Raw genomic sequence first — 71544 nt, 5'->3', positions numbered from 1 at the left:
AAAACAAACCTGTGAATCCCATCAAAGCTGCACTTTGGGTCCTGATAAATGGTTTTATTTTTCTAAATAAACCCTCCATACATCAGTCTGAAATAAACTGTTGGAATGACAAACAGAATAACATAGAAATGTTCTTGTTTAATTTCCTGTTTTCAGACATTATTCTGATTTCAAAAAGTTAAACAGGCACAACTTTCTCATCCCACTGGCAGATTTCCCTTTACTCTTTATGAGCAATAAAGGATTTAATTTTTATATATCTGAATATGTGAAGTCAGACATTTTTCTGGACCTGTCAGGTTCACGTGGCTGACATTAAATCTATCAAGACTATTTTTCTAATAAAAATGAGACATAAAGACGCGATTGTATTTCAGTTTTTGCAGTGTGCTCAGTCTGTTGAGGGTTGGTGAAGTTCAGGGACTGTGAGAGAGTCCGAGTCAGAGGAAATAAAGATTTCTGATGCACAAACTGTTTTCAACCTAAAGGCTTTTTTTGTGAAACATTTAGAATAATGTGTTTTTACTTCATAATTTATTTAGTGTTACCAAGCACTGAGAGCAGCTCTGTGCTGGGTCCAACACCTGATGGACGTACACAGAGCCCTGAGCAGTGATTATGTATATTATATTATATAATCTTTGCCTCATGAATCATTCATGTTTCAATCCTACACGTTTAAACTGTGCAGAGAGTTTGAAGTAAAGTCCTTCAAATGTACAAACTGTAGTTTCATAGGGAGCAGTAGTTTGGCTGCCCCCTGCTGGACATCTGGGGCAACAACACAGCTCAGAATGGATCAAATCTGTCGAACAGGTTATCACATATTACAGGAACTAAACCAAACCAGCCCAACAGAACATCATTTCAACACTACTGCTATTATTTTACAGATTTTGTTTTATTTTATTGTTGCTGACTCTTAGGGACGCCAAATACCGAGTCATGTGAGGATCTGGTCCAGGAAGTCTGGATCTGGATGATTCACTTCAGAATATCTGGAAAAGAAAACAGAAAAGATCTGGATTATCTGGCTATCTGATAAAAAGTGAATGCCCAAGTCTGGATTACTTGAGTCCAGATCAAAACTTGTGAGACCATGAATCTCTGCGTGTAAGCTGGAGTGTGTGAGCTGCTGAGGTGAGGACAGGTGAGGTGCTTCTTTCCTCACACAGTGACACGTTTCTCCATGTTTCAGCCATGACGGCATGTTTCTGTGTTTTCTGCAGGCCCTGTGTGACTCTGTGGACTCCTTGCTCCGTGTTCATACCTGGACCCACAGATGGCTCAGTCAAATTATCTTTCAGCTCTCGTCACAATATTTCCCAAATAAACCAAACTAATTTCCCCGTGTGGTGATTCGGCATGTTCATTGAAATCATTTCCTGCTCAGTCAAAGCAATTATGTTCACTTTGGAGTCACGAGCGTCCACATGAGAGAGACACAAACAAGCTGCCGTTAGCAGCCCGGATTCTTCCTGAGATCTGCAGCCAAATCACAGCCGTTATGACCCGAGCGTGTCTACTTCACTTCACCAAGATCATTACGCAAATTAACTTCCTAATGAGCTTCTGGCTTCATGCACGCTTTCACCGCCATTTCAGGATGATTTTAAGTAACGGCCGGCACAGCAGAGCCCGAACACAGCCGAGAGCAAATACAACCCAATCCAACAAGGGACGCAGACAAATCAGACCTCATCAATGTGCCAGCAGGAGCAGAGGGACCCTGAGGCCCGGAGGCAGGTCTAAGCCTCTCAGAGGGTTCGTTCCACGGAAATCAAACATGTGAAACGTCTCTGATACACACTGAACCAGGATGAACACACTGACCTGTCCTCTCAGTGGTTTGACGGGTTGTTCTTCAGGAGACACTCGGCCTGCAACACGACAGATATGGTCAGATCAGATGAGGATCAGGTGAAGATGAGGTGAGGATGAGGTGAGGATGAAAAAGAAGGGAAGAGGAAGTGGTTCGTGCTCACCAGGAAGTGGATGGGGTCCTGAGGTCGGGCCATGCAGCACTCCAGCAGGCTGCGACTCACAGTGGGCATCACCTGCTCCATCAGGTAGATCCTCATAGAGACTGACTGGGCCTCCAGCAGCTCCTCCTCCTGCTGCCTCACCTCCTCCAAACCTTTAGTCTGAAACACATGGGTCCAAGGTCATGAACTCTGTGAGGCTCAGCAACACACATCAATGGATACTCCCATAAGACTCAGGTCTCTGCACACGTCACCTCCTAATGATGGAGATCCTACATGCAGAGTGCAATAAGAGACACTAACGCTGCACACACACAGGATATGATGTCATCCCACAGCAGGCTGACAGGGGAGTGTGTGTGTGATAGGGGAGACTGGTCACGTGTGACCTGAGGGTGTGTGTGATCTAAGGATGAGTGTGTGACCCTTTTCTTTTCCTTAAAACCCACTGCTCCCCCATCACACCCCCTCCTCCTCCATCATACTATCTTCTTCTTTGTCATACCCACTCCTCCTCCATCGTACCCACTGCTGCCACTCCTCCATCATACTCACCTCTTCCTCAAGGCATACACACTTCTCTTCTGGTACGTACCCACTCCTCCCAGCGTGCAGCTCTGTGCCGGGCCTCCTCCTCCTCCCTCTTCTTCTCCTCAGCCCTCTCCTGCTCCTCCCTCTTCATCTTCTCCTCGGCCTTCCTCCTCTCCTCCTCCTCCACCTCCTGGATGCTTCGGCCATAGTTCCTGGGGGGTCCTAGTGTGTCAAAGATCTTCCTCACCAGCTGCTGGCAGTGGAGTTCACTGCTGCTGGTGACCTCTGGAGAGGAAGAGGAAGAGAAGGATGAAGAGGAAGAGGAGGATGAAGAGGAGGAAGCCTGATCTACAGCAGACTCAGAGCAGGGGGTTGACGTTACCCAGGTACAGGAGGGGGAGGTCCAGCTCGTCGAAGAAGTTGACGACGGTCTCCTCCTCCATGTTCCTCTCTCTGTATTGGCTCAGGAGCTGCAGGAAGTGATCCTGCTCATAGTTTTGCTTCTGAACCAGCGGCTCAGGCAGATTCATCACCCGATCCTGCAGGAAGGAGTCTGAGGCGTCCAGGACCAACACAAACTCTGCCGCACACACACAACCAGAGTTTACATCCACCACACAGACTGAGACCAGGACTCTGAGTCCATCTCTGCTGATAACAAGCTACCACTGAGCTCACAGACACACACTCTACTCAGAGCCTCCGTCAGGGTGAGTACAGACACACACTGCACTCTAAGCCTTTACCAGAGCAACTACAGGACAGACCTGGTGTTATCCCGCTGTGAGGAGAGTTCAGGGATGTTTCAGCTTCTGATTCATGGTCCTCATCTGGAGAGGGAGAAACTCAAAGTTTATCTCTTTATGTGCAGTTTAGTTTCCGTGTGTGTGTGTGTATGTGTGTGTGTGTGTGTGTGTGTGTGTGTGTGTGTGTGTGTACCAGAGAAGAGCTCTTTAGCCTGCTCGTATGTGTCAGGGAACCCGTCCAGGATGAAGCCCTGGTTCCTGCAGGGGTTGGAGGTGAGTTTTTGTTTGAGCAGCTTCACTGACAGGTGATCCTCCAGCTGACCTGGAGGAGAGGACAGTCACACTGAGGGGGACCGTCTGAAGACGCTGTTACAGAGTAAGACTAAATCAAGCTGGGAGCTTTGGGAACGTTAGGATCTGAATTCTGTAAATCTGCCTCACAGCCGGGTCTCTACAGACTCACAGATTTGTCAGAAGACCTTTACTGATTTGGGTCATTATTTGGGCTGATTAAGAAACACCTGAAAATTGACCCAGTTTGTCTAGACTCAGGTCTGAGGTCCATCTTCATAGCTTTTATCTTATCATGTATTATTGATGTCACTGAAGTGAATCATCATGTAAATGATCTACACTTTTACATTTTCTGTCAGGGTCTCAAACCAAACCAACGTCTGTCTGTGAGGTCTCACTACACTGGATCGTCTGGACTGTGCAAAGGCTACTTGAGGAGCCTAAGCAAGTGACACCAGGCGGATGACCCCTACTGGTCCCTGTGTACCTCCGTTCTGCTCCATACTGTCCTTCAGACTGGACAGCAGCTCCTCTGAGGAGTCTTCATGCTCCGCTTCTGGATCCAGGTTCTTCACAGCAAACTCCTGAGACATGGACAGAGAGTTAGGACGGACCCTGACCTGGGCTCTGCTCTACATATCAGTGTTTGTGCTCATTAACAGTTTTTGTAGGTTCCAAGGTATAAAACATCCTTTTTTTCTCTTAACACATCTGCATTAGTGTTAGTATGTGTTTGTGTGTTTCAGTGTGTGAGTGTGTTTTTGTGTTTCAGTGTTTTAGTGTGTACTTTGTTTGTGTTTCAATGTCTAAGTGTGTTAGTTTGTATTTGTGTGTTTCAGTGTAAAAGTGTGTTAGTATGTTTGTGTGTTTGTGTTTTTGTGTGTAAGTTTGTGTCAGTGTTTTAGTGTGTTAGTGTATGTTTGTGCGTTTCAGTGTAAAAGTGCGTTAGTGTGTTGGTGTTTTTGTGTTTTAGCGTGTAAGTGTGTGTCAGTGCTTAAGTGTGTTGGTGTGTTAGTGTGTTTCAGTGTGTTAGTGTGTGTTTGTGCGTTTCAGTGTGTTAGTGTTTGCCAGTTTGTGAGTGTGTTTGTGTGTTTCAGTTTGCGAGTGTGTGCGTGTAATCACCAGCTGTGTGATGGTCTCAGAGATGGTCTCCTTCAGTGTGATGTGGTGCAGTTTGTAATGTTCACAGATCTGTTTGCACACTGAGCTCTTCCCCACTGCAGGAGGACCTAACACACACAACCGCAGGGGCTGAGCCACACACACACACACACGCACGCACGCACACACACACACACACACACACACACACACACACACACACACACACACACACACACACACACACACACACACACACACACACACACACACACACACACACTTAATCAAGCTTTTTCTCACACTTTAAAATAAGTAACTACAGTGTGAATGACGACTGCTATTATCGTCGGTATGGGCCAATACTCAAGGCTGTGGTACTGAATCAGAAGTGAAAAGGTTGTATCAGGACACCTCTATCTGTTTGATCTGGATCAGGTCTACTCTCCAGTTTGTGTCCTACCAGCAGCCCTCTGCTCTGTCTGAACTCCTCCACCACCTGGTCCATGTTCTCCACCAGTCCAGACTCACAGCACCAGCTCACAGAGAACAGCTCCTTAATGTGGACCGCCTCCATGCGCAGGTTCACCTGCAGGGAGTCGATCTCCATCACCTGAAACACAGAGGGAGACTCCAGCTGGGTTTAAAGCCCTCTTTAATCCAACTCTACATCTTCATCTTTAGATGAGGAACATTTCATCTCATTTCATATACACAAGCCTGGTCAGCTGTTAGCATGACTGTAAGCCATAATGCTAAGCTAAGAGCACTTTGATCCATTAAACTGAACCCTGTAGTTTGTCCTCGACCAGAGACCAGTTAAGATTACACATCCCTGAAGGTTTTTACAAACACTGAAGCTAAAAAATGTTTTTTTTTTTTTTTTTTTTTTAAAGAGTGTGATCATAAAAACAAACTTTAAAGAGGGGACCAAACACGTACACTCAGGTCCTGTGTGAGGAAAGCTTCTTCAAACAGTTTCTTCTGGATCTTTGAGGGTCCAAGAACAGAAGCAATGGACTGACAGAGGAGAGAGCAAACACATGGTTCAGTCAGGAACATTTAGTCTGCAAATAAATCCAGCTGATATGCTAACATCAGTGAGTGTGTCTTCATCATTTCTTAAGATCAATTTCTATCATCTGGTGCTCCCACCTTCACAATTTCCTCCATGGTGCTGTTGGATTGGTCCACAGCTAATAGGTAATACGGCTTTGGATGGTGTTCAATCACCTTCTGAATCACACTTCAGGACAAAAATCAATAAATAGATTCTTTACAGTTTAAATGATGGGTTTCACACTTTCTATGGCTGATCAACATATTCAAAGAGGGATCTACTGTGTGTAAGATTTAAAGTTAAAGATCTTTATTCATCACACAGGGAACAAGACTCAACACATTTAAAGACCTAAAACTGTAAAATACACAACAATATGGGAAATAAATACACAAGGTGTGTGTGTTAACGTGTGTGTGTGTGGGAGTCCCACCTTGCCAGGTCATTAATATGAATGGTGGGGATGATGTTGAGTCCGTCTCCAAACACAGGGATCCTTTGTGTCTGTCCCAGCCAGGACGTCTGGGGGTAACATTTGTCCGGTGAGTTGCAGTAAAATAAAAACATCTTCTCTGTAGCAGAGCAGGGTGTCTTAAAGCTCCAGACCACGTCAGGTTCAGGTGTTCACCACTCTAACTGGTCATAGAGACAGCTGTCCAAAGCTTCAATCACTTCAGGTGAAAATTTCACTCAAATTTCACTTATCAACCAGTGAGAAGACGCTGCTGTCACAGAGCTCACAGAGCTCAGTGGTTACATGTACGCCAACAGTCAGACTTTGGTTTAGTTGACATAAAACATACACAATATACATCTAAATATTCTGTTTTCTCCTCTAAAATCACTTTGTACATATTCAATTCATCTTACAATTTTACATTTTTTTTTTAGCAGACACTTTTGTCCAAAGCAATGTACAACACATGAAAGATTTTAGACAGAAGAAAAACCTAGTTAGCGCGACTAGCGCGTGCTGCAAGTTATTTGGCTGCAGGTGCTGCCATTAAGTGCAAGATTTTTTTTTTTTTTTTTGTAGAGTTAGAATAATGTAGCCCTAAGTAACCACAATGAATCATTATAAAAATATTGTTCAGCCTGAGAAAGTGAAACTTAAGAACGTGTTGTGTTCGTTTCATGTTGTGAAGAGCTTGGAGGGACTCAGGCAGGGATCAGACGGCAAAGCAAGTTCAAATAAGCAACTACACTTTTAAAAGCCCCAAAAACCTGCAAATGATGCAAGTAGCTTTATCCTCTCCTCTCCTAAAACAAAAACACACATGTGGAGGAGAGATTTTCTGGGTGGGCAGGGGGAGTGAGCTGCTTCGAGTGAGAGCAGCACCAGCTGAGAGTGAAAGGAGTGAAACTAAACAGAATTCCAGACCAACGTCTTGAAACATTAATGTGACAGTTTGTACTTGATGGTCACGATAAAGTCATTTCATACAGCTGGTGCAACCACCAGCGATATATATAGTATACTGGATACATCCCCAACCTCTACTTTCAAGGTTACTTGTAATCAAGAGGATTCAGCAGTGAGGAGACTCAACATCCTAAGAAGAAACAACATATCACAGCATAGAGACCTGGATCAAATGAAGACTCATGCACTGGCTTTGCTAAGCTGTTCTAAAAATGAAGCTACTAAAGTGTTTCTGTACAGTCAGAGACAAGGTGCTGGAAGAAGCCTATATAAAGGCATGGCTGTTTGACTGACAGGTGGGCATCCTGTAGCTGTTCGTGAGGAGGCTTTAGCCCCTCCTCTTTACCTCGTCCTAACACAAAGTTAGGTTGAGTTCAGCATCATCAATATGGCTCCCCATTGACAATGAGCTCCAAAACTCTGAATCAGAGACAAAGTGGTGCCTTCACACAGACTACCTCCATATTTCAACCAGTCTGTGGTCTCACCTTGAAGAAGAAGTGAAAGATCTGCTCTCCCATCCCGTACTGAAGCCCTGACGCCACCACGTATGTCGAGAACAACTTTCTGTTCTGAAAAATGACCACATCACAGAGTCAGAGGCCAGACTCACATTCCTCCTCTCTCTCATAGAAAATCTCAGCTCAGAGGTTTTATTCTGACCATTTTTCCCATTTTGACCGTCCTCTTCTCCACGTCGATGTGACCTTTGAAGTTTGGGTGAGCTCGTCTTCTCCAGAAAATCTCATCAGTGAACGGCAGCTCCAGATCGTCCTGAAACCCAACACGGGCATCAGAAACACAGAGGAGGGAAAGGACAGAGGAGAGGAAGGACAGAGGAGAGGAAGGACAGACGGGAAAAAGGACAGAGAAAAAAAAGGACAGAGAAGAGAAAGGACTGATATGGACTTAAGTAGACAGAATAATCAAAATAAACAATCATTCAAAGGGTTTTTTTCAACAGAAAAACATAAATCTAGATTAAAGGTGCAGAAAGAATCTGCTTTTTTAATCAAATGACTCAGAAAAACAGTAAAATATCATCTGTAGATTTTATATGGAGAAATAATCACAACATGAGATTGATTTATTAAGTCATTATTTGACTGTCGTCTTGACTCAACAGAAACGTTTTAAGCTGTACTTTTTTAAATGTTGGACAGTGGTGTCTGAAATCACAGCTGACGAAAACTGGTCTTATTCTTTTTATTATGACCTGGGAACAATGAGTTGTTCTGATGATGTGGTCAGATGATGAAACAATAATAATAATAATAATAATAAAAACATCAAGTACAGCTTCATGGTTAATGTCTGTGTGCTCTTACAGGATCGACAGGTTTGCTGCAGGCCCAGGTCATCACGGTAGAGACCAGGATGAAGGTCTTTGGTGCAGAGAACTGTTCCATTTTATCATGAAGAGCTACAGACAGAGACCGCATCATCACCTCATTCACTGATAAAGGGATAATAATTACTTTCTTTAGTACACAAAATGATATCAGACACCAAGACACTCAAGAGAAAAGCAGAAAAAGTAAAAAAGAGAACTCATCCAAGTACCTGTACATTAACAGATGAAAAGTCACATTCAGAAAGCTCTATACTCACCTTACAGACATACAACAGTACTGATATTATAGACACAAAGCTCCTGACCTGTCACAGCCCACAGAGCTTCCTCCACCTGCTCTGCATGCTGGGTAATGTTGTAGATGATAACATCACAGTCCAAGAGTTTGGAAAGCAGGATGTCTCTGTCCACGTTCTTTAAAAACAGTAAGACCAAATATAAAGGTTGTTAACAGGTCATCATCTGGATTAAAGGTCATTAAGCTATTAATGTCAGGGGGGCTTCACAGGTACTCACTGAATACTCTTCATACAGGTGAGGTCTGTCCCCCTCCTCCCCCTCCTCCCCCCGTACTGGGGGGTCAGATGAGGTCCCAACAACATGAAAAGACTTTTCTCCTCTGTCCTCAGAAACCTTCCTCTCCTCCTCCTCCTCTTCATTTTCTCCGTCAGCATGCGCCCCCACCAAACACTCTGAAAGAAACTACACACACACACACACACACAGATGATGAGTAGAGTAGAGTAAAGTACAACTTAATTGTCCATGAGGGGCAATTCACTTTGCAGACAGTAACCCACAAAACAGATTCAAAACTAGAAAGTGCCCTCTACCTCAGGCCGAGGACCCCAAAAACTACAGTCAAACAAAGAAAAACTACAACCACACACAGCAACTACAAACACACAGAGAGAAACTACAAACACACACACACACACACACACACACACACACACACAGAGAGAGAGAGAGAGAAAACTACAAAAGAGAAAACTACAACCACACACAGATAAAAACCTTAACACAGAGAAAAAATAATACAAAGAGAAAAACAGATATAGAAACTTAAAACTAACACACGCATCAATAACTACAGGCACTACAAACTTCAAATACTAGTAAAAACTACCAACAGACAGTGAAACCTACAAACAGACTGAAAACTTCAGTCAGAAAAACAACACATTAAAAACTACACATAGACACTTATAACTACTAACACGTCAGTTCTACAAACAGACACTAAAAACTACAAATATATTTAAAAAATACGGACAGTAAAAACTACAAATATATTCAGTAAAAATGAACACTTATTCTGTCAAAACTGCTTGTAAAAACTTCAGACAGTACAGACAAACACAGGGATGATAGCTCGACCTGTACACAGTAAAAACTACAGAGGAACATACAGGTGCGTCAGTGACCCGTTAACTCGTGCCAACATGGCTCTCCTCCTCTAACGCACTGAATAAACTGAATGTTTTTACCTTACTGATATATTTAGAGCTGTATAAGTCCACCTTGTTGATAAAAACTCTTTGCTGTGATCGTTTGCGTCGCTCCGCCATGTTGGCCGATGTTGTCGCTGCCTTGTTGCCACGGAGACGGACACCACGCAGGCGCGGACCAATGCTCCTTCTCAGCTCGATGCTGAGAAGGACATGAGATGTTTATGTAGGTGCTCTATTTCAGGTGTAGGTGAAACCTTTTTTTACACAATATGTAGTTTGACACCATGTGGTTAAATTAGATTACGCCATTACACCAAATTAATTCTAATAAAAATAACGTGTATGTTCCACGAAACATGTCTTTATGAACAATCCCTGACTGACTGTTTGCCCTGTGTTCAACAGGTGTTAGCAGCTGTTAGCTAGTTTGGAACTGTATGATTAGTTGGTGACTTTAAATGGCTTTCAGCACATATTGCAGTCAAATTTTACTGAACTGGATGAATCTATGGACGTTTGCTGTTCATCATTTATCCCTCTAAAATATGTGATGGAAAGGCTTAGAATAGGGTGACCAAGCGTCCTCTTTTGCCCGGACATGTCCACTTTTTACGTCCTGTCCGGGGTGTCCGGGCGGGTTTAATAAATTCACGAAAATGTCCGGTGTTCACTGATTTTCATAGGACCATTACGTGGGTCCGTAAATTGACCGGCGCTTGCAAACAATACTATGATGCGCGTCACTTACCGAGAGGCTGCCTTGTGGGCAGGTCTGCTCTGCGCGTGCACACACACATAGAGAGTGAGAGGATCAGAGAGTAGGCGAGAGAGAGAGAGAGAGAGAGAGAGAGAGAGAGAGAGAGAGAGAGAGAGAGAGAGAGAGAGAGAGAGAGAGAGAGAGAGAGAGACATAGACGGAGAGCGGAGAAGACGGGGATGTTTAGACAGCGGAGCTGTATTGCACGGAAGATGCCTTAGCGTAGGTGCAGCTTCACAGATGAACTGTAAAAAAAAAATTTCTGACATACCGTCCCGATCGGGACAAGTGGGAGGCGGAGTGAACCATGTGCAAAGCTGGCACATATGTCTCAGTGTCCAATAAAGGTGCTGGAGATCTGAAAGCTCACATGGACACTGAAAAACATTAAAAAGCTGTGCGAGGTGAGAGTTCTTCTGCAAAGTTGACTGAGTTCTTTGTTAGACCTGGGCAAACAGAGGTTGCTGTAAATGCAGTGGAGGGTGTAATGGCATTTCATATTGTAAAACACCACAACAGCTACAGGTCCATGGATTGCACCAGTGCCTTGCTAAAAAAAGACATTTCCTGACTCTGACATTGCTAAAAAGTTTAGTAGTGTTCGCACCAAGACTGAAGCCATTGTCAATGGTGTTATTAGGGATGGGTACCTTTCACATTTGAAACGATATGGTACTAATGCCTGGTACCTGGCAATCGGTACCGGTACTCAACGGTACAAATTTTCGGTACTTTTTTGTAGTTATGTGGTAAAAAATATCAATTTCTTTAACAATATTATATATATATATATATATATATATATATATATATATATATATATATATATATATATATATATATATATATATACATATATATATATATATATATATATATATATATATATATATATATATATTTCAATTTAACATATATATCCTTCAGTATATACCCTTGCAATGCTGTGTTCATGTCCATCATGGAAAATCGACTATTCTTTCACTTCCTCACAGTCACAAGGATGTGTTCAGGTACCTAAACGTGGTACCTTTTGATTTTACATGAATCGGTACTGGGTACTTTTGACAGAATTCGGCCAGTACCTTTTGAAGTACCTGATTCGGTACCCATCCCTAGGTGTTATAGCCCCCCATTCTGTTGAAGTCACTCATGAAGCACTCAAAAAAATCCAGTACTGTGGTGTTTCCACAGACGGGAGTAGCCACGGGGCAGTGAAAATATTAAGAATATAAGAAGCCTGTCTGAATTTGTGCCTCGAGGCCAGTGCCGTTGTCCTCTTTTTTGGAAATCAAAATATGGTCACCCTAGCTTAGAAAGACACCTGCTTCTTTTCACTCTACTTATTCTCCTTTAAAATGCAGTGATGTCGACGACAGAGTCACAGAAGATCTGAAGTCAGAACAAAGTTCTTTAAAAAAGTATTTTAATTCCATATTCTTATTTACAATAACAGCAGGCAGATTTGTAAAAGCTTAAGGCAGCAGTGTGTTATTATTCCTTCCCCTTTTATTCCCACAATTCAAGTGTATCACCTTCAAACCTCCAACAGGAGAAAAACATAAAACCATAGGGCACCTTGTTAAAAAAAAATTCAATCAGGTCAAAAAATTAATCACAGCAGAGGGTAATTCTCTCCGTCCAGTCGTCACTGTGCCGCCACCTTAAAGTTATCAAACTGAGCCAGTTCAAAGGAGCGCGTCCCTATCGCCGCCCAGCCTCTAGAGGGAGTCAGGACCACGGCTTTCTTCCAGAGAGGATACCCGTTCAGGAGACCAGATGCATACTGACCCTGAGGAGGAGAGGGGCACAGAGGCAGGACACATCCAGGCTCAGACAGAGGTTCAGGTCCAGGTTCAGGTAACTTCAGTTATTCAGACCATACATGCAGGAGCATGTCAGTGTTTTGATCATATCAGCATTATTAACAAATAATACCACCCTAAGTGAAGGAGTAAAGAGACAAACAGCTGAACAGTTCAGAGCATGTCATTACTTTGATTCAGAGTGACCAGAGAAGACATGATCAGCACTGAGATGAAGGGTTAAAGTCTGCACTCACCTCCACAGTGAGTGTCAGAGTGTGCCAGCCAAACGCTCGCGTACCGGACTGTCCCTCTGCCAGGACCGTCTCTCCAGCTGGGAGAAAACAGCAGGACAACATGAGGCACATCTGAGGCAGTTTTACCGGCTCTTTACAGTCAGGCCGATAACAAACACTTTTTCATTGATTCATTATACACATTTCATACGTTTCTTAACTTTAAAGAGAAAAAACCTAAATCAGTCTGAAGTTATTCCTGACGGTACTGAGACATTTTTTCTAATTTCCTTTTTCTTTAAATCTTATTAAACATTAATGGCCTGAGCATCTAAAGTCTGCAGATCCACAGCTCTAGCTCTTCACTTGTAAAAAGTTGATTTTGATTCAACCGGACCTCGTGTGAGAGCATACTATCCAGAGTGTTAGGAGAGGAGCTGGGAGGGGACCTAATAGATTTTAGCTCTTTATTGAAGCCAGACAGCTGCGTGTCTCAATATTTCACTGAGAAAAGGTGAACCACTCACCCAGGTCGTTGGTGACTTTGTACGTGCCGTCTGCAAACACCCAGAAGAAGACTCCTTTAGCCCTGCGGATAGGCGATCCTCCTTTGTCCACACGAGCTGCCACAAACACTCCTCCGGTCGTCAGCGTCTCCATGAAGACGTCACAGGACAGGGTCAGGTTCTGCCTGCACCACAAACACCACAGGAGGTTTTAACTTAGTGTGCTGGACTTTAAACACCCCCAGAGGAGGAGACCCGCTCTGCTCACCAACGATAGTCCCCAATCACACTGATGGTCTGGTCAGCGTCAGCCACCCAGGTGACCGGTCTCTGGGTCAGAACCTGTCGGAAGGTGAAGACGTGAGGTCCAGGATCGGTCAGGTTCATGAAGTACTCAAACACACCGGTCTGATCTGCAAAGTCTGGAGCCTCAGAGAACGCAGGGTTACCTACAGAGAGACAGACAGACAGACAGAGAGACAGACAGACAGACAGAGAAAGACAGACAGAGACAGAGAGACAGAGAGACAGACAGACAGACAGACAGACAGACAGACAGACAGACAGAGACAGACAGACAGACAGAGACAGACAGACAGACAGACAGACAGACAGACAGAGACAGACAGACAGACAGACAGACAGACAGACAGACAGAGACAGACAGAAAGACAGACAGACAGACAGACAGACAGACAGAGAAAGACAGACAGAGACAGACAGACAGAGAAAGACAGACAGACAGACAGAGACAGACAGACAGACGGACAGACGGACAGAGACAAAGTGAGGTCATCAAAGATCTGTGTGATGAGGACAGAAGCTGCTGTGTCTCCTGGTCTTTTTACGTCTGTTTGGTTTATGAAGCTCAGAGTTCAGACTCTTAGAAGAAGTGGATCATACAAAGTGATCACAGGACATCATCACATTATGATCATACTGAATCTTTCAGGATGAGGGAAAACTTTTGTCCATGGTTTTAACTTTTAACTGTTCCAATAACAAAGAAATATTTTCCTCTATTAAAGGTACAGTGTGTAAAAGTTGTCAGCATTTGTCTGAACAGAAACATTGAAAATGAGATATAATGTTATATCTGTTTGTGAAGTATCTTTAAATAAGTGAACAATTATTCCTATAAATCTTTTTTTTATTTAGTTAGAAAAAAGCTTTTTGTATTTACACCATTGCAGGTCCTGTTCATGGAGGCAGACATAATGACCAGCCATGTTTGTCTACTACAGATTTTGGGAACAGAAAGAGAAAAACACCTTTTTTTACATGAGCCTGGCCACTGGTCCTTAAAACCAACTTGGAAGTCAGAGAGGGGGCAGTTTTGTGTTTACAGTATAGAAAGATGAAGAATCACAAACATGTATCCCGTGTAAAAGGAGAGTAAACATGGTGAAGAGTTCCCAAACTGGGAGTCATCATGAAAAAGTTGGGTCTGAAGGACGACGCTGAAGTTGGCTGCTTTCTGCTCCACAGGTAAAGGAGCAACATACTGTTAAAGAACATTTCTGTAGCAACATTTGTTGGTTGTCAACCTCATTGTTTATTGTTAAATATCTTTATTTCAATAATGCTTTTTCAAAGCTACAAGGAGCCACTGCAAATGAGTCAAAGAGCCGCAGGTTGAAGACCCTTGGACTTGATGAAGCCCCTGTCATACAGTCTGTAGCCTTTATTTGGCAGAGGTGTTAAGGTGAAGCATTTTAGGTCATGTTAATCAGAGCATGACCCAAGACAAGAATCAGTCGAATGAGCATGCTAGGAAATGTACACATCTCCATCAGACTTCACAGCATGAATCTCTTCTCTTTGGTTATACCATGATAACACTAGAAATATAACACTGCATGTCTGTGTGTGTGCAGGTGCAGGTGGAACATACGGACGTTGAAGTCCTCCTTGTAGACTTTGGGGAATGGAGCAGACTGAGGGGGTTCAGGGTAAACCCCTTTGTGTCCTGAAGTTAAGGTGGTCAGAGTGTACACCTCGTCCTCAGCCAGGTGCAGAGTGAAGAAGCCATCTGTGAGCTGAGAACATCACCGACAGGTTAATGCTGCAGACAGCTGATGCAAACAGCTGATGCAAACAGCTGATATCTTTGAGCTGTGTCAGCTCCTTGTACCTTCACAGGACTCAGCTCCTCAAAGAACGACGGCTTCTTTGTTTTGAAGTTAAACTGTGAGCGCCAAACCTGGAGCTGCTTTATGCCGGCCTGAGGAGAGAAAGCCATGGGTCAAAGATGAACGTTAAGCTGAATGATATTTAACAGTGTGATGAAGACCACAGAGCAGCTTACAAAGGAGCCCTTCAGCTGAAACGTTGCATTCTGGGAGGAGACGTTGAAGGGGCTGAGAGGAGGTCTGATACAAACTGAGTGGTCATGAGTCTGTCAGAGAGACACAAACACACACACAGAGGTAAAAACTATGACAGCACTGCTCACCAATATTACTTGAATTACAGCCACAAAACCGAACCCACCATGGTTTCTATGACGACCGTGAGGTTTCCTCTCCTGTCAGTCAAAGCCACATAACTCCCCCCATGCTCCAGGTGTCCCACCGTCTGCAGGTATGTCCATCCAGGCTGAGTGAACTGAGTAGTGTGAGCTGAAGGAAACAATCACTGCTTCATTTAACCATTCCTTCAGAAACAGACTTTTAAAAGCAGCACTCATTATGAAGAGACAGAGCAGACCTGAACACAACCACATCAACTGAATACACTTTCTCTTAGCGCTGGATCTCCACACACTCTTATCACTTATCACTGATCAAATATATGGTGTGACTGTAGAAACATCCGTGTGTTTTAACAGCAGAAGAGACAAGGAAAGGTTTAGAGTTAATCTGACAAACTTTTAAAATGTTCACAGTAACTGAAGAGTCCTATGAGAAGAACTGAAGGATCATGGTGTTTGAGGATGATGCTGGGATCTACTTTGTCTACTTTGCCATGTTTTCTGAAGTGTCTCTGCTCACAACTCTGTGTCTCTAACAGGAGACCAGTTCAGGTCTGAGTCTTTAAATAAAGGATCAGAGTTCAGACTGAGCTCTGTCAGAGGTCATGAAGGTTGTTCAGTGTCCTGTTCAATCTCTTTCTGTTAAAATTGCCTTGTCAGAAGTCTTCTTGTCCTGCTTCCACCATCAAATATGAAAACTAGCGCTGCATGATTTTGGTAAAAAGTGTGTATAAATAATTATTGTGGTAAAAATTGAAATTTGCAGCAATAAAGAATGATAATGTGAGTTTATGTGCTTTGTTATGAAGGAACATGCAGAAATTATTGGTTACATATGTACTTTTCAAAAACAAAAATCCCAAAAAAAAAAACAATTCTATAATTTATTCTGACTTTGAAGAAAGCTTGTACAGTACTGTTTTCGGTGCACGGACACAGTGGACCTATGGTTTGGTCAAATTTTAGTTTTTCAATGATTTAAACTATCAATTTCTTTCAGTCTCGTGTAGTTTTATTTTTGGTTAAAGCCGTACCCTGTTAATCCTGTATTTTGAATACATACAAATACGCCAAATAAATACGATTTATTAGAGTGTGGACTCACATAATTCATGCCCCCCCCTCCCCTTTATAAAGTGCCCTGGTCAGGGCACCCCAATCTAAAAAAGTCTGGACATGCCCCTGTTTCTCAGAGCGTACCTTGATGCAGGTGTGTGATGTTGCTCTGCTCTTCAACAGGTGGATTTCTGATGAACGGAGGGTTCAGCTCATTGATTAGACAGAGTTACAGAGATGGGACCCAGCTTTCCCCAGGCAACAGTTGAACAACTCTTAAGAATTTATGTCCAAGCAGCACAACGCTCTGGTCACCCATTGGCGACCCGTTTCCCTCCCAACAGTCAATATTCACAAATTGTGATCCATCCATGTCACCAACAAGAGGGGCTTTTTTCAGAAGAGTGAATGTGTTCTCAGAAAACCTGATGTTTGTTTCTTCACTCTCTAAACCTAAAAATGACCAGGGTCTTGTTTTTGAAGAGTAGCAGGTTTAACACCTGTGTCAGTCACACGATCAATTATCTTTGGGTGAACTAAAAAGGGTCCCAGCTTCATGAATGTTATGTCAATGTGTTATGTCAATAAAAGATCCTAAACAAACTCTTTAAGAGTTCCAGAAAGAAAACAGGACACTGAAGAAACAAGGTTTGAATGTTTCCTGGTTAAACAGTCTATATAAAACTCTTGGTGCTGTTGATGTAGACAGAGGGGAACGTGAGTCTGTCAGGGTGCTGGTGTCAAGGAGACACACAAGCATTTTCATGACAGTCCAGTTTTTGTTGTTTTGATAGTTTCCTGGTACTGTCTAAGCCACGCTGCCCACATACACACACATACACAGAATCAGTACAGCAGACAGGCGTCAGAGAGGATGTAACGCTTGGTATTTGAAGTATTTGTATTAAGTATTTGAAGAAGACCTGTGATCCAGATTGGAGACTCCACCACGTAGTTCCCGCTCCATGGCTCCTCGGCCGTCATCAGCCCGTCTCTGCCAAACGGGAGATCCCCATAGTAACTGGCCACCAGGTTCCAGGAGATGGTTCTGAGAGGAAAGCACAGACACAGGAGGAGACCTGAGGCCTGTCATCCTGACTCCATGGTGTTTACTCCAACGTCCAGTTTTTAATGTGGTTCTGACTCCTTAGACCTGCTCAGCTTGTTATTAATGTGGTTCTGACTCCTTAGACCTGCTCAGCTTGTTATTAATGTGGTTCTGACTCCTTAGACCTGCTCAGCTTGTTATTAATGTGGTTCTGACTCCTTAGACCTGCTCAGCTTGTTATTAATGTGGTTCTGACTCCTTAGACCTGCTCAGCTTGTTATTAATGTGGTTCTGACTCCTTAGACCTGCTCAGCTCGTTATTAACGTGGTTCTGACTCCTTAGACCTGCTCAGCTCCTCTGCTCTGCTCTGCTCTTCTCTGTGTTTGATGTAGATTCAGGTGGAAAATAGAAACTGTTTACTGAAAACAATCCTCAACATTGGATGGGCAAACCTCTGGCTGATGATGTATGTGTGATTTTTTTCCTTACGCAGTCATGAGTCCGTTGATGTAGTTCTGGTTCAGGATCCGGGCCCAGCAGCCTCCTCCCACCTCATTGTTGAAGGTGCTGTAGTCCTCAGACGACCACAGCTTCTTCTGTGTCTTCAGAGCATCCTGCACAGTGGTGGTCCCCGGGTAGTGAGCCCTGGGGGTCACACACACACATACACACAATGAATAACACGACAACACTCTAACTACACACTCTGTTACGATGAGACATCAAAGTCCAGTGAGACAAGACCAGACTCTGAGTGTGAGGGCTGGAGCAGGTCCATAAAAGATCACAGGAGAGTTAGAAATAAAGACATGTGTGTGGAAACCTTCCCCACTCCAAAAGACAGAGGACAATTCAATTTTACCCTGATCCAGTTAGAGTCAGAGGACATGTGTGTCTGACCCTGATCCAGTTAGAGTCAAGACCCAGTGGAGAGAGCTCCTTGAATAGACTGAATCTGATGGTGTGAATCATTGAATGTCTGCATTTAACTTAAGGAGGAGAAACTCACTCACTCAGATGTTCCTTGAGGTGGTTTTCCCAGCTCTCTGTCTGCTATAGGGAGTGTGTATGAGGTTACATTTGTGCCATCAGAAACTGAATTTGAATTAAAATATTGAATTTGAAAAAGCATGATGTGTAATGGAATTTAATGTTTTGAAATTGAATTGATTTACTTAATTAAATTTGAAAGTGTATTTTACCTATGAAAATGCAACTCTTTTTTATATTTTAAATTCAAAAACACAGAATTCAATTTCAATTCACAAAAGGCAGATTCAGTTTTACAATTCAATTTAAATTTAAAGTGACACGACCATTACGTCATCTTGTGCCTGTAGGGAGACTAATTGAACACAGATTCACAGACACCCTCTACACATCCGCGGACTCTCCTGTGTTGTGTCTAGCTGTACTCCTCCTCCCCTGAGCGGGATAGTCAGTTCAACGATGGCTGAAGACCAGCGGCTGAATAACCAAGTTAGAAATCACATAATACACAGGGTTGTCTGTCTACTGTGTTACCCTGCAATCGACTGGTAACCGGTACCGCCTCTCGCCCAGTGACAGCTAGGAAAGGATCATGCATCCGCAACCCCGGAAGGGATAGCTGGTGTTTGTAACACTAAATCAGCCGTATACATAGTATTGTTCAACTTATATTTGTAGAAATGCTCTCACAGTGTTATTTGTGAACCAAACGCAGGGCGTGCTAACAACAGCTAATACACCAGCCCTGGTATGTCAGCACAGTTAGTGGACATGTAGTGGGTGTCCGTGAATCTGTTCGATTAGTCTTCCCGGCGGGCACAAGATGACGTAATGGTCGTGCCACTCTGGATTGAAACTGAATTTTAAAACTGAATCTGCCTTTTGTAAATTGAAATTGAATTCTGTTTTTTTTTTTAATTCAAAGTATGAAAAGAGTAAAAAATTTTGTGTTTTTGAATTGGAAGTATAAAAAGAGTTGAATTTTCATAGGTAAAATACAATTTCAAATTCAAATAAAAAATAATTCACTTAAAAAATAAATTCAATTTCAAAACATTACATTCCATAACACATCATGCTTTTTCAAATTCAATATTTTAATTACTCTGTTTCTGATGGCACAAATATAACCTCATAAGTACGCTTGTCAGAGTGTGTAAATGCGCGCATGTGTTCGTGTGTCTGTGAACCTGATGATGTATGAATGACACCCCGTCATGTAAAGATAAGATAAATAACATAAGGCTGTTTTGTCTGTCAAACTTAAATAAACAAGCTACAGACCTGGTTTATGAGAGAGGGAACTAAATCACGTCTGCTGTGATCTGGAGCTGTATGGAAAATAAAATTAACTTGACTTCCAGGAGAGGGCAGGCCAGCCCCATATATAATAATAGAGGAAACACTGCACATGTATTTATCCTTAAGGAGGAGAGCTGCGTGGATCAGGGTCGACTCAAGAGTCCACTCACACACACCAACAAAAGAACACACACAGGCACGCACACACATGGGGTAAGAGCATGTTAACACTGTCAGAACACACATATCATACCATGCAGTGTGTGTGTGTGTGTGTGTTTAGCATTCAGAGTGTGTAGCTTTACAGTGTGTGAGTGTGTGGAGTGTTCAGTGTCTCCCTCCTACCCTATCACGTCTACAGCCATGCTGAGTTCAGGGTCTAGCAGCAGAGACAGAGAAATGGGCTCCCACAGGTTGTCACTGGCTATGATCCTGACCCCCTCCAGCCCGCTCTTATCCAGCGTGTACCGCAGCAGCTGCTCCAGCAGAGGGAGACACTCAGTCAGTGCTGGGATCCTCTGAGTCTGTTTACTGCCAACATCTGTTTACCTGCTTCATCTGAACTGGTTCTAAAGGGATTGTGATCATTTGATTCAAATTAAATGATCATCATCCACACTCTTTCTGTCAGTGTGACCACTCTGTAGTGGCTGATAGGTGTCAGATGATTTTAAAAAGCAACAACACAAACGTAAACACCACAACACAACAGAAGGACAGCCACAACAGACGTTAGGATGAGCAGGCGAAGCTCCTCCAATGTGGTGCCGGTGTCTGATGTCAGCTCCGTCAGCCACGTCCGTGAACAGCACAATGCCGCTGGGTTAGCACAGCTAGCTCGTCCATCCCCCGGAGCGAGATCCCACGTTCCCAACAACGATGGATGGAAGGACAGGTCCACGTCGTCACCTCCCAGCTCACATCCGAGAACCAGCACGTCGTCCTCACCTCCTCCTCCTCAGCTCGAGGGAAATCATCAAGCCCTACACTAGTTAGCATTGACATGCTACAGGCTGCTAACAGCTAATTTTGCATGTAAACAGAGCCACAGAGCAGAGCCACAGAGCAGAGCCACAGAGCAGAGCCACAGAGCAGAGCCACAGAGCAGAGCCACAGAGCAGAGCCACAGAGCAGAGCCACAGAGCAGAGCCACAGAGCAGAGCCACAGAGCAGAGCCACAGAGCAGAGCCACAGAGCAGAGCCACAGAGCAGAGCCACAGAGCAGAGCCACAGAGCAGAGCCACAGAGCAGAGCCACAGAGCAGAGCCACAGCTGGCCTCTTCCAGCTACAGCAGGCCTCTTTTCCCACCTTTTTAACTGCTCCACCAACTAACCCTGGGCAATCCTGCTCGCCAGCTGCTGCATCACTGCGTAAGACCTTTCTCTGGACTACAGGCCCTGTTTCCAGTCCAGCAAGTGGACTATCAGCAGCAGGCCCTGTTTTTCTGAAGCCCTCGCTGAAGCAGCAGAAGCACCCAGGCCTCTACAGCAGCAGCACTCGGCTAAAGCTAGCTGCTTCATACCCTGGTTTGCCGGCTGGATAGTGATCAAACACCTCCAAGGACCACCGAGTTTCTAATAACCAGGACGTCAACTATCCGCAGCGGGCCCTGTTTTCTGGAGCCCCCGCCGGTAAGTCTTTGCTGACTCTTGCTACATCTGCTGTCTCCCTGCTACCACCCCTGCTAACGCTAAGCCTCCTCACCGCTGCGGGCTCCGTGTTGGAGCCCCTGCGTGTAAGTGCCTGTACCTGCCCCTGCAAATCATCTGTTACCCCCTCGTCACTTCTCTGCCACATACCTGCACTGTGCTTTTAGACCTGTACTGGCCCCTGTTGTCTTTGTTTTGCTCCAGGCGTCATGGCTCCACTTACCTCTCCTTCCGGCTGCATCAACTGCACCGTCCTCTCTGAAAAAGTCACCGAGCTGGAGCGGCGTATCTCCACACTCTACACACTTCGTGAAGCCGAGCTGCAAATGGACACAATCATCTTCCGTACTACTCCACCGGTGTCCGTGTCTTCCAGTTCCGATCAGCCCATCCGTCCCTCCAGTGCTCCAGCCGATGACTCCGCACCCTCTCCCCCTGGTGTCACCGCTCCCGACGGGGCAGCTGCTGCTTCAGAGCTCCTTCCTCCGATCTCCCCCAGAGAGCACTCCTGGATCAGGCAGGGCGCAAAGCCCAAGACCATCGCCACCTCCACTCCGCGAGATCCTGCATCCTGGACTCTGGTCGCTCCCCGTAGCGGGAGATCTCAGCAGCCCCCCGACTCGCTCCTTCACACAGTCCATCTGAATAACAGATATGACGCCCTTGCCCGACAGGATTTCACTCTCAAAAAGGATACTAAAACCCCTCAGCTGCTTTCCCCCCTGTCCTCCAAACCGCCGTCTCTTCAGACTCCCTCTCAGCGTGCTCCTCACCGTGCTGGCCGCCGCATATCCATCCCGCACTTCACACCGGCTCCAGCTCGGCTGCCTGCCACGCCCCCCTCATGCCACTCTCCAGCCGCTGGGATGCCTCCGTCCAGCACTGATCCCTCTCCCACTTCGTCAATCCCTCGCCCCCTTTTCCCCCCTACTACCTTATTGCTTGGCGACTCCATCACCAGAAATGTCCGTTTTTTCAATGTCATCACTCATTGTATCCCTGGGGCATCCGTCACTAACATCCTCGATAAACTCCCAGTCATACTCCACACACTACCTCCATCTGTCCATAGAGTAATTATTCATGTCGGCTGTGTAGATGCATCCCTCCGACAGTCCGAAATCACAAAAACTGTCTTCAATAAACTCTTCCATTATATCCAAACCACCGGGAAGTCAGTCTTCATCAGCGGCCCAATCTCTCCCCATAACCGTGGCTCAGGACTCTTCAGCAGGATCCTCTCGCTGCACACCTGGCTCCAATCAGCCTGCAGGTCTCATTCTCTGAGCTACATAGACAATTTTAACTTGTTCTGGGCGCGCGAATCCTTTTTTAGAACAGACGGGCTCCATCCTAATAAGCTGGGCAGTCGTATTTTAACAGCTAATATCCAGCATGCGGTTCAAAATCCACCATGTGACTGACTGTTTACACCTCGCACACAGCTCCCCCTGTCTTCTTCTACGGTACTATTCTCAAACTCCTCCACTTCTCACAGCGCCCTCATCAGGCCCCAGAGCTCACCTTCTCCCACTGCAGATCCTCTTCACATCCAGCCTGTCATCTCCGCCAGACCGTTCACCCTTCAACACAGACGCAACTACAGTAACACTCATAACCTCATCCATATTGTCCCCTCTGTTCCCACAACTCACAAACCCCAGCAGCACATCCTCAAGTTTGCTCTCCAAAACACTCGCTCCCTCAACAGTAAAGCTGTCATCCTGAACGATTTCATTTTGGACAATAACCTGGATTTCCTTTGTATCACTGAAACCTGGCACACTCATCTGGACTATTTCTCCCTCAATCAAGTCACCCCCCCTGGATACAAGTACATTGACAGACCCCGCCCCTCTGGTAGAGGTGGCGGCGTTGCCTCTGTTTTCAAGGACTTTTTCAAAACAAATCCCATTTCCACACCTACTGTAGAATCTTTCGAACATATCACTTTCAAAGTACTTTCCTCCACTCCCTTTGTCATCTCGATTATCTACCGGCCACCCAAACCGAATCCATCCTTCCTGTCTGACTTCACTGACCTCGTCACCCAGCTATCAGCCCACTCACCCTCTGTTCTACTTCTCGGGGACTTCAATTTCCACATCGACAACAAAAACTGCAAACATGCCTCTGATTTCCTGGACCTCCTCGACTGCCTGAACCTCTCACAACACATCAACTTTCCCACCCACTCCTACGGCCACACCTTGGACTTAGTCTGCACCTCCGGTCTCAACATCCAAGAACTCACCTGTTCCGACCTCCATATCTCTGATCACCTTGCCATAGCTTTTGACATCCATCTCCCAACCCCTGTTCTCAAAGAAAAACGTACTTTATCCTACAGAAATATCAAATCCATCCTGCCCCATGACCTCTCAGTTTCACTTAGCACTGCTTTAACCACCCACCCCCCTCCATCAATGGACAACCCGGACAAACTTATTACCCACTACAACAGCTGTCTCTCCACCTGCCTCAATCAGTTAGCCCCCTTAAAAACCAGAACTGTTTCTTTCACCCACCCTGCCCCCTGGTTCACCCCTCATCTCCACCACCTGAAATCCAAAAAACGCCAGCTAGAGAGACTCTCAAGAAAAACCAGACTCACTGTTCATATCCAAGCTTACACAGACCACCTCCAACTATACAGATCCGCCCTCACCCACGCCCGCTCCAACTACTACTCCAATCTCATTAACACTGGCTCGAACAACCATAAAGCTCTTTTCTCCACCATCAACAAGCTCCTTAACCCCACAAACAATACCACAGACTCCTTCACCACTGAAAAATGTAACTCCTACCTCTCATTCCTTCAAACAAAAATCAACACCATTTACAGTTCTCTACCCACACCGCCCCCCTCTCATGTCTCCCCCCTCTTCACTGCCCCTCTCATCACCTCTCCACTTTGCAAATTCTTACCGATTTCCCAAGCCGACCTGTCAAAAATCATTACAACTATGAAATCCTCCACTTCTGTCCTCGATCCCATCCCCTCTTCCCTTGTTAAAGCCTGTCTCCCCACCATCTCCCCGCTTATCACCGCCATCGTCAATTCCTCCATCACCTCCTCCACCGTTCCTCCGTCGCTGAAACTGGCTGCCATAACCCCCATCCTCAAAAAACCTGGACTCAACCCCGATGACCTCCACAACTTCCGCCCCATTTCAAATCTCCCCTTCATTTCCAAAATACTTGAAAGAGCCATTGCATCCCAGATCAAGACCCACCTTACCAACAATAACCTGTATGAACAATTTCAATCCGGATTCCGTACCCACCACAGCACAGAAACTGCTCTCCTCAAAATAACCAACGACCTCCTCCTCTCCTCTGACTCTGGCAACCTCACCATCCTCATTCTCCTGGACCTCACTGCCGCCTTTGATACCATCAATCACTCCATCCTGTTATCCCGTCTAAAATCCCATCTCCTCATCACCAACGACGCTCTCTCCTGGATACAATCTTATCTAACAGACCGGAAACAATTCATCTCCACCAACAGCTGCTCCTCCACTACTGCCCCCCTGTCCCAAGGTGTCCCTCAGGGCTCGGTGCTTGGTCCCCTCCTCTTTATCCTGTACCTCCTCCCCCTCGGTCAGATTATCCATCGCCACGGTCTCCATTTCCATTCCTATGCAGATGACATTCAATTATACATATCCACAAATTCCATCAACCCTCAGATCCACTCCACCCTCACTGACTGCCTCTCTGACATAAATTCTTGGTTAGAATCAAATTTCCTCAAACTCAACAGTTCCAAAACAGACATCCTCGTCATAGGTCCACATTCCCTCACCTCCGCAGCCAAAGACTTCCACCTCACCTTCAACAGCACCACCCTTTCACCCGCACCCTACTGCCGTAACCTTGGAGTCATCTTGGACAGTTCCCTCAATTTCAACCAGCACATAAAATCAGTAACAAAAACAGCTTTCCACCACCTCAAAAATATTGCCCGCCTTCGCCCCTCTCTCTCCTTCCCTGCAGCCGAAACCCTCATCCACGCTTTCATCACCTCACGCATTGACTACTGCAATAGCATACTCTACGGCTCACCATCCACCCTCCTCAATAAACTTCAGTACATCCAGAACTCCGCCGCTCGCCTCCTCACTCACACCCGTTCCCGTGAACACATCACCCCCATCCTTCACAACCTGCACTGGCTCCCCATCCCATTCCGCATCACATTCAAAATCCTTCTGCTTACCTACAAAGCCCTCCATAACCAGGCCCCCCCATACCTCACGAACATGCTCAACCCCTACATCCCTTCCCGTCCCCTCCGCTCCTCGGATTCTAACCTCCTCACCGTCCCTAGGACCAAGCACCGAACCTGGGGGGACAGAGCCTTTTCAGTTGCCGCCCCCTCTCTCTGGAACTCACTCCCTCAAAACATCCGCAACTCCACTGACCTCACCATCTTCAAATCCAGTTTAAAAACACACCTCTTCCGCACTGCCTTCAACCAGTAATCCACAGTCCCTCCTCAACGCCCCATGTTTTTAACTTTGCACTGTAACCTTCCGTTTTTATCTGTTTCCTGTTGTTCACCTGTCTTTTATCTGCACTTTTAACTTTTTATGTAAAGCGACTTTGAGTTTTGTTGAAAAGCGCTCTATAAATAAAATTTATTATTATTATTATTATTATTATTATTATAAACAATGCAGCCATGGTTACATGTAGGATCTCCAGACAAACACAGGAGAAAAGAAGTAAAATTATCGCCGAAGCCACAAAAAGTTTGGTGTCTGTGACCAACAATGAACCATACAAAGTGATGATCCACTCCAAATACAAAGATTACGAAAAAGAGACAAAAAAATCACAAGAAACGGACAAAGACGAGAGAGCTGCTGCAACAGGCAGCTACTTGGGCAGCGCCTAGCTGATAGGATAAGTAACTTCTTTTAACTCCATTGTGGCCTGTTGTGTTGTGGTGTTTACATTCATGTTGTGGCTTTTGCATTTGTGTTGTAGCTTTTGCAAATCTTCTGACACCCATCTGCCACCGTATCTCTGAGCCCACTGAACATATTGAGTACAAAACAACAGAAGCCCACAGCTGCCACAGAGGATTAGAGATTAAATAAAATTAAAACAAATGAAGATTTCCAGAGGACAATCATAATTATTCAGATTATTAAATTAATTTCATCAGCACTCTAATACCATATCTAATTTAATCATGAGTTTTTATCATCCTATTCTCACTTACTGATATGTTTCATGAAAAATATGGTATTCTGTTTGTTTTTAAGGACAAAGTGTTGACTCCAGATGTGAAGGTGTGAGTGCGTGCAGCTTTAAAGTCACAGTGAACATGATGGTCGCAGCACACTGCTGTTTCTAAACGTTTAACATGCTGTGTTTTCTGCCCGTCATGCACACAGGACTGATCTACAGGAGCATGCGTGAAGATTAAGCAGGCGATGAACTGAGGATGTGATTGAACCCAGAGAAAAGCAGCCACAAACATTCAGCTCTGGTCCACACAGAAGGAGCTTCACCCCAGAGAGGAAACCACACACGCTCATAAGGACCTCAGTCCATCACATGACCTGCCTGCAGACGTTTGACTTCACGTGGACTTCACGTAGACTCACAGCTCCTCGTCTACCTCACACCTCAGAGCTTAGATCTGATGCATCCTGTACTCACCCGAGCACCTGAACAGCGTCGTTCAGGTACGAGTCAACCCTCACAGACTTAGCGATGCTCCAGTTGCCGTCAGCAGCGATGATGCCGACCTCAGTCAGACCGACTTTGTCCAGACAGGCCCGCAGAACCTTAAATAAAGACACGCGCTCAGAGGAACACGGCGAGTACCCAGACCCAACACCTCATGTGGGATGAAGCTGAATGTTTGTGGCTGTTTTTCTGCTTTATTACCCAGAATGCATTTTTGTCAGTCATATCTGTGTCAGTAGGAGAAAAGAGGAGGGTTACCTTGATGTACTTGCTGTCATAGTTTCTCTCATTCCAGATCTAAAAGGATGGAAACAGATTTTAGTCTCACAGAGAACTCTGCAGGAAGCTGATCAGCAACGACAAACATCATCACCATGACACAGTTACAGTCACAGTTACAGTCACATCAAAGCAAACAGGAGGTTCACTCCACAGCCATCATCACCTGAGTGTTCAGGGGAACTCACCTGTTAACCCCTGAGCTAAAGTAAACACTGAAGTTAGGTCAGACTGAAGCCAGTGGGACAGTTAGTGCTTAAAGAAGGCCTGAAGTCCTCAGGACAGCCAGTGTCAGGGAATTTTAAACAGACCATCCTCTAATTCTAATCAATGTTACAGCTCACAGCTTCATTTATGCAGAAACATGGCTCAGTCTTCTCAGTGTTTGGTTAAACAAACAAATAGGTTCTTGGTTCTCTGACTGGACAGGAACCATTGTAGTTTCCATGTTCCTGCAGGTGCTCTGGGCTCCCTCCTACAGCCAGAGACAGGCTGTTTCTGAGGCTGCCTGTCTGTGGTGGGTCACAGGAGTCAGATCTGAAGGTCTGTATTCATGTACCAGGTCTGCCTCCATCAGTGCCAGACCACTAAAGGTGCATACACACCCCCACATACTGGATGTCCAGGTCATGGTACTGTTTGGCTCCCAGGATCCAGTTCACCACGTACGCTGCAGTGATGTCCGGGTAATCATAAGGCCAGCTTTTACCGTGACCCACCCACCCAGGAAACGCCCAGGGCAGACCTAAACAGAGAGAGACATGTGAGGTTATTTAAACATGATCCCAGGATTCTGCTGAGCCTCGCAGAAAACTGGATTGATTCCTTTACTTTCCAGTTTTGGAGGATTCAGGTCAGTGAAATAAATACTTCAATGAAAGTGGAGACAGTTGCATCAGTGTCTAATATTTACATTCATGGTCTCGTGCTGTCTCATCAGAGTTGCGTTCAAGGCAGCCACAGATTTTTGTGTGCTGTACTGCATGCACACAGGTTCGGGGGGCCTCATACAGGAGAGCATTTAAACTTTAAGATCAGAGGTGGGCTACATTAAAATAGCTGAAGATCAGCTCTAATCTTTTACTTTTCATTTTTGTTAAAACACAAAATAAAAATGTGTATCTTCCCTAGTGTATTTCTATGTTCTGCAGTCTGTAAGCTAGTAAAGCTACAACAAGATTTGCCATTGAAGGTAGGGATGCACTGATCCTGGTATTGGGTATCAGTGCCCCTCAAAGCTGGATCGGTATGGGTGAGAAGAGGCAGACCCATGTGCTGATCCAGGCAGCCAGCTCTATGCCACTATGCCTCTTTTTACTTGACATAACCTCTGAGGCACTTTGTATGTTGCTGCACAACCAGTCGACAGGGTATAACAGTTTACAGTTCAATAGAACTTGTGTATGTCTTAAAGCTTTGTTTTGCTGCTAAACATTTAAATATTTTATAGTTTTGATGAATATCAATAACTTGAGTAATTTGATTTAGTCATTTTTTTGTCTTTTCTCATTATCACTGATATCGGTCAATACCCAAAGCCCAGGTATTGTTGTCAGTAACGGAACCAGAAAAGTTGGATCTTGCATCCCTAATGCTGCATATTTATTTTATAAAAAAAGGAAAAAAAAAACCTCTTAACATCCACAATTATTATTTCAGGTTTGAAATAATAATTCTGATGTAACAGGTCCACCCCACAGAAAGTGCTTTGAGTTCCTCAATAAAACAGAAGTAAATCAGCTACTGACTGTTTCCAGTGGTGCAATAGAGGGTATGCGCTTACATCACTTCTCCCCCAGGACATGCCCACTGTCAGTCAGACTGAACAGAACAAACCTCACTCAGCACTGCAGAGAGCAGCAGTAAACACAGCCAGACTGGGGAAAATGTGGGGGAAATGTCCACCATGTGTATCCTGATTTTATTTATACCTGAGTTCAACACTGGAAAAACACACACTGCAAAGCTCAGGGGCCACATCCCTTCCTAAGTGGGCCGGACCGGTAAACTCACTGCACAATAACTTCAAAATAATGACAACTTAAGATTGTTTTGGTTGTTTTACTTTGGTCCAAAACAGTACATGCCCATTCTGAAAATGTAAACATCAAATATAATCTTCTGGGAAAAAAAAGACTTTAAATTATTTCAAAATTCAGTTTTGAAATAATTTCAGTTTCAGGAACACAGTGCCTCAGTAATTAGAACTTAGACTTAGTCTCAATGTATCTACAAAGGAATGCAACTTTAAGTCACAGCCTATCTGGGAGTGAACAAAACAAACAACTCACCTATCAGGTCAGACCTCATTTGTCATTTCCACATACTAATCCTGACTCACTAACCATACAAACTGAGGCAGAAACTATTCAGGAGGATTGAGTTACCCTTGGAGGCTATTCAATTTATTGATAGAGAAATAAAAGCTGTGCAATGCATGAACAATTTCAACAAACCAAACTTATGAACTGAAGTTTGAAGATGACGCTCATTGCAGAGAAAACTTGCTCACAAAGATTAGTGGTTCCAAAAAACACAACACTTTTGCAGCAAAGGCTGTCAAGTTGGGGTAACCTGGAAAAAGATACTGATAAAATGTGTCCAAGACAGTTGCAGCAAATATGCCCTTCAAATCTGAGTCACACTGCAAGTCTATTATTTCAAGTTGACCGGTAGATCAGAGGCATCCAGGGTGAATGGCGAGCAAAACTCTTTGAAGTCTTTCTCCATTTCACCAAAAATCTGAAAGCCTTGCTCGAACTTCTGCAATAGTCCCGTTTTTTTTTTTCAATCTTTGAACTGCTCCATGTCTGCAGCATGTTGGGTCACTCACTCATCTTTCAGACAAGGAGAGTGAGCAGCATCACCACCTGCAAGATGCGTCTCCCACAGTTACAGCTTCAAGTTGAACGCACATACAGTATGCTGTCATAACACTGCGTGACAACTTTGTTTTTTGCCCTTGCAGCATTTTGTGCAAAACTCTGACTGCTTTTCAAACATGTTCATTCTATCAACCGCGCAACAGCTATTTTTATGTTTTAGAGTTTAGACAGTATTTAAGCTAACACTGCCACTCATCTCCCACTTTGGGCATAACCACCCAGGGTGACTTCTACTTGCTGTGATGTCACCAGCTTACGCTCCATAATTTTTGGTTACTGTCAAATGGAAAATCAGTCATCGCTAATCCAGAATCATTGATAAAGACAGATGAAGCAGTCCTTGTGCAGCAGGGTTGGTCCACCTGAGCTCACCTATGAGAGTGATGTTAGGGTTCCTCTTCTTGGCCTCTTTCATCAGCCACCACTCGTAGCCTCTGAAGTAGTTCTCGTCATTCTCATAGTGCATGTGTGACGGCTCTGTGCCATCTGTGGACGCAGAGAGAACAGTCAGGAACAACGTCAAACACACACTTCACACACACACACACATCACACAGATAGAAGAGCTTCTTTCACTGAGTCGTGTGGATGAGGACTTTTTACATTCATACTTTGATTTTCATGTTGAACAAAGCGGCGCTGAGCTGCAGCTCAGGACAAAGTGACCCCAGTGAGAGTTTGCTCTGAGATGACGGGGTCAGACAGAGAGACGTGTTCCTTCAGGGAGAATCAGGCAGCAGAGGACAAAGCCTCCTCCTGTTCTTTATGCAGAGTTTTCACTGATGCCTTCATCCAGCAGCTTCCCTGCACCTTTGAGGAGAACTGATCCCTGCTCTGATCTCTTATTCCTCCGGCTAACAGGCCGTTAAACTCAGGCTAAATCATTTTATTTATTTTAAATAAACAAAGAATCTTTTCATCTCTGTGTTATTTTACTTTTATTTATCATATTCTCATGTCAACAGAACTTTTTCTGTCCTTGTTTATCATTAATGCAGTTTCTTGTTGTCTGTGAGCTGATCTCAGGGTGCTAGGCTCTCTTCAGTCCCTCTTAGTGTACTCTGATGATAAACAGGTAATAAACATCAGTCTCAGTGTTTTCAAGCCTCACCTGTAGTCTGGGCGTCTCCTCCGATCTCCACCTTCAGTATGTGCAGAGAGGCCCCGAAGTTCGGCTGGAATCAGCAGGAGAGACAGTTTAAAGCAATGATAATAATAACAATATCCTTTATTTAACCAGGTAAAAAACTCATTGAGATTTAACACCTCTTTTTCAAGAATGACCTGACCAAGACGGCAGCACAAATAGAAATAAAACAAATTTCAGTTACAGATATGAACAAACAACAAATATGAATGAATAATTACACAGTGCAGTCACAATGACGTAGCCATGGGTGTGCCAGTCCCACCCACAGAGGCAGCTGGCACACCTGGCAACCAACTGACCTGCCTGTGACCCTCACCCAGCAAGCATTATGGGAGTGCTAACTTCTGCTAATAGCAATGAAACAGAGTACCGTGGTAAATTGAAGCTGACGCTGCTGTGTATCTTGGGGATCACAGATGAAGGCTGCTGTCTGCATCAGACGCTTTTTGCCAGCTGGACATACTGCTCGCCAAGCAGGTGTTATGGACAGGGCTTAGAGGCCTCTGAATTGACTGTTAGGGCAACTCATCAAACAGGAAGTGGACAGGGGACATCAGCTCCTGTCCGTTACTGAAGTGTTGGACTCGTGGGACTCATGGGAAAGAGTTTTTTTCAGCCTGAACTGTTTACTGCGTTCTGTTAACACTGCCTGTTACAAGTTGCTCTGTGGAGTGTCTGTTTTCAGTCCTAAACAGGATTAGCAGAGCTACAATGCTCACAGAGAGACTGAATAACATCTCGCTGCTCATGATTGAAAAAGAGCTCGTGGACAAACTGGTCTCTGATGAAATAATAAATGTGTTCAAGGCCAAGCCACGCCGTCTTGCCCTTACAGTGAGAGCTGCGCAGTGCTCACAGGTAAGCAGCAATATTGCTGTGTCCTTTACTCTGCTGCTAAGCCCAACAGTTGTGTTCAGATGGTTGAATAGCTTTGTTGATCATGCGTAATGGGGATAGGTTATGGCTTTATGAGAGTGCATGAGTATGAATTATAGCTCAATATGTTCACCTCCTTGGGCACACAATGTGTCTCTGTGTTGTGTTTTTTTTTGCAGTGTTTCCTTTTTAGAACACAAAGTGTGCTTTTACTATTACTGTGTTATTGATTTATTTGAGCATGTCACGTGTGAATGTTTAGACCTGCTGTGAACTGCTGACTAGAATGCAGTGCGGATGTTCTGTGTTGATTATGTTGTTTGCAGGAGATATACATTCTATTGAATGTTTGTGGAGGTGTGACACTGTTAAAAATAAATTTGGCACATCCAGTCAGAGGTGTCAAAAGTATTCATACTCATAACTCAAGTAGAGCTATAGATACGAGGGTTTAATAAGACTTGTAGAAGTTGAAGTATCAACTCAAGCTTTTTACTTAAGCAACTGTGTTAAAGTACTGGTTTCAAAACTATTAAAAGTATTAAAGTAAAAGTAACTTAAAGGGGGGAAAATGATATTAAGGTCCAAAGCTCAGGCTGTGCCACAGGGGCCTATAGTTCATACAGTTCACTCCCCCTCCTGAGTCTCTGTCACAGACATCTTCATACTCTGCTACATACGTCTGATATGTCCTTGCTGAAGTGTGGCGTGATTTGTGTCATGTGTAGGTGTGAAGTTGGCTGACAAATAATTACTCAAGTAAAGTATAGATATCCCAAATTTTGACTTGAGTAAGGTAATGAAGTAATTTTACTTAGTTACCTGACACCTCTGCACCCAGTATTTGCTGGTGCTCACCCAATAACTTTTTTTCTGGCTACATCAGTGGTTTCAAGGCGGATTACAGACGGAATAAAGGCGGATCTGGGGTGACTGAGTGACTAAATGATCCGAGTGGATGAGCTGCAGCCAGACTCACCTTGAACAGGTAGTCCAGGATCTGACTGCGGTACGGCTCTGCGTAGTTCACCAACAGCCGAGAGGTGGCCTGGAGGAGCAGGCAGACAGGACGGTTCATGAGAACACCGAGTCTCAGCAAATAGGATAACTTTAAACTCGCTAGGAACGGGACCGAACCCGGAAGTAGACCGACACTCACCCCTCCGCCGCTCAGACCTCCAATCCCGTCCAGAACTCTGCCCAATCCGTCCTTATCGTTCAGGATGTAGGACTGAGAGGAGCCGAGACCCACACAGACCCCAAGGATCAGTAAAAACACAGGTCCAGCTCTCGGATCCATCCAGAAACCCTGAAACCTTACGTGAAGCCTGCTGCTGCTGAGTGAGCACGCCTCCGGTCTGTCAACTGAGCGGCTGACAAGTCACATGACAAATCACATGACATCAGACACGCGCAAGCAGTAAACAAAAACTGATTTAAATGTTTATTGAATTTCAAAGAAATGTCACAATAACTACGGAATGAGTTTAGGGTCACTGCAAAAATATACAAATAGTAATGATGATAAGGTCCAAGATTTTTAATTTTTATTATTACCCTGAGACAAGAATCTACGGTGGCATATTGCATTCACCTGAAAATAATAAATAAAAAGGAAATCCTCCAGTTTTTATGAGAGCACTTTGTTAGATAGTATCTCGTAAAAACAGGAATTATATTTATTTTTGATTTCTCTGTATCTATTAGATTGTATCTTGTAAAAAAAAAAAAAAAAAAAAAAGGCGGATTCTTTTCTATTTCCGGGTGAATGCAATGCCAGTGTAAAAACCAGAATTTATTATTATTATTATTATTATTTATTTATTTATTATTATTATTATTATTTTATTTATTTTTTTATTATTATTATCGTTGTTGTTGTTGTTGTTGTTGTTGTTCTTTATGTTCCATTTAAAAGAGAATTTACAGATCAGCTGATCTCTAGAAAAAATTACAAAACATCATTTAAACTTAAAGAAAAACTAACACAATGAGTAAAACATATGACTGCATGTCCACTTTCACTTATGGCAGCAAATATCCAATCTGTTAACTAACACTGACAAAATGCATAATCTTAACGATGAAAGATACAGGTTTAAAAGCATATCTTATTATTTCAAGCAAGGATTTGTTTGAGTTTATGTCAGATATTCACCTTAGAGTACATCTGGGGGCTGGTGATCTTTGCTTTCTGGGGATGAAAAAGTGTTTGTGGAAGTAATGATCTAAAATGTTTTATCTGATGAACTGTGAGCAGAAGAACAGGGTATCCATGGTGTGGTTATTGTACAGCTGTGAATTTGGTTGATATAAACTCTTTAAAAGCACAAGAAGAGTTTAAAAACCCTGATGAAGTGTTACTACAGTTACTGAGCTTTCTTAAATACTTATGGCAATCTTCTCTGGGGTGCAATGACACCCTCTGCCACTGGGCGTCACTGTTGTTTGTGTGAACAGGTTTTGGTTGTGTGTGCTTCAGGATGTTTCCATCATCAGTTTGAGTGTTTGCCTTGAAATGATTCAGAATTGCTCAGGTTAAGACAGTTAAATCAGGACAGAACACTTAACCTGTTCAGGAGAGCTGTCTACTGTTTGTTGGTGTGTGCTCAGCCTCTGGTATCCATGGTTACAGACAGTCCCACAGATTGGCCCTGATTCAGTCCAGACTGTTTAAAACATGAACCTGTATCATCAGGGAGTAACCACAGAACAAGAAGGAGACAGAGTGACAGAGACTGTTTTTATTTACATTGACTGACACACAGCACTGTGAGCTAACAGTCAGATACCCAGGCTCAATCAAACACAAAGTACATTAGGAAACACAGAACGTTCTATTTAAACCTCACTGAGTGCTTGAAGTGGTGGTGGATCCAGGGAGACCTGTGTGCTGTCTTCACTGCAGGACACACTTCCTGTGTGTGTGTGCCTCCTCTGTCAGACCCATCTCTCTGGCCACTTCAGTCCTCAGAGTGTTCCTGTTCCTCTGCTCCTCGTCCCGCTGCTCCTTTAAAACCCTCTTCTTCTCCTTCTTTGATGCCTTCTTGGCGTTTTTGAACATCTTGGGTGTGTAGAATCCTCCCTCGTTCTCCAGGATCATCTTGTCGATTTTATCCAGCAGCTGATGGATCTGCTCTTGGTCACTGACCCGGTTGTTAAAGACGTGGTATCTGTCGTAGCAGAGCTCAATGATTCCTCTGAGCTCCTGGCTCTTAGAGATGAAGGTTTCAATCGTTTGTTTCTTCAGTTTGTCTCCATGCGTGAACAACACCAGAGAGTATTTCGCTGCAGCCTCGCCAAAATAGGTCTGGATCATCTTGATGGTGTCGCGCTCCTCTTTAGTGAACCGGCCCAGCTGGAGAACCACCAGGAAGGCGTGAGGCCCCGGAGCAGACAGAGACATGCACGGCTGGATCCTCTTCAACAGCTCCTCTTCATCAAAGTTAGTGTCAAACAGACCTGGAGTGTCGATGACAGCCACCTTTCGACCTCCCACCTCCCCGTCAGCTCTCTTGCATTGAAAGGTCCAGGAGGACGAGGAGAGTTCGGACTGAAAGGCCTCTCTGCCCAGGATGGTGTTTCCTGTGGCGCTCTTTCCTGCTCCGGTCTTCCCCAGCAGAATGATCCTCAGAGCGTCGCTCTGCCGCTGCTTCTTGGTCCCTGTGGATGAAACACAGGAAGGTCTGAGTGGCACGCTCTCTTCATGCTGCTTCTCATAGAGTGGTTCCCATCTTTGCTGATCAAAGTTCACTTTGTAAAAGAGCCCAACTCACCCCACAGAGGGCCTCATCCCATCTCTGACAGCAGTAATCCTCCCTCACCTTTCATGTATCGTGCTCTGAAATCTGAAATCCTCAGGATTAACTCTTTCCTCCCGAAGGTGCTCTCCTCTCCTCTCCTCTCCTCTCCTCTCCTCTCCTCTCCTCTCCTCTCTTCTGTCCTTCTCACTTTGTTTGGATTTTACATTTTTCTGATTCTTTTAATACTTTAAAGTTTTTGACGCACATCAAGCAGCTTTAAGTCAGAGAAATAGTTAAGTTGCAGCTTGGTGTGTTCATATTCTCAAATTTGACAGATGGCTGAGGAAACACCTCAGACTGGTCTCTGGTGACTTTATGAACTTTTATTTCATACATGACATCTTTGGACTGACATGAGTTGTTTTTTTGTTCTTTAAAGGGTGTGTATCTGCTTCCCCCTATCATAAACATGGATATATAGTAACAGTGTAGGGTGACCAAGCGTCCTCTTTTGCCCGGACATGTCCACTTTTTACGTCCTGTCCGGGGTGTCCGGGCGGGTTTAATAAATTCACGAAAATGTCCGGTGTTCACTGATTTTCATAGGACCATTACGTGGGTCCGTAAATTGACCGGCGCTTGCAAACAATACTATGATGCGCGTCACTTACCGAGAGGCTGCCTTGTGGGCAGGTCTGCTCTGCGCGTGCACACACACATAGAGAGTGAGAGGATCAGAGAGTAGGCGAGAGAGAGAGAGAGAGAGAGAGAGAGAGAGAGAGAGAGAGAGAGAGAGAGAGAGAGAGAGAGAGAGAGAGAGAGAGAGAGACATAGACGGAGAGCGGAGAAGACGGGGATGTTTAGACAGCGGAGCTGTATTGCACGGAAGATGCCTTAGCGTAGGTGCAGCTTCACAGATGAACTGTAAAAAAAAAATTTCTGACATACCGTCCCGATCGGGACAAGTGGGAGGCGGAGTGAACCATGTGCAAAGCTGGCACATATGTCTCAGTGTCCAATAAAGGTGCTGGAGATCTGAAAGCTCACATGGACACTGAAAAACATTAAAAAGCTGTGCGAGGTGAGAGTTCTTCTGCAAAGTTGACTGAGTTCTTTGTTAGACCTGGGCAAACAGAGGTTGCTGTAAATGCAGTGGAGGGTGTAATGGCATTTCATATTGTAAAACACCACAACAGCTACAGGTCCATGGATTGCACCAGTGCCTTGCTAAAAAAAGACATTTCCTGACTCTGACATTGCTAAAAAGTTTAGTAGTGTTCGCACCAAGACTGAAGCCATTGTCAATGGTGTTATTAGGGATGGGTACCTTTCACATTTGAAACGATATGGTACTAATGCCTGGTACCTGGCAATCGGTACCGGTACTCAACGGTACAAATTTTCGGTACTTTTTTGTAGTTATGTGGTAAAAAATATCAATTTCTTTAACAATATTATATATATATATATATATATATATATATATATATATATATATATATATATATATATATATATATATATATATATATATATATATATATATATATTTCAATTTAACATATATATCCTTCAGTATATACCCTTGCAATGCTGTGTTCATGTCCATCATGGAAAATCGACTATTCTTTCACTTCCTCACAGTCACAAGGATGTGTTCAGGTACCTAAACGTGGTACCTTTTGATTTTACATGAATCGGTACTGGGTACTTTTGACAGAATTCGGCCAGTACCTTTTGAAGTACCTGATTCGGTACCCATCCCTAGGTGTTATAGCCCCCCATTCTGTTGAAGTCACTCATGAAGCACTCAAAAAAATCCAGTACTGTGGTGTTTCCACAGACGGGAGTAGCCACGGGGCAGTGAAAATATTAAGAATATAAGAAGCCTGTCTGAATTTGTGCCTCGAGGCCAGTGCCGTTGTCCTCTTTTTTGGAAATCAAAATATGGTCACCCTAGTAACAGTGCTGGATGTTTACACTGAGTATGTGCAGATTTCCAAACCTCTACATGTTCGTATGTTGTAGGAATCCATGAATTTGCCTGTAAACTGATCTAAAAACAGCACCACATTTTCACCAGATTTGTATCATGACATGTTGGAGAGGCCTCTAACACCAATGTCTGCCCAATCTCCGCCCCCTGAGAAGCCTCCAGACGGCTGGTTAACAGAGTGAGGGAGGTGTGTGGAGCAGTAAGCCCTAAAGCCACAGCAGTTTTAGAAAGTGTCTCAGGCTGAGGCTGAAATAAGAGTTTATAAAACAGCAGAGAGAGAAAAACAGTTTTTTAGAAGCTGTGAATCTTCATACTTCTGAATGTTTAATCAATAACTCAATCAACCCTCCAGAGACACATGAACTTCTGTTTCTGATTCTAGTGTTGACCTGTTGATGAAAGGAGTTCACCTCTGAGCAGCACCAATAAACAGTCACACTGCATCATGATTGGTTCATTCATAATTTTATTATATACAGATATATATTTATATATATTTAAATGAGCTGAGGATTAGGGATGAGTTAATTATCCCTTAGTGCAGATTACTTCATTGATCATGGAGTGATGATTAAACTCATATTAACAGGAACATGTTTGTGCAAAGAGTTAGAGACTAAATACATGAGCGTGCAGGTTTTAAACATTCCTCACAGAAACTTCACAAACTGAACATCATCCAACTCTGAGTCCCACTGATCCAACCCCCCCACGCCGTCACTGAACCCACACTGCTCTGACAACTCATGTGGATTCACAGACATCCATCCTGATAATACAGGACGCTCCTCACACAGACAGCGGTGCAGCAGTAGAAGTGAAGGTCCTCAGGGAGGCAGGTAGAGTTCAACACACTCTGTCAGGACGTGGACTCATCACAGGTTAAAGCAGGACTGTATGGTATGAATTAACTCTTCAGGACTGTCATTGCACATTACACCGCTCTGAGATTTTGACTGATAAAGCCCCCACTGCAGCTCCCACCGCTGCTCCAGCTGCAACTCCAACCGCAATACCGATGGGACCCCCTGCGATGCCAATAATCCCCCCGACGGCGGCACCGCAGGTGGTGGATAACAGGATGGCCGGGGCAGCGATAAAATCGTTGGATCTCTCCGCCTGCGTCCTGGCGTGACTCTCGTATCTCTTGTACACTATCCGCTCCTCCCTCTGGTACCTGGATCCCGCTCCCATCTTGGCCCTCAGCATGTTCAGCTCCCTCTCCCTCTGCTCCTCTGTCTCCTTGAGGAGACGGAGCTTCTCCTTCTCGATAGCCTCCTCTGCTTTCAGGAACATTTCGTTGGTGTAGAAGCTTCCACCGTTGGCCATGCTCATCTTGTCGATTTTGTCCAGGAGCTGGCTAGTTTGGTCGGGGTCTTTGATTTCGTTGTTGAAGACGTGGTATCGGTTGTAGCAGGTCCGGATCAGGGCCTTCAGGTCAGGACTCTCAGCCACGTAGCCCTCGATGGTCTGCTTCCTGAGCTGGTCTCCGTGTGTGAACAGCACCATGGTGTATTGAGCGGCTTCTTCCCCGAAAGTGATCTGGATCATCTTGATGGTGTCTTTCTCCTCCTGTGTGAACCGGCCCAGCTGAAGGACCACTAAGAAGGCATGAGGCCCTGGGGCCGACAGAGAGATGCACATCTTGATCCTCCTCAGCACCTCCTCCTGGGTGAAGTTGGTGTCAAAGAGGCCTGGGGTGTCGATGACGGCGACCCTTCGTCCGTCCACAGACCCTTTCGCCTTGTGGCACTCGGCCGTCTGGGAGCATGGGGACAGCTCCGACTCAAACGCCTCTCTTCCCAGGATGGTGTTTCCTGCAGCGCTCTTTCCCACTCCAGTTTTTCCCACCAAAACAATCCTCCTCTCCTCCCAGTCCGAGTCCGCTTCGAACCCTGTCGGACAGAAACACAGGGTTTAAGGTTCTGTCAGGGCTGGGCGGCGTGTCATCTGACTACCTGCAGTGATTCTCTGTGTTAATGTGTATCAAGTGGAGAGCAGCCCCATCAGGACGGGGACCAGAGACTAAGAAGGTCAACGTGATGCTGATGCACACACACTTAAAACCTGTGTGAATCAATCTGTTCCAAGGATTAGACTCCCTGACATCACTTCCCTAAAGTTTGTTTGGATTTAGTAAATTCTGTGTGCTGTATAATCTGATGAGTGCTGCATATCTGAAAAAAAACACTGCTACTTATGGGTTTGGTGGGCCTCGAGCCACACTTATCGGAGGATTTGCCCAGTTACATGTGGATCTAAAGCCCTGTGATTGGCTGGCGACCAGTCCAGGGTGTACCCTGCCTCTCGCCCAATGACAGCTGGGATAGGCTCCAGCCACCCACGACCCTGGACAGCGGCTCACAAAATGAACGAATGAATGAATGTGGATGTAAGTGTACGAAAAAACAAATGAGGAGGGATATCTGTTTTGAAAAAAAAGACGCGGCTACGTGTGTACCTAAACTACAGAAGAGGATTAGGGCCAAAAAATAAAAGAGTCAAATTTTTTTTTTTTTTTTTTTTTTTTTGAGAAAAAAGTCAGAACTCTCAATTAAAGTCAGAATTTTGTGATTAAAGTCAGAATTCTGACTTCAATCTCAGAGTTGCCCTTATGCCCTGATGTACATCCTGTTAAAAATCAGGTCGCCTGTGAACTTCCTATCACCGTTAAGTGCGGTGCTATCGTATGCAGTGTTGGGCAGTAACCTCACTTCTAATAGCATCATTAGTAGTTAAACTACATTGTTCAGTAACGACGTAGCGTCGTTATTTACAAAATCAACGAACATTTCAATAGCCTTGCTGATCTTTTGGTCATGTAAAGCGGTAGCGAACGCAAGAGTTGCAGCAAAAAAACAGGGAAAAGTTATGTGTTCAGATGTCTGCTGTGCCAAGGCAAAGTTTCTGTCAACTTTAACGACTTCAAACACAAATCTGAGAACCCATATATAGGGGATTACCAAATATGCAGAACCAGCAGTTAAGCTAACCACCACATGTCAACTGCAGAATAAGATGTCAACACAAACAAGCTACTTTTCAACTGCCAACAATTTGCGTGGCAGTAAATTAATCAAATTAAGCGTGATGATGTAGTGGCAGTGTTTGAGTGTGTGTAAGGTGGGGGATTAAATAAGTAAATTGATACATGTAGGAGGGAAGAGGTATGGGTGAAAACAAACTAACTGTAAAACAAAAATCTGTATTCTGTATTCAGTATTACTGTTAACACTAACAAACAAATGGCTGAAAAGATAATACGAAGGGAAACAAAAGTGATGGCATATCAATCAATCAATCAATCTTTATTTATATAGCGCCGAATCATAACAAATGTTATTTCAAGACACTTTACAAAAACATTTACAGGTCTAGACCCGTAAATGTTAATAAAATTTTATTAGCAGAAACCCAACATCAAGACAAGATAAGGAGTCTTATCTTATCTTAATCCACCATGAGTACAGGACTTTGCAGCATTTAGCAAGTTACAATGGCAAGGAAAAACTTCCCTTTAACGGGCAGAAACCTCGGACAGAACCAGACTCATGTTAGACATCGCTCCGAGACAAGATGTGTCTAATTCTCTTGATATTGCGAAGATGAAAAAATGCCGTCCTTGAGACCTGTTGGATGTGAGAGTTAAAGGACAGGTCCTGATCCAAAAGAACTCCCAGGTTCCTGACAGTGGTGCTGGAAGCCAAGCTGATGTCATCCGAGGTGGCAATGTTGTTCAAGAAAGCTTCTCTAAGATGTTTAGGTCCAAGAACAATGACTTCAGTCTTCTCTGAGTTCAGCAGTAAGAAGTTTCTGCTCATCCAGGACCTTCCGTCTTTGAGGCATGCTTCAAGTTTAGATAAGCGGTTGGTTTCTTCAGGCTTCATTGACAAGTAAAGCTGAGTGTCATCTGCATAGCAGTGAAAGTTTATGGAGTGTTTCCTCAATATAGTGCCGAGAGGAAGCATATACAAGATGAAAAGAATCGGTCCGAGCACTGAACCTTGAGGAACTCCATATTGCACCCTGGTGTGCTAAGAAGAGACGTTGTTCACATGAACAAATTGATGTTGATCCGAAAGATACGATCGAAGCCAGGCTAAAGCGGTTCCTGAGATACCAAGAAGACTTTCTAATCTCCGCAGAAGAATGCAATGATCAATAGTGTCGAAAGCGGCACTAAGATCAAGCAAGACAAGCACAGAAAGAAGACCACTGTCCGAAGCCAAAAGTAGATCGTTGGTTACTTTCAGCAGCGCAGTCTCAGTGCTGTGGTGAGCTCTGAACCCAGACTGAAAGACCTCAAAAAGACTGTTGCTATGAAGAAAATCACAGAGCTGACTCGCAACAACTTTCTCCAAGATCTTAGAAACGAAAGAGAGGTTAGATATCGGTCTGTAGTTGACAAAAGAGCCTGAATCAAGTGTAGGCTTTTTAAGAAGAGGCTTAATAACAGCAACTTTAAAAAGTTGGGGCACGTAGCCCGACAGTAAAGACGCATTAATCATCCTTAGTAAAGAAGATCCGACCAAGGGAAAGACTTCCTTTAACAGCCAAGCTGGGATGGCATAAACAATCAATTGTCTTAATCTTACACTGAAGACCAAAACAGAGTTAAGTAAAGATAAAGATAAAGATAAAAAATACTTTATTAATCCCAGAAGGGAAATTCATTTGGTTTGTAAGTAGTAGAGGATAAAGCAATTTCGGGGAGAATGGAATGATTTTACAGAGATGTAATACTTAATTAATAAAACTTGATTTTAGTAGACACTGATAGTAAGATAAACAATTTGCCAAATTTTTAATAACTTTGGGTGATGTGAATACCCAAATTATGTAATTGTTATGGCTTGCTTTATGTCTATATGGAAAAAAAAAAAAAAATGATATATGAGCGTGCAGGTTTTATATATATATATATATATATATATATATATATATATATATATATATATATATATATATATATATATGTCTTTATGTTTTACTGTGAGTTATTTAAGTTATTAGAGTTATTAATCCCTGAAATTTATTGGTAATTAAGTCGGTTCAGTGTGAAGAAAAAAAGTAACTTGAATGTATGGAGCTGTCTTGGCCATATTACTATAGCATAGCTTGCTACATTTCTGTGGGTCATAGCTTCAGTGTATTAAAACTTGATTTAACACAGAGTAGCTGGTAGCTTAGCTTATTACATTTTCCAAGTAGCTTGCCCAACACTGATCGTATGATAATATTGAACTGTTCATTTTCATTGTTGCTGTATGGTTCTTGTCAATGGTTAAGTTGATGGTTTTTTGTGTAGCCTGAAGGAGATTACGTGTGATCGTACATAAGTGTCCTTTTAAAAACGGGATGACTGCTCTTTTCTCCACGCCACTGCTGTGTGGTGTAAGAGAGTTATGACATGTTGGATGGATTAAAAATGAATTTCTTGTGAGAAAGTTATGTACATTAGTTTGTGTGTTCAGTGATGAAAGTTGATATTCTGCTGGAAAAACTAAGTTTTAACAATGTATGCTCACTGCTAGCAAATTAATACAATTTCCAGTTGGCATAGCGCTAGGATTTTTATATCAGAGCTCCTAATGTACCAAAAAAGGATATAAAACCTCCATCTAGATGTACAGATCTATGTTGAATGAATGGAACAGGAATCTCTTGTCAGAGAGTTCTGTATCAGTGGGCTCTCAGGGAGATCTCTTGTAGCCCTGTTCTTACATTATGCTTTCATAAAAGAACAAACATATAGTGAGAGGTTTATACATATGATTAAACTTTCTTTAAAGTATGATTGATCTGAAGCTCTCAACTTTAAACACAAATCAAGTCTTCTTGCTCAGGCTGGCTACTGTTAGCAAATTACCTTCAAAGTTAAAAGTAATAAAGACACACACATTTTAAAGCCTTTATACTACTTGCTACATGGCGCTGTACTAGATACCAGGACAGTTCTCTGTCAATTAAAGTCAGAATTCTGACTTTTTTCTCAGAAAAAATATAACTAAAAATTTAAAAAAGAAGAAGAAGAAGAAGAAAAGGCCCTAATCCTCTTCCATACTCAACCATACACAATGAGTAACTACCACACTCAAGCCAGAAACAGCAGGGAAACCCAATAACACCAATACATGAATCAAAACCCACTGCATTACTCTGAGGTACCTGATGTAGCTGATGTATACACAATGAGTGAACCTATGGTCACACAACACTTTCCTAAAAAGGATGCTTTCATATCAAGTTTAATCCCTTTTCTATGTTTTTTGCACTAATTGGTGAAAGATGTATTTTAAATTGGTTTTGATTACAAAGACATGTCATGACTCCACTGAGGGAACCCCTGCTTCAGATCTTTGAGTCTTTATTGATTGTTAATCTCTGCGGTGCAGCAATGGTCTCCATGGCCAGCTCAAATCCTGCTTTCTGTGTTGTATTCAAAGGCTGTAAAATAAACATAGTCTCCATGACGTCACCCATCTGTTTCTGATACAGATTTCTGACACAAATCGTCTGATGTGGCAATATTGATAGAGAGGAGGGCTCTGAGTCTCTTCACTAATAGCTGAAGGGCTTTTTTCCTAAAAAAAAAAAAAGTCAACTTTTACAGGAACAATCCTCCTCAATCTCCAATGGGCCTTTATACATGTGTGTCAGCGTCTGTGTCTGCCTCAACCCTCTCCTCTGCCTGGATGTTGATGTTTTAGTTATATTTGGACATTTCTGTGTGGAGAGCAAGTGTGATCACCTCAGCCAGTCACAGCGGGCCCTGTGCACAAGTGACTTTGCGTGTTGATTAGCGAGTGGAGGAAGATGATCAGAGCAGCTAGGATAGTGGACGTAGCATGGAGGAAGAAAAACTCAACCAAAGTGAAACGAATCACCAAACAGAAAGAGCTTTTCCATAAACCAGGGGGAAGCTTGGTTTCACCCGCTTTTAGGAAATGGGAGAGCAGCACGGGACAAAGAGCGATATAAGTTAGCTTTCTGCTAACCAGGTATGTGTTAAATAACCGCAATTAGCTTGTGCTAAGCTAATTAGCACAAGCATACAGTGTGTGCAGATAGTGGAATTTGTGATCCAGAAGGGAGACATTTTCTGTACCAGACTGTAAATATGTTTAGTTCTGCTGTGAAAACCATTTTTTTTTGGTTTGTGTGTTTGTGTCTTCAGGAACTTCCAGAGTCAGCCTCAAGAGGGCGCTAGAGAAACTGCAGATTTCAACATGTCAGCACTGTCTCATAATTTTAGATCTGAGGTTGCTACTTGGTTTTATTACACTTGTGAAGGCGGTGCAGAGAGCTGAACTAAGCACAGGTCTAATGCACAGTGCTTAATTCTAAGATCAGTCTTGACCTCTCTTTTCTGTACGCCCTGGTTCCTGCTCCACCCTCTGTCCTGTCCTAAAATCATGACCCACACATTCATCATATATTCATCATGTGACAACATCAGAATGATCCTATCACCCAGCCCCTGCACATGCACAGCTCCATGATCTGGGGATAAGGATCAGGTCTGGACACAGACGGGAACAGGCTGACACCACAGCCTGTGTGGATTGATGTATTTCTCTAGTTACACAACAGGTAAGAAAAGGCTCAACAACAAGGCATGCTGAAGTTATGTAAGCTCAGAGAGTCAGGAGGAAGCAGAAAGACGAGGCGTCAGAGGAAGAGACAAAGATGTGTCTAAGAAGGAGGAAATCTAAATAAAAAGAGGAGCTGGAACCAGATGAGACGCAGAAACTGAGAGCAGAGACACAGCAGAGCATCACACGCTCACTCAGACCTGCTTCACGAGTTCACGAGGAGTCAGGGATGAATAGAAACACATCCTTCCTCAGAGTTAGTTTCTACAGATTAACCACAGCTTTAAGTTTAGAGACGACTGGAGCTAAAATACCAAAGCTGGATGTTCAGACTGAGCGTGTGCGGATTAGAAACCCCTGAATCTGTCAGTAAACTGATCAAAACAACAAACGTTCTGGACTTGAATCCATCTCCAGGACACAGGTGATGACTTATTTTAAGAAGGTTTGATTCAACTAATGTATGAAGAAGTCCTCCAGCTCTGCTGTTGACCTCCACCTGGGTCAAAGCAGAGAGGTTAAAGGTCGTGCTGTGCACAGAGAGAGAAGACTGAAGACCCGTCAGTAATGACAGCGTGTTAGTTTGATCTGGTTCATCCTGTTTTCTACGCCCTGCGGTCGTCCACCTATTTATCGGCTATTTGTGACCTGAGAACAATAAGCTGTGATTCAGAGTGTGTGAGGAGCGTTAAAGCAGAACAAAAGACCCGAAGTGTCTTAATGATAAATTATAATTATATATAAATAATAAGAGCTCACACTGCTGACCTCCTGTCTGAGAGCAGCATGGAGCTCTCCTCCTGACAGTCTCAGTGTCTGGCTGTAAAGTTTACCTCCTGACAGTCTGAGAATATAGCTCTACATTAAAATGTTGGTGACTGACACTAAAGGAGAGAAAGTTTGATGTGGTTATCATTTTCTTACTCACAGCACAGTCAAATTTAAGATAACATCTCACTGATGTCTCTCCTGAGTCTCTTAAACACCATAAACTCAGGACACTGCAGATGAGTGATTCTGTAATTCAGGGTTACATTTCAGGTACAAAAAAGTGAAAACAATCTGTGCTTGGTTCATATTCTATTTGATTGTAAATGATATACCTGAAATGTACAGCATTCATTTGTTGTCAAGCTTAAGCTCTAATGAATTCTTGAATATTTGAGAAATAAAAAATGAGCATGGATATGTCAACAGTGTTATGGGCAAAAGTTGTGACTACTTTTTCAACATAAATCCATATTATACTGAATTTAGAGTTATTCAACATTCCTCTGTCAGACTACACTCCCTATAAATGTTCCTCATCATTTACATCACAGTTTAGACTAAATTTAAAAGAATTATGGCTCAAAAATCACAGTAACATGGTTAACAACACATGGAAACACAGCCGACATTTCCTCCATCTTTTAGCTCTTGTGCTAACTGCAGACCTTGAACATGCCACCACCTGACCTCCATCAGCTCATATTTCTGCTCCTATTCTTCACAGTTTGCTCTTTATAACATCTATAGTAAGAAGAGCAGAAAATGATGGTAACACAGCTGATGAACAGTTAATGCGCCCCATGTACAGAAAATAATTCGGATGAAATGTTGATGAAGAGGAGCTGAAACATGACACACTTTCATCAAGGTTCCCAACAAAATGCTAATTTGGGTCATGTGACTTTGAAGCAAACCATTGCTGATTTATAGGGTTTCTTCAATGGATAACACAGTTGACACAGATTATCAGACACACACAAAGGGAATTATTTTATCTCAATTTATTATTCCAATTTTTTTTCAACTGCTTTGTCATATTTCAATGAATATTTTGAACAAATAATGCTGAAAATAATGAACACAAACATGTATTAAAGTGCTAATTTTGAAAGGAAAATTGGTGTATGTAAAATCTGACAGCATAAAAACTGCAAATTTAAACACACAACTTGTTTTGCAATATAAATAATATAACCTGTTCAGTTTCTGTTTGAAATGAAAGTGAAATATCAGCCAAATGACCCACTGAAAAACTGGTCATTGCTTAAAATTCATATTTAGTAAAAGTATACTTCATGAACTTGAAATCTACCCCTGATTACAGAATCACTCAGAAACTGAATCCAGTGTTTGAGTCTTATTTAAGTAAAATGTGTCTTATCAGAATCAACCATGAGCCACAGTCACCTGACAGGTCCAGACAAAGGAGGCCTGGGTTGATTGTAGAGAGATTAACAGCTCAGAAACATTTGACGGTAGAGGTTCTACATTTAGAACAGTTCAGGGTGAAAACAGGAACATGAGCTGTTCTGATGCTGTGGTACCACAGTGAGATGCTGACTGCAGGGTATCACGCTCTCTTCACACACACTGGTCTTACCTTTATAGTATGCTCCGCTCATGCTGAAACCCTTAAAGCCAGAGGGATCGTGTGGCCTGGTCTCCTCTCATGCTCTGAACCTGTCTCTCTGACAGCTGTCTCTGCCTGTCTCTCAGACCTGGGCGTTCCCTCCCTGCCTCCCTCCCTCTGGAACAGGTAGGTTGGACAGGTATTTCCTCAGCTGGAGGAAGTGCAGCATGTTGTTAAAGAGTAGAAAAGGGATCAGGTGTGTTTGAGGTGTATGAATTAAACACTTTCCACCTCAGAAACTGAAGTGATCTGATCTCTCAGGTGTCTATTCTTCCTGTAAATGAGCTTTATCCTCTCTTCCATCATCTGCCTGCTCCTCGAGCCTCAGGGCTGCATAGTTTGGGGACTTGAAATGAGACTAAGAAAAACAGGAAGCTCCAGTTCTGCCAGGTGTGTGTGCCAGCTCTGTGGATGTGATTGCTGTCAGATATCAGCGTGCTGCTAACGTTTGAGGAGGTTTCCAGGAATCGAACTACCCTGATCTGATCACTGAGAGGCCAGGTCACAGCAGGTCACTTTGACTCTGGGTCAGGTGGAGGTGGGTCCAACACCAACAAAGCTTCTCTTGAACTGTGTAAATGTAAATGTTTAAAATAAACCTGAGAATCACATTTGCAGGATAATACAAGGGGAGAGTATTTCCATGTTAATGACTGATTTTATAAAATCTGACACCTTCCTCACCCCAATAAAAAAAGTAATATGTTTCTTTTCACCCCAAACCTGTGAGATTCCTGTTAAACAGGTCTGTCAATCAGTGAAAACACCACAAAATGTGTGCGGTACCAAGACAAACTGAACCAGACTGAACGGCTTGGTGGAAATGGGGCTTTAGAAAAGAAAAAACAGCCAACGTGTCCATTTTGGAGCCAGAACACACGCTAAAGAACCCAGTTTGGAGCTGAAACCATATTGGCTGGTGAAAATTTGATAAACTGCTCTCTTGAGGAGAAGAAGATGCTCTGTATGTGCCTGTTGTGTTTTTCTTTTCTGCCCTGTAAAAAGTCTGTGCACACCATGGCCTCAGAGATAACTAAAGGACCCTGCTGTGACATGAGCGTGGTGGTGGTTTGATCTGGATCACTCTGCTTTGATCACCCTCAGTTCACTTGGATCTCCCAGGGGCCTAAAGGTGAGGTGTGCCACAGCTGGTGAACCTGCTGATGAAGTGTCTCATTGAACAGGTAGAAGTGTTGACCTGGTTATCATCAGACTGTTCCTGTAAACACGGCGGGGCTTCCTCACACTCAGCCAGGCGCCTCCTTGTGGCATGCAGACAAACTGGTCCTGCAGGTGGGGACAGGTGAGCATGACACTGCAGAAAAATGATGTCTGTCTGCACAGGTACAGGAAACGGCTTGTGTTGTCATGTTGATGGCATTTGTGTTATTTGCAGCAAGTTGTTTCCCAGAACAGCCAGGTGAGCAGGTGAGAAGAAGACCAGAAAGGTGATACCTGGGATCACATGTTTCTGAGGTGTTTCACTTTCAGTGCAAACTGGACCTGAACATGTCTTTGTCTTAATCAGTCAGAGGGTCTTTGAAACCAGTAGATAAACTGTTAAAAACCCTGCTCCTGTGTTAGCTTTAACTACCCATCCACTGTGTTAACAGGTCAGTTTAACCTGTGTCTCAAACCAGCTGTAAAATAAACATTTAGCTGTCATCCAGTGTGTTTTTCATCTCTTGTTTATCTTTTAAGGCTCATTATACATTAAGAAAATTCCATTTAAACCTTTTTGAAGTGTTCCTCTGGGCCTTTCGTTGTCAGTTTACCCCTCAAACTCAACCTAAACACACTGTAAAATGTATCTCAAGAGAGTCATATGACTATAAAAATGATGGGATACCATGTTACCTGACTACTACTGAGAGGTATAAGAACAGCTCAAAAATTAATTTGTTTAATTTTTTTTTTCCTTTTGGATAATACTAACTAAGGTAACATCTGTTGTGTTATGGGTCGATTTTGGCCCATATTTTTATGTACTCCAGGAAAATGTCATGAATAAATAAATAAATAAATAAGCTGAAAAACTAATAACAAATTTAGATTTTCCAGGTCAAACAAGCAACAACCATTTAATCAAATCAAACCAGTCTCTGTGTGTAAGAACATACATGTGTCTAAGTGTGATTAGCCTCCTGTGTGGCAAACATTGACCCTTCCAGCGTGTTCTTTACAGACTTATTTCTCCAGGTTAAGAACAGCAGGTTTGTCTTTCTGTCCTTTCTGTGTGGGCAGACTTGATGTCTTTCTTCCAGAGTCAGGTGGTCTGAGTGGGGCTGTGCCCGTGTAAACTGCTCAGTGTTACTTTCACTAAAGACACAACCCAGAACTTGACCAACTGAAAATCTTTTTCTTATTTTTTCACACTGCAAACTGGAGATGTACGCTTTGCAAGTCAGCTGCTCGATTCTGAGTTGACCTCACATATCTGAACATGCTGAGGCCTATATCACGAAGCAGGATTAGTGTCTTAGTGAGATAACTTCAGGGCTAACTCTTGATTACCGATAGCACGAAGTTGGTTCCTTTTTTATCAGAGTAGATCACCATGGTGAACGGCTATCCTGCTCTGGAGCAGGATAAGTTGGAGGCTGAATCAGATCCTATACAAAAGCCCCTTCCACTGACCAATCGGCTTCTCAGAAACAATGACCTGCCCTTTTCTCCCAAACCCAAGTTGCACAAGTTGTAAGAAGAGCTTTACGAAGAGAAAGGGTGTTTAAAGATCGATCAGATCCACTCGATCAAAGCGATGATTGGCTGCATGAGAGGTATCTGTTTTCACGGCCCGCACTACTCTACCTCTGTGAAATATTAGAGCCGTATATTGCCCGTGCAGCCTGCAGGAGCGGTGCACTGACTGTCCTACAGACATTGTGCATCGCCCTGCGATTCTTTGCCACAAGCAGCTAAATGTACTCTGTCGGGGATGAGGAGCGGCTGAGCAAGTTTACGGCTGCGTTGTGCATCAAGTGGCTGCTGCCCTCACGCAACTTAGGGATGAATTCATAGCGTTCCCAGGATGAATGAGAAGGAGGTGGAGCCAGTTACCTGTGATAGGAGCTGATTCTGAACAAAAGATGAAGGAATTCTAGTGCATACTTTGTTAATGAAATGTACACACACCACACACCACTTTTTTTGGGAACATTTTAGGGGGAGCTGAGCTTCCTTTGTGGTCTTAGAACAATATCCACTGCTTGAAACAGACTTATCAGACGTGATGATGTTCTTGTTTTTTAACTGCTCCATGTTCTTCTGACTCCAGAAGGATTACATCTGGGAGAATGACATGATCATTGGAATACACACAAGTCATTTGCACAGTAGCATTTATTATTTTATGAGATTTAGAAGTGTGATCACGATCATACTGAGCCACTGATGAGTAACATTTACACAGTCCACTATGCGTTGCCATGTATTTTGTCTGTGGTTGGCCGCTGCTACCATGTTCCCCCTTACTGAGTTATTGCTTCTCTCCTCCTTGTATTGCTGCATTATCAGCCACTGCTCTTCAGCGGTGAAGTACCGGGCTTTCTTAGTCGCTCATGGTTGTGATTGGTCAGCTGCCTCTGAGCCCTCCTCTTTTACGTGCACGTTCACGGCTCTTGATGAGACAATCCTGGGTTGAGTTACCGTGTTGATAACTTGTGTCGTGCTATCAATTATCCTGGTTGCCATTGTTATGGTTACTCAATCCTGGATAGGTGTGAGTTACCGCGGATAAACTGACCGCGCTTCATGATATAGGCCTCAGGTCTTTGTTTCTGTTTTTGTTTTTGTGCAGGGTAATCAAGCCTAAATGAAAATGTCCTAAACCTCAGATGATTGGGAGAGGGAGGCTGACAGAGCACTTATGGTTCCAGTTTTGGCTCTAGCTGTAGTGTTATAGGCTTATTTGTGCAATCTCATGAATTTGTCCAATACTCTGACTGTGAAAAAATACCCCTTCTCATATGTGCAATAATCCTGTATACCCCCCCTTAAATTCTTGTGTATTCCACAAAGCTGGCTGAAAAAGGCTGGGCTAAGCGTGGCTTAAATAAGCGGCCACTTTAATCTCTGATGCAACTTGTTCCACTAACAAGGCTCAGCTGATTTTTAGAGAAACTTAGGCCACGTCCACAGGTCGCCAGGTATTTTCAAAAACGAGTATCTCCCCCTCGTTTGTTTTTAAAAATACTTTCGTCCACATGCAGCAGGTAAATCCGCCGGTGAGTGTGGCTCAAGGCATGACAAACCCACGATGGGCAGTGTTATCCATACCTAAAACCCGAGTCAGGCAACCAGAATGAGCCCCCGTTATTCAGCTGTGATGTTTAAGAACCAAAAACTCTGTTTACCGGCTTCTACACGAAACCATGAGACCAGAGTTTCCCAAAATCTTCACTTTGGCCTGAGTTTTTAGAAAACATCGTTTTCTGTAACGTAAAACTGCAGTTTCGTGTGGATGACAGGCGTAAACATATAAAAATACATGCATTTTCCTAAATACCACGCTACAGGTGGACATGGCATTATTCCAGCCAGGATGATCCAAGCTGCAGCTAATCGCGCGGCCTCATGGAGTATTATGGTGACTACACGGGGGAAGTCACATAAAAGGGTAACAGTTGTAATCAATAAAGCCAGAGATGCTGCTGGTTCAAGAATCCATCCATCCATCCATTTTCTATACCTTATCCTGTTTAGGGTCGCGGGTGGCTGGAGCCTATCCCAGCAATCATTGGGCGAGAGGCGGGGTACACCCTGGACTGGTCGCCAGTCAATCGCAGGGCTGACACATAGACAGACAACCATGCACGCACACACTCACACCTAGGGACAATTTGGTGTGACCAATTAACCTGGTAAGCATGTTTTTGGACTGTGGGAGGAAGCCGGAGTACCCGGAGAGAACCCACGCATGCACGGGGAGAACATGCAAACTCCACACAGAAAGACCCACCGGCTGAGGTGGGGATTTGAACCGGTGACCTTCTTGCTGTGAGGCTGCAGCGCTAACCGGTGCACCACCGTGCAGCCCTGGTTCAAGAATACCATGCTTATATAGACCTGTGTCACATCAACACTAACTGTTTCTGCTGAGTTTGATGAACCTTTTTTCCTCTCACTCTGATGACCCATCTATCTATCTATCTATCTATCTATCTATCTATCTATCTATCTATCTATCTATCTATCTATCTATCTATCTATCTATCTATCTATCTCACTTATTTCAAGATTTCCAGTTAAGTTTAAATTGAGCAGCTGCATGGATATAGAGTGCTCCGGATTTATGAGAAAGCAAGAGACTTAATGTCACGTGTCTCAGCTCCCCTTCTCTGTGGTGTAATAGGAGGAGCCTGAACCAGATAAACTCATATCTGCTAAAGGACAGAAAACAGATTTCAGACACAAAGTCTAAAGAATCAAACAGGAATCATACAAGAAGAAAGTTTGTCCTCCAGATTTCAGCACACAGCCTCAGGAACAAAAAATATCTGAGCTCCTCTGTTTGTGAATGCTGGTGCCCCCCTGTGGACAAAGTCTGTAGTTCTGCAGATTCTGATCCACATGAAGACGTTCCTCCCAGCTGCCACTTGATGTCAGTGTTGTCCAAGGTTTCAGGAACAAGAAGCACAAGAAGCACAAGAAGCAGCCTTCACACACACACACACACACACACACACACACACACACACACACACACACACACACACACACACACACACACACACACACACACACACACACACACACAGGACCAGTCAAGTGTCCGGTGTTTATGTGTAGTAGTTGTCTTTCTGTGACACTGATTGGCTCTCCAGACGCGCTCTGTTTCAACACCTCATGACTGCTGGATGGCAAATTAATTTTCACACTGCTGAGTTATTGACTCTTTACACACACACACACACACACACACACACACACACACACACACACACACACACACACAAACACACACACACACACACACACACACAGCCTGTCAGTCATTTGAAGAGCTGTAGGTCTCAGTCTGCAGGTTTCTGTGCAGGAACGTGGGCCGTGTGGTTTCAGAGGTGTGAGTGTTTAAAGAGGATGAAAGGTGAGAGAACAGGTAAATTATGACTCATTTGCATATGCTGACATTTGAGCACTGTTAAAATGAGCAGGTGTGTGTGTGTGTGTGTGTGTGTGTGTGTGTGTGTGTGTGTGTGTGTGTGTGTGTGTGTGGGGAAGGGGCTGCAGGCTTCGTGGCAGCCTGTCAGGGAGCTGACGTCTGTGGGTTGGTGCCTCCAGCTTTGTATTTTTGATTCTCACAGGCTGCTCTTTTGTCCTCACATCTCCAGCCCTCACTTTAAAAGCTGGCTCTCTCAGCAGGTGGTGGTTTTATGAAAGCAGAGGTTGGGTCTATGAGAGTTTGAGGGGTTAAGTAGACTTCTATTCTCAGAGGAAAGAGGAGCTGATTCTCTGCTGCTGTTGGATGGAACATAGAACTGTGTCTGTTTTTAAAAAGTGAGATGAAGTTCCCCTCTCATCTCTTCTTCTGCACATCCAGGGAGGGTCTCTGTGGCAGGGGCTGAGTGAGACCATCCAAACTTTATCCTATCCAGCTGTGTCTTTTAGCTCCTAAAGGAGATTCTCAGGGCCTCCCAGACCGGACAGGGAGTACTCTTGTCCTCTGCATAGATGCAGCATGCTCCTCTGGATGCGAAGGAGGAACAGCTCTACTCTGAGCTCCTCACCCTGTTCCTGAGGCCTGCAGGGGGGACTCATTGTACCACATCCATCCACAATCTGAAACTAGGTTTCAGGAGCTTTCTCCTGGAACAACATGCACTTCCACACCAGGAACCATGGTCTAACTTTTGGGAATATATCCACGTCCATGGTCTCCTCATCAGGTCAGGATTTAATGATGATCTGAAGCTGCTGGAGAAGGATGGATCAAAGTCCTCGGTGACCAGGGTCGCTCTGTAAACTGAGACACTGAGACACGGCTTCATCTCTGACTTTGAAACCGACTCACTGGAACGGATTTGTCTCTGAAGCTCATCTCCTCTTAGGGGTCAACAAATCCTTCTGCAGGGCATTAGCCTCATCAAAACCAGTACAGGATGGATATGCTAACTGCAGTGCTACACATAAACACAGGCAACAGTGGGCCACAGGACCCAGTTAGTTCCTGTTGAGTATTCCCAGAAACTAAAAGATCCTGGAACCTTTGGTCAAAAAGCATATGTGGGTCGGTTATTTCAGGGTGTTATTTAATCTTCAGACACATTCTCTCTGTGAATGCTTTTCTATTCACCCACAGCTCTCACACTCGCTGTGTTTTGGTGTTATGAATACTAAGACAAGTGCTGCTGTGTACAGTACAGACTGAGCTCAGATCGAAATAGAAAGAGTTTGACCTTTGTCAGACATAAACAAGTCAAAACGGTACAGAACATTTTCTTATCTTAGTGCAGCTGCAGATACACGATGAAGGAGTTCAGGCTGAAAAGGAGGAGAGCTGCTGTGAAACTATCACTGACTTCAGCTCAGAGCGTCACTCTGGGCTGTAAACTGCCTCCATGTCCAGACAACACAGTGACAGCAAGTGGATTGTTAGCTCATCAGGAACTTGCACCTTTCAAAATGATGCCCACATTATCCAGGTTATCCTCTGGCTCTGCTCTCTGATGAATAGGGCCTATTGCACATTACTGCCACCTCCTGCTCTGAAGAGGTGTTGCAGATAGGATTCCTACTCAAACCAATTAGGCTGAGTTAACATAAAGTGATCTTGTAGTTTTAACGATTTTACACATCATGCTTAAGCAACATGATTTAATCATGTTTAACCACTAAACATGAAATAATCTAGTAGAAGCTACATGTATTACTTATGTTGGTTGAACAAACACCCATGTTGATTTTTTTGAGTGTGTCAAATAGTCTCAAACTTGTATTTGGTCTTAAAGTTATCTGGACACAGAAACGGTGTGTCTCCAGTCTGAGTTGGACCCGATTCACACGTTCCTGTCTCCTTGAACACTGTTTCATACGTTAAGTTCCCAAGCTAAGCTGAACCCACTGGCTCATAGATAGACAGAGCAATCCCAATCTCAGGAAAGATAGATACTGGGCACACGAACCTGTCTGTCAGAATGGACTCTGCATTACACTGGGCAGCCATGTGTTCTGTCTGTCACTTCCCCTCCATTGAACAAGATAAACTATTTCAACTTAAGCCATCCGAGTCCCTTTCTTCATCAAGTGGTCAAGATTCTTGAAAGTCCCTCAACTTACTGTCCTTACTAGCTACCACTGGATTAAACAGTGTTTTACATGTTAAGATACTGTGATACTCGAGGCTGATTAATGGAGGCAGATTTTATCTTAAAGACAAAAACTCATTCCCTTAATGTGGATGTGTATGCATGCTGTGGGTGTTCTGTGTGTTTTAATTGGTTTATTGTAAGGGCATAAATCAAATGCTTAAGTAATGCATATTTAATAAGCTTAACTTGGAGCTTGTTTGGCCAGCATCATTACTCTCAAACATTACTAAAGTTTCTGTAATTATGTGGTCCATATGAAGAGCACAGCAGGGGGCCTGACCTCCAGATAATGAACAGCGAGGGCAGCAAACAGCTAATTTCATGCTACATCATAAAGGCGCCCCCGGCTAATCACTGAGGTGAACCAACGAGGACCTTCCTCCAACAACAAACTCTTGATCTGTTCAACCAATCACCAGAGAGTGGGCAGACACAATGAGCTCTGGTTTTATTTACAGGTCAACAAACATCACATTCAATGCTAGGGCTGCATGATTCTGGCAAAAATATGAATCACATTTAGTTGGCTTAGGATTGACATCAAGATTCTCTGGCACTATGTTTTTAACAAAGTGAAAAAAGTGTTTGTTAAGCTGAATAACTTCAAGTAAACTGAAAAAAGAACATTCAAATGGTGATTCTTATAAGTACTGATAAGACTTTATTGATACCAATGCCTTTATAGATTTCATAGTCTTCATCCATTCCTTTACCAGCTCGTCCTGTGAGCTTTCTCTGTATAAAAAGTAGCTTTACAGCTTTTCTGTGTCAATAATGTTTTGTGGGTTTATCAGTAAACAAATCTGAAGTAAGTCACTGGATCTGGATAGAGCTGTATGTAAATACATAAAAACAAGTAAAAACCACATGTCATGTGATTAAGATGTATTGTTTGTATTTGTTTATGTTATTGACTGTAGTAGGCAATCTAGAGTCTCCAAGTGGTAAAAGCAATGCTTTAAGTTGTTTGGAACCTTGCCATAGTTATGTTAAGTTAGCCATTAGTACAGACAGTAATTGTCAATTTTATCTTTTTACTTATTTCATTATTTATTTTATTGTTCTTTTTTGTGCCTTTTCTTTGTGTTTTATGTTTTAAATTATTTTTAAATCATTTATTTTATTTTATTTCCCATGTTAGCTGCTATGTATTTAATTTAATTTAATTTAATTTAATTTAATTTTTTCTGTACAACACTTTGGTCAACATGGTCTGTTCTTAAAGTGTATAACAAATAAAGTTGGATTTTTTTTTCTCTATCTGTTGGAAACATTTACCTGTTAGTATTTTGACATTTATGTCTGTTGTTTTCAGAAAGTAACTTTTAAATGTTTTTGTGATGAAAGTTTAAAATACTGTCTTGAAACCGAACTTTTATCGATGTATGCTAACTGCTAGCATATTAATGCAATTTCCCATTTATGTTAGCACCTAGCTAGTGGCATGTTTTTAATATTGTTTTTGGTCTATTGGGAGAGGTATACCATGATGAATGTGTTGAACAGGAATCTGGTGTGAGAGAGTAATGTTCATTTCTTTGTGTGTTCAGTTCTTCAGTAAAACTTCAAGCTGGAAATTCTGAATCAGTTTTCTTTGGAAACTGTTAGCTTCTGCAAATCTGGTGTAATGTAAAGACTCAAAATGAGAATGGTTATGCATAAAAGCAAACAATGTTGATGGACTGAACCATTTCTAATCAGTTCTTAACAAGAACCAGTTCTTGATACCTAAAGCAGCACTCAGCCTTTCCTCAGTTAACTGCAGTCAGCAGCTGCAGGCTCACATGTTGTAAAGACGCTTTACCATTGGTTGAAGGAAAAGGCAGTGCTGTGTTTGAGGAGCATGTGTTTACAAAGCATACTCCAGAATCGTTAATGTTCAGAAAAAAGATTACATACATGTGTGAATCGAGATCGCCACCTCTTAACAATTGGTCGTGCAGCCCTATCAAATACACAACATGGATGAAGAAGAGTGTTATCAAGTTTCTACACACACATAAATACACTTATTTATGGGGACAGGCTCACTGCTGAAGACAGACTCTAGTGGACACTCAGAGAACTGCAGATTTTGGGACTTGGTACAGTGCTACTTTGGCAATAGTTGCCCCAAAAACCAAAACTAGCCCCACAACTGGCTGATCGGTTTTAGAGTGACTGAGCCCAGCGTTGGTACTTTTCACATTCCTATCTACTCATTTAGTGAATAGCAAACCAGTTTCAGTGGAGGGTCTGAAGTCCAGGCCCTGGTGGTCTCTGAATCATAGGCGTTCAGTGCAGTGATCCCTCTCCCGTCATATTCTGAGTATACATGCCGCTATGATGAAGTGTGTCTCCTCCCCTGAGTCTCTGCAGCTCTCAGTCATCCACAGGTTTTTTAGGAGGAAGTCAGTAAATGTCAGTTTTGAAGGATGTTATGTCTGTGTGTAGTCAGTATAACTCCACACTCAGCGTCAGCGGGCTGTCAGCGGGCCGCTCGGCGTGCTGCATGGCGTGCTGCACAGCTCCACAGAGAGCAGCACGGAGGGCTGGAGGAGTGATTTCCTGCAGATGAAGAAACATTTTCCTCCAGGAATGAGAGCAGAGCTGTAATAAAAAGCTCATCTGAATGTGATGAAGTTCCTGAGCTCCGTCCTTCATGGTGACAAACGACATGCTCACTCTTTGCTTTGAATCTCAATGTAGGAATAAAAAACCCAGCCACAGTTCCTCAACTAAACTGAGACTACAAACACCATCAGTCACAGAGACTGGAACAGTCCTCATCAGCTCTCTGAGACATAAACATACACATCCAGTGTGAGAGGAGGGAGGGCCCGGATGATCTGCTGGAGTTAAAGCTGTGAAAGTTCCTCTGGGTGATGAGCCACCTGTGCCCACTCACTGCTGACAGAGTCCACTCACCTGCACCTGTCAGCCTTCAGCCAGCTGTTTCTGAGGTGGCTTTACAGAGGAAGTGATCATCATTAGCTTTGTTTCCATTACATCTAGAATTGTGCAAAACCTAAATATGGCAATTAAAACTGGAAGAGGATACACCAACATTTCTAAAAACCTCTTAAGTTTGGATAAGAAGTTTTTACACTCTCCTGAGGTGGTTTTTCAGAAATTTAGATATTGAAGTTTATCACGAAAGTGCAATAGAAACACCTCCCTCAACTCCTCGACTAGGATCCTACCCAGAAGTCCCTGAACGTGTCCACATCCACATGAACCGACTGTGGCGTTTCTGTTGTAACAGCTCTGCTTTTAGTTCTGTGTTTAGATGCTGGTGTTTCTGAGCGTCAGTGAAGGCATCAGGAAGCTGTGAGCGGGTCAGAGAGCAGCAGGAGGGAGGGGTCGAGGTGTGTGTGTGAGTACAAGAGTAGGTGAACTGGAGATGATGATTTTCATCCAGTGTTTTCTTCCTGCCTGTTTTGAGTTGGTGTGATCATGACCGACAGTGACCAGTGAATAGATAGATTGTTCACCAATCAGCATTGTCAGCATCGCAGCTTCCAGACGTTACAGTATTTAAACGCTCTCTGTCTTCCTCCACCGACAGCATTAGCAACAACAGGAATGCCCATCAAAATGACAGACCAGCTCTTCAAATGTTTGGGTATCCATGGTTACCGGCGTTTACAGTCCCCCTTCCTAACAGAATTTCACAGGAGGAGATTTTACTCATTTGTGCACAATTCTAGTTGTAATAAAACACCAGCAAGGCTTAACTGTATTTTATCCACTCAGAAATGTGTCTTTGATTTTGAGGAAGAGTGTTGTGGAATCACAGCCACTGATAGGGGATCTGTTTGTGAATTTATTGAACTTCATTCGCTTTTCAGGGCCCATGATCCTTATGAAGTGATGCAAACATCATGCTTTTCTAAATCAAAGCAACACAGTTGTATTGTGTGCACCACATACATTTCATACGGGTCAGACAGGGTTGCCAAAGGGCCGATGTGGCCTGATGTGGTCATTTGTCCAGGTCTGCTCTAAATGCAAAGAAGAGGAGTTTAAAGCTTCATCTCTCATCTGTACCAAAGGAAAGACCACACCTCTGCTCTTCATGCAGATATCTGATCACAGACACAGAAACCAAACTCAGGCCTCCTCACACAAGGACGGCCCGGCGGCTGTCTTGGCGTCGGCATCAAAACATGTATCGCTGTTTACACATCGTATTGTACATAGGCTTGTGCATTTACAAAACAACGCAAAACTCTGTAGTACATGTAGTACTGAAGGTGACACTGTGAAGTTGCCACAAAGCACCAAAAAGGCGCATACAAGGTGGACTCCCTTCCTGCCCATGCTTCTGTTTGAAACGTAAACAACAGCAATGGCGGCGAATATGGACGCTGCTGCTGGTACTGGCAGAAAGTCAACTTTCGTGTGGACAAACGAAGAGACAGAACTTCTACTCCAGATCACACTCGATTACAAAGCAAAAAAAACTCCAAGAGGATGTTGACTGGGAGTCTTGCCTATCAAAATACGCCAACATAATGCAGCAATTTGTGGAGCAGTCTCTGCAGCAGCCAGACATTAACAAATTCCCCCACGACCCCAGCACCATAAGTAGAGCTCAGCTCACCGCCAAAATAAAGGCTATTCGGTCTAAATACAGGGCGGTGGTAGACACAGGAGAGGAGCGGGCAGGGACGCAGGGTTTATGTGTTTTTTGACTTGTGCAGAGAGATCTGGGGTGGATCCCCTGCTACGAGCACCCAAGACAGTGTTTGAGCGTGTGAACTTACTAGAAGAATATTTTCTTGGGAAATCTTCAAGTTCTACCGCTCCAGGGTCACCACATTCTCTAGACCAAACAAGCAGTGGTGTGCGGTCAGGGGAGGCAGGGGAGGCAGTGCCTCCCCTTGGCTAACAAGAAAAAAAAAATATATATATATATTTTTTTTTTCAGTTGTTCGTATACAATTTGTCTTAATTAAAAAATAAAAAAGTAAATTGCTGATTTGTCAATAAGAAGGAGGCTAACAGAGGGGACGGACAGCGTTTCACGCTGGCTTCATGCTTGTAATGTGCGTCGGAGGCAGAGACTCTGAGAGAGAGAGAGACCGTTAACTTGAAATCACAACGTTTTGCAGGTTCACGCATGTGTACTAAGGTCTCATGCTAATTAACGTGGGCATCGATGGGGCACAGCGCTTCTCTGCCTCCACAGGTTGAAATACCGCTCCCTCTTTGAGGTCTCGCGATAGTTTGTTAGTGGAGACGTTTAATAGAGTATATCGGAGGTGCCTGGCCTGTGTTCTTGTGTTGTTGAGATACGGGTTAGTTTTGTTCGTATTTTGCTCTTTCTCCTTTGATGTAAATCCTGTAGAAATGCAGGTGAACGTATGTTTCGGGTTTTAATTGGCATTTCGTCTTGTTTCGTCCGGGACTTCAGTCTGTCTCTGAACTGTAGATGGGAAAGCTGATTAACATTTATTTTCTTGGCTCGTTGCTGGTAACCTGTGTCTGGGAGTCCAGGCCAAAGTGAGGGAAAAGACTAAAAGGAGGAAAAAAAGGTGCACCTTGTGCACAACCGCACATTTATTGAGGAAACAAAGACCAAAACAATGTGCTCCCACCCCACACACATCATGCATACACTCAGACGGTCTCTCCCTCTGCTATGTCACACACACACACACACACACACACACACACACACACACACACACACACACACACACACACACACACAGCACAGACTGTCACCGCGTTAAAGGGGCAGGGCTGGCCAGTAACAGTTTGTATTAGCAAATGTGAGCAGTGCACCGTGTATATAACACACACATATAGAAATTTCAACTTTAGCTGGCTGCCTGCCTCCCTCGTCATGGACCTCACCACACGTTACTGGAAGCAAGGGAAAGTCAGCCAGCTGCCAGTGCTGCAAATAATCGCAGGGATTTGCTCCAGGGGCCTGTACTATGAAGCTGGATTAAGTCATCCAGGATAACTCTGCGACAACTCGCTGAACTTCACAAGTTCTCCATCATCCAGATCTGCTGTACTACGAGGCTCGTCATCAACTTGATAAGTGAATCCGGCTGGGATCTGTGCGCGCACACATAAAATGGGCGTGGTTAGCGGCCCCGGAGCATTGTCCACAATGGAGAAGAGAGCAGCCTACTTTAAGGCGGAGAAGCAGCAAATAATACTGCAAAAGTACGAGGAGTACCACAGTATTACCCAGACCAGGAGCAACACGACTGCGGCCGCGAGAAGCCAGAGGGACTGCTGCAAAAAATCACAGACTCTGTGAATGCGTTAATTTCCTAAATGCTGATATTAATAGACCTATCTCATCATGTGACGACGCGGGCAGTCAGGTCCTTATTCATTCATGTTGTCAGTCAGTGTGTGTGTGATCAGCATCATATCCGACCGCATAATTAGAAAGAGTCCACTTTCCTACAAATCCCAAGGAAAACGCTCATTACAGGCAGTTTGTATTGCAGATGCAATAGCAGTGGGGAAAAAAGGACGTGGGAGCAAATAAAAAATAAATATAAAAACATCCTTCAAAGTGGTCAGATTGAAAGATTCCATTTGCACACTTTTCTACTTTTCCCTGACAATGTCTCAGTTATGATGATCAGTAAGATATTGTTTGTTCACAGCCCATAAGAAAAAATGTTGGTCCAAAAAGACAGGCGGCGGTCCCGCCAGGACTTTACTCTGGCTGAGCAAATTGGTGACTGAGAGGATTTTCATGCCCGCCCGAGTGAAGCGATTGGTCAGCAGGCGGTCTGTCACACCCCCGTGAGCTCTTATCCTAGAACTTAACCTGCTCCAGACCAGGTTTGGTGTTCAGCATCAGTTACTGGGGCAACGTGTCTGGATAAAAAGAGATCCACATTCGTAGTAAGGAAGACCCAAAACTTATCCTGGAAGTTATCTCTCTAAGAGCTAATCCAGCTTCGTAGTACAGGCCCCTGGTGTGTTCATGATTAAAGTTTAGCAGGCTTGCTATATTCTCTGGTGACTAACAACAGTGATTAATATGTAAAAGACGATATTTTGACGTGTGTGTGTGTGTATATATATAGCTATGCAAGCATGCAGACGAAAGATTTACGGACCTCAAAGCAACACGCTGTGAGCTTGTAGATTAGCTGTTTTATTAAAGTATAAAGACTGTAGCCCATACAAGACCTTTATCACCTTGGGACATGCCCAAATAGGTTTTAATTGATTTTTTGGTGTTATGAATGATCTAATAATATTTGGTCTCATACTGAGCAATAATTCATAATTCAGATGTCTAGTTAATATGTAACATACATATTGTAGCTGTTCAAATGTGTTCTCTGTGCCAGGGTTTCTTAAAGAACATTCTATTCTCTGGGTTGCTTTAGAGGAGTTAAAGTGACTAATACAAGTCTGTAACTCTAACAGTATATAAATGGAACCAAAAAGTACCAATAAGGGTCCATTTGGTTCCATTTTTATACAGTCAGGGTAAAGGGAAGACCTTGAATTTCAAAAGCTTGACAACCACTGTGTAATGCAATACTAGCTGTCTGTGTGGAATACATATTGCGCATAGGTGTCACCCACCCCAGCTCAACAGCAGCCCCTGTCAAGATGTTTAATGTGATAATAATATGCATTTTTATTTATATTCTAGTCATCCCTGACTGGCCACAGAACCAACAGGCTGAAGAGAAAACTTCCTGCTGAGCATTTCATGCAAGAAGATCTGAAGGTTAAAAAGAAGATGCTGGAAATCATGGCGGGATCATGCAGGCGCATGGAGGAACGCATGGAGGAAACAGCCAGGCTCGCTGAGGAATCCTCCAGATGCAGTGCAGAAAGCTTGGCCAGCATTACCAGCAGTATTCATGAAACTCTGTCCCTGATGAGGCAGGCTCTTGTGGCACCGCACGTTGTACACCCCCACAGTAGCAGCAGTGGATATGGCCAACCCCAGTTCATGTGTGGCCCTTACCCCAGTACATCCTCCTAGTCAGCACACATGGCCCATGACCCACATCCCCCCAGTTCCCATACACACACACCAACAGCATTCTTGACCCTCAATCCACCAGCACCATTCACCCCACACTCACAGTCCTCCCCAACATTTTCTTATACACAAGCAATGTCTGGGATTGAAGATGACTGAAGCACTGAGCGTCACTTCACAACATGCCTCACTGTTTTTGCAAATTAGACAGACCTCTTTTGCACAAGAATGTAGCACTGTATACAGACTTTTTGTGCTAGTGTGTTTATTTTGCACAGTTATTAGTTGCTGCTATTGGTAGTAAAGCAACACTTTTTGTGTATATGTATATATTTTTGTAACGTTAACATGATTACCTCTTGCTTATATTTTGTCAACTTGCACTTTGGTCTTATTTTGAATACAGTTTATGGGTATTTGTGTCATTTTGCACTCTCGTTATTTGTTGTTCCTCATTTTTCTGCATGTGCAGATGTTTTTGACAAGACCTCAAGGTTTGAAAGCCATTTTGGGTTATTGATGCTATGTGTAATACAGAGCAACACATGTGTTTGTAATGTTACTGTTATTACCTCTAGCTTTGGCTGACTTGCACTCTGGTCAGGTTTTTGTTGTAGTGTAACTATGCTGACTAAAGCTTGCTTTGAGGACCCCCAGCTTGTAGATCTGCTTTATTGACTAAGTGATGTTATGAAGTTTATTTTGCTCAAGTTAAGCAATGCAGATGTTTAATACACTATGACAAATAGATAAAAATGCTGTCAAAAGCAGCACTATCCAGAAGGTATTGACATGAAAATGGATAAGAACCACTTACTTAACATTCAGCTTTCTTCAAATGGAACCGCTTGGGTTCATGTGAAGGACGAATTTTAGATTCATGCCAATATATTTTACTCTTTAAGTTACATTTTCAGTTACAGTGGCAACAGCTATTTCTTATATTGTGGTATTGCTACCTTAAGTGAATATTTGTACTTTTTCCCAGCACTGCAATCTTGCCATCTGAGTTTGTTCTATTTAAAAGCCAATGTCTTGCTTTTATAACATTAGCTCACAAACCCTATGTCTGCCAGGGAAATGTGGATGCCAAGTAAAATGCTGTTAGACAGTTAAATATATATTACATAAGAACAATACAAAGTTCAAGGTGGTACTTTATGTACACATCAACTCATACATTGGCATATTCAATCAACAAGATCAAATCATAATGAATTCATACATTTTCCTATAGAGAGTGAAGGGACAACCAAAGGGCTATGAGTATCAACAATGTTCATAGCAAAGGAACACGTGACTCTTCAGTCCTTAAGGGTCAAGGTACTGTGTGAGAACCCTCCTAACTCTCTTGCCCTCTCCCTCATTTGTTTCAGTGCAATATCTATTGTACTCTGTGGGAGGCTGTGAGGTGCGCTGGTTTTCCATGGTTTCCAACACAGTTTTCCTCCTCCTCATCATCATTTCTTGCCTTACAAAAATTGTGGAGGACAAAGCAGGAGTAAATAACATAAGGCAGGTCATACATGTATATGTCCATAGGCCTTTTAATTGCCCCAAATTTTGCCTTGAGCTGCCCTAAAGCACACTTGATGACCATTCGTGCCTGACACAAATGTAGCCCAAAGTACTGCTCTTGAGCTGTGGACCCACCGCAGGCAAATTCCTTCATCAGGTAAGGTAACAGTGGATAGGCAGGATCACCCAGAAGATAGATGGACTCCTTCTGGTCCACAATCTGCTTTTTCATGGAAGTGATCTTGCCATTCATCAAGTCTTTGTTTAGCTGGGAATTTGCAAATACCTGTGCATTGTGCACGCTCCCTGGCCAGTTTATCACGACATCTATGAATCTGTACTTGCAATCACAGGTCGCTTGTATATTAAGGGAATGTCTGCTTTTCCTATTAATAAAGTCCGACACATTGGCTCTTGGCTAAATGACGTCTATGTGTGTCCCGTCGTCAGCCCCAAAACACTGCAACATGCCAAAAGCCTCTTCAAAACCTGCAACCAGACCCTCCATCTCGGGATCTGTATAGGGCAGTTTGATGTATTTTGGCACCAGGTGTACGGTGATCGCTCTGCAGGTCTTCTGTATAACAACCGCAGCAGTTGGTCGGGACACGCCAAAAGCGTTAGCTGTCTTGGGTAGCCTTCCTTCATCACTCAGGTAATACAAAGTCAGCGTAACCCTTTTCAGGTGTCCTCATATTAGTGGTTTCCTTTTCTATAAGTAGTCATATTTCTTCACACAAGGCGATGACAAAGGTCCTAGACATGCAGAAATTCATCCTCCATTGACTGTCTGGTTTCTCACCACTGATGTGTTTGTCCCAGAAACCGCTCGTCTTCCAGGTTCCACCCAAAACTGTCGTCGGGTTGCCCGTCTGGTTCTGCTCCGAGGCGGATTCCACGTCATCAAGTGCTCATGCAATATTTGTAGCTGCTGGAACAATATCAGAATCAGTCAACCTGCCGCCATTGTTGTTGTTGTTGTGTGTGTGACAACGTGGGTTTGGGGGCAGGGAGTAGGAGGGGTACTAAGAGGTTCTGGACTTATCTGTTTATACCAAATACGGCATGAAGACGAATACGCAGATATCCACCTGCAGACCTGTTTTCAAAAAAGATAAAATACGCGTCTCCGTGTGTCAATATCACCGGATCGATAGTTTATTTTACCCGAGTCTTAGAAATTCGTACTTGTGTAAAGCCCACCTCAGATGAACAACCACGGGTGTCATCACCCTGGACTGTGATCCTCCTGCTGTTGCTCTCCATACAGACTGATTTCCCTGATCCCTGATTGGACAACAGACTGTTAAGACAGAGCTGAGTCAGTCTGAAGAGGAGGAGAGCAGTCTTGGTCAGTCAGAGTTCTGGTTCCTCTGTGGATCGGAGGTGTGGTATGAAGCAGAGAAGTGCAGGCAGGGGTCAGAGATGGATCTGTCTGTAAGGAGGATGAGTAGAGTCCAAACTTGGACTCTCAGCTCCTGGTTTAGAGGTGAGAAGGTGGAGCCTCCAGTGCTGGAGAAAGGCTGGCATTCATCATCTGGATGATCTTTCTCATTACACCCTGTGTCTCGCTCTCCTGCCCGCCAAGGGAAAAATTACGGCGACATGACCGCTGCACAGTGGACGAAACAAGCGGCCGGCGAAGGAGACGAGCAACATAAAAATAGAAATGATGTTTTAGGATTAAACGTCTGGGCCTGGGGCTGAGATGATGGATGGAAATGAGGCGCAGCGCGTTTGTGAAAGCTGTACTTGAATTTATTGACGGAGGTATGATTGTGAATGTACAGCTGGATGATGGAGAGCGCTGCACAGTTTAAAACTCACTCTGTCTCTGCTGGATCACTGAGCAGGGAAAGAGAGAGGAGGCAGAAGGACAAATACTTCAATACTCCAAACTACAGGGAGCAGGAGGAGCTGCAGCTGCATCGTCTGAGCGTCAGGTTTATCTGGAAGTCTTTCAATGAGCAGACGACTGGAGGACACGTTCGCTCAGACGCTATAATGCTCTCTGTCCCTGATGAGCTGGATTATGTGTGCTGAGAGAGTGTAGAGTGAACCGAGCAGCAAACTGTGGTCTGAAAATATGAGACAATGCTGAAGTGTTAAAATCTGTGGTGTCTGGACTGTCCTCTTGAGGCTGGCTCCAGAAGTACCTGAAGTCACACACACACCAGGCCAAAAAAAGACGTTTTCACAGCAGAAATAAACATATTTACAGCCTAAGATCCAAGGATGGCCCAGTCAGAGGCACAGCTCAGCTCATGTGACTGACAGGTGCCCTACAGCTGAGTGTGGAGGCTCAAAACCCGCTTCACTTCCAATAAGGCCGCTCCAAAAATTTGCTTCAAAACTCTATTTCACAAACAGACAGGTGAGGTCAGGGAGGCTAAGTCCATTAAGTATAGCCAGTGATCCCGGTAATACGTTGCTTAGTAACTTGGTAACGTGTGACTCTAATTCGAACACTTTTTACTGTAAGGACTTATTTCATGCGTTACGTATTCCAAGTCAGTAATCAGATTAAAGTTACTTATCCAAATCACTGCGCATTACTGTTCTTTTCATTTTTCTCAGTTAAAAAAAAAAATCAGCTTTTTTCTTGCGTCTCAGGGAGTGACAAGAGTTGCATGTTCGACAAGTCACGTTTTCCGCATCGAGACAACTCACACTCAACGTAAACAACAACAAGAAAGAGATGCGTGTTTTCTAGCTTGAAATCAGTCACTGTTTTGAGTTTGTCAGCTACAGCTGGCAGTATTAAGGTTCATTGATCACTCTGTGCTGGCAGTTTGCTAAAGATCCTTTACTGAAACATTTAGGAATCAATCAGAGAGAGATCAGCGCACTGCGGACACAAACACTTGAGAAATTGTTTGACTTTTACCTGGGGAAAGGTGAGTCCTGTCTTTCACTGTAACTCCCTCTAATTCCATGAGCTGAACCCTCTGTTTAGAACAAAGTCATCCGAAAGTCATTAGATCAGAGAAACATAGTGTAGGCTGCAACAAGGCACGTGGGCCCTGTTCTACGAAGCAGGATTACTGCCTAGCGAGGTAGCTTTGAGGATAGGTTCCGGATTCCCTGTTCTACGACACGGGATCACTCCTCAGCGAGGTGAGTCTCCATGGCAACATACGCTGAACGGCTAACCTGCTCCAGGGCAGGTTAGGTTCCAGATTGAACTCGCAGACTATAAAAACCCCGCCCACTGACCAATGAACCCTCGCGGAAAAATGGCTTGTCCTTTCTTAGAGGATCCCGTGGACATCGGAGCTCGCATTGTCCGATGAGTACTCCGGCACGCGAGAGTTTTTCAGGGACTGCACCGACCCACTCTCTTTTTCAGATGACCACCTTTATGAAAGTTACCAGTTTTCCAGGGAGGGGTTGGTAGTACATGACACTTTCTACAGGTAGTTAAAGGGAATGAAGAACTCTCATTGCCGTAATAAGATCTTCAATGCCAACACTTCTGTTCCATGACAATATTTTATTGCCTGTACTAAAATTGTGACAGGAATTCATGTAGGGCTCATGTGGGCTACATATTACACAAAAAACTGTAAACACGATAGGAAAGAACAAATGAATAAATTCATCTAAGAAATAAATTAGGTATGTTGCATGTTGCAGTAAAAGTGCATGGTGAACTATTACTACTATTTCAGGATGATAATAGCACAAAATAATTTTTTTCACTACACTTAGGCATTTAGACTGTCAGCAATTTTCTGCCAGCACTCCTTCCGTGCTTTAGCAGCAGCGACGGTGCTGCTTTTAACGTTAATTACATGTTTCACCTCGTCATACTTCCTCATGATCACCTCCTGCTCCTCCTGTGTGAAGTATGCGCTCCTTCTGTCTCGGGCCTGCTCTGACGCTCCAGACTGCTCCATGTTTGTGATTGGTCAGATGCTGCAGGCCCCGCCTTGTATGTGTGCACGCGCTCATTGCCTAGCTGGGTCCACTTATGAGGTTGATAACCAGCGTCGTAAAACTGTGTAGCGAGACCGCCGGCTTCCACGCTCAGTTCAGCGAGGTAGCTCCAAGGCTATCTCCAAGGCTAGACTGAACTTGCTTCGTAGAACAGGGCCCAGGGGGCAAGCAGGGGCGTGCCCAGATTTTTTTGACTGGGATGCCTCGAGCAGGGTACTGAGGATTATGTGAGCCCACACTCCAGTAACATTTATTTTTGCTTATTTTATTACAAATACTGAATCAATAGACTACAGCTTTAACAAAAACATGGAACTGATAAAAAAACAAAGACTTTAAAAAAAAGAGTTGAAAAGAATATAATTTAAATCTAAAATTTAACTGAACAGTGTGTCATGAAGACCCAGGGAGAACAAAGGAGGAGGACCCAATCGCAAATGAAACAAAACTTTTATTTCAACTAAACTCAAAATTCCAAAACCTAAACAAAAGGAAGAAAATCAAAAGTTCTATGAAACTTACTAAACAAAACCAAGAGGCACAGGAGCACACAAGACATGACATGGGGCAGCCAGAGTGACAGCAACAATGAACCAACACAGAACAAAGGAATGACAGAGACTTTATACACAGGGTATTGATTGATGGTGCTGCCCACCTGACTGTCTGTTGCAGCAGCTTTCACTGCCTTTTTTTCAATCTTTTTTTTTTTTTTGTTAGCAGCCTGTAGCATGTCGATGCTAACTGGTGCTAGGCCAGATGTTTCCCAGCAAGCTGAGGAGGAGGAGGCAAAGATGACGTGCTTGTGCTGTGGTGAGAGCTAAGAAGAGACAACTATCACCTGTCCTAGTCTAGTCAGTTGTGCAAACTTCTGGACTGAGATCTCAGATTTTGTTCTCCATATCTGCTGGAGCCATCCAACCAGCTTGGCTGTTATAGCCCTCAGTAACCCAATCACATCTGGCACCACTGGTACCCTCACACCCCACATCTTCTCTAGCTCCCTTTCCTTAGCCCTTGGTATTTCTCCAGCGTTTCCTGTTTCTCCACCCTGATGCTCATATAGTCTTTCCAAGTTACTCTGACTGTATTATTTGATTTGATATATTCTTCTTATAATGTTTTTCACTGTACACTTTAGTGTTTGCTGCTGTAACAATGTCAAGATCCTGTTATGTGATGTATACATGAGAATCTTATCTTATCTTATCTTATTTACACAGTTCAAAAAGTCAGAAGTCCCTGAAACAAAGCTCTCAGTCTCACCCTCGTGTGATGGCTGTGTGATGTGAAGTTCTCCGGAGAAACACAAAGTTTCAAAGTTTGAAATCAGAATAAATAAACTAGAAATTCATTTTTAGATGTTGGAGTTTTAAAAAGAGGGGGATATCATTCTATGTC

The 71544-nt window shown here is 43.6% G+C and overlaps 3 protein-coding genes across 5 annotated transcripts; all 3 read right to left on the bottom strand.

Annotated features, from left to right (window-relative positions):
* Positions 1 to 293: 293 nt before the first annotated feature.
* On the bottom strand, positions 294 to 10087 carry ak7b (adenylate kinase 7b). The gene is made up of 19 exons (XM_074692747.1): positions 9985 to 10087; positions 9011 to 9196; positions 8800 to 8908; positions 8469 to 8563; positions 7804 to 7914; positions 7629 to 7712; positions 6151 to 6239; positions 5813 to 5903; positions 5600 to 5677; positions 5121 to 5270; positions 4679 to 4807; positions 4044 to 4140; positions 3456 to 3584; positions 3284 to 3346; positions 2899 to 3096; positions 2581 to 2801; positions 1986 to 2144; positions 1834 to 1880; positions 294 to 998 (listed from the first exon to the last, which is right to left on the bottom strand). The coding sequence occupies exons 1-18, from the start codon at positions 10063 to 10065 to the stop codon at positions 1842 to 1844; spliced, it is 2109 nt and encodes a 702-aa protein (XP_074548848.1). The 5' UTR covers positions 10066 to 10087; the 3' UTR covers positions 294 to 998; positions 1834 to 1841.
* A 2026-nt stretch (positions 10088 to 12113) lies between these two features.
* galcb (galactosylceramidase b) lies at positions 12114 to 34060 on the bottom strand. Of its 3 annotated transcripts, none has more exons than XM_074692678.1 (17): positions 33833 to 34060; positions 33653 to 33721; positions 31759 to 31822; positions 31020 to 31133; positions 28368 to 28507; positions 27742 to 27780; positions 27454 to 27581; positions 18319 to 18474; positions 17704 to 17828; positions 15745 to 15872; positions 15560 to 15649; positions 15386 to 15475; positions 15146 to 15290; positions 13520 to 13700; positions 13273 to 13436; positions 12767 to 12843; positions 12114 to 12496 (listed from the first exon to the last, which is right to left on the bottom strand). In XM_074692678.1, exons 1-17 carry the CDS (start codon positions 33971 to 33973, stop codon positions 12353 to 12355), a joined length of 1995 nt encoding a protein of 664 aa, XP_074548779.1. In that variant the 5' UTR covers positions 33974 to 34060; the 3' UTR covers positions 12114 to 12352. The 3 variants fall into 3 exon arrangements, with proteins under 3 accessions (XP_074548779.1, XP_074548777.1, XP_074548778.1); XM_074692676.1 differs by lacking the exon at positions 27454 to 27581 and adding an exon at positions 20467 to 20600; XM_074692677.1 differs by lacking the exon at positions 27454 to 27581 and adding an exon at positions 20467 to 20597.
* Positions 34061 to 35572: 1512 nt separating this feature from the next.
* LOC141806714 (GTPase IMAP family member 8-like) lies at positions 35573 to 59375 on the bottom strand. Its single transcript, XM_074692354.1, has 3 exons — positions 59168 to 59375; positions 39351 to 40307; positions 35573 to 36336 (listed from the first exon to the last, which is right to left on the bottom strand). The coding sequence occupies exons 1-3, from the start codon at positions 59373 to 59375 to the stop codon at positions 35573 to 35575; spliced, it is 1929 nt and encodes a 642-aa protein (XP_074548455.1).
* Between the last annotated feature and the right edge of the window lie 12169 nt (positions 59376 to 71544).

Source organism: Halichoeres trimaculatus, unplaced genomic scaffold (genome assembly GCF_033239565.1).
Source record: "Halichoeres trimaculatus isolate MK-OKI-2021-1 unplaced genomic scaffold, fHalTri1.1 fHalTri1_scaffold_17, whole genome shotgun sequence".
In the NCBI taxonomy this organism is placed as follows: domain Eukaryota; kingdom Metazoa; phylum Chordata; class Actinopteri; order Labriformes; family Labridae; genus Halichoeres; species Halichoeres trimaculatus.
Note: the sequence above shows the minus strand (reverse complement) of the source record. Positions and strands in the feature narration are given on the sequence as shown.

Bases quoted from the DNA above. Each gene is read 5' to 3' on its own strand.
- galcb (XM_074692676.1), bottom strand. From the start codon at position 33,973: ATGGATCCGAGAGCTGGACCTGTGTTTTTACTGATCCTTGGGGTCTGT. The intron at 13,437-13,519 runs GTGAGCAGAGCG...TTTGTGGTGCAG, and splicing joins GTGATTGGGGACTATCGTTG to GCAGAACCTGACCCTGTCCT. The intron at 12,844-13,272 runs GTGAGTGGTTCA...GTTTTCTCCCAG, and splicing joins CAAAGTCACCAACGACCTGG to CTGGAGAGACGGTCCTGGCA.
- LOC141806714 (XM_074692354.1), bottom strand. From the start codon at position 59,375: ATGTCGTTTGTCACCATGAAGGACGGAGCTCAGGAACTTCATCACATT. The intron at 40,308-59,167 runs GTGTGGAGTTAT...TCTGTCCGACAG, and splicing joins TGACAGCCCGCTGACGCTGA to GGTTCGAAGCGGACTCGGAC. The intron at 36,337-39,350 runs GTAATGTGCAAT...TTTCATCCACAG, and splicing joins AGTCAAAATCTCAGAGCGGT to GGACCAAGAAGCAGCGGCAG.
- ak7b (XM_074692747.1), bottom strand. From the start codon at position 10,065: ATGGCGGAGCGACGCAAACGATCACAGCAAAGAGTTTTTATCAACAAG. The intron at 7,713-7,803 runs GTCAGAATAAAA...GTCATTTTTCAG, and splicing joins CGGTCAAAATGGGAAAAATG to AACAGAAAGTTGTTCTCGAC. The intron at 3,097-3,283 runs GTCTGTCCTGTA...TGTGTGCGGCAG, and splicing joins TCACAGCGGGATAACACCAG to AGTTTGTGTTGGTCCTGGAC.